Raw genomic sequence first — 72,089 nt, 5'->3', positions numbered from 1 at the left:
GGCCTGTCTTTAATCATGTCTTTGAGGTCAACCAGTAGATTTGACATCATCACCGGAAGTGTTGACAGCTTGTCTAGGACAGGAGAGCAGCCACACCTCTGCCCTATTCCCTGTGTGTCACCTGTGCCATCTTTCGGTTTACAATTTTCAGTTTGCAATTTTCTCATCAATGCCTGACACGTACATTGCTGGAGTATTCAGGAGGCTAATTTGTATGTCCATTTTGTTTGCCTGGAAATTGAGTAACTCTTCTGAGCTCTGCAGAATTCTTAACATGGTTGACCATAAGTCCCCTTGTGAGTTTTTGCTTCCTTTTGGGTTAGGGCTGGATTTTGTTGGTGCCTCGTTGCCCAATGAGGCAAGCTTTCTCTCCCATTCCTTCGAGTAGAGATATAAGGTATCATTCAAAGCTGCTAATGAGTCCTCGTTGTCAGTACCAGCCAAATTGTCAGCTGTTTCCTGAGGGCTCAACGCAGTGGGGGGATAATCGCAGCCACAGCACGATTCGGCGGAGTTGAACAATTGTTATGGGATCCCATTCCTAGCCCTAGCTGTGTCAGTCCTGAGTATTTGACATTTACTTTCTTCTTCTTTCAAGTTAGTTTATAAACTGTAGCAGGTCGTCCCGCCCCCCAGCGGTCGACCGTGTTGGCTGCGAGAAATGTTCTGGTGTCAGAGGGTTATCATTTTTCATCACTGTTTCCTCGGTCAGCTCAGAGTGTTCTAAGAGCTCTAGGCATAAAGGGCTGATTTTGACTCTCAGGCTGGCTTGAGCTACAGGCACCATATCCAGGTTATCTGAATTATTCTGCTTAACAGGGGACCTATAGATATCTTTAAGTATCCTGGTGCCATTGCTGGATGTGAAACCCACCGCCTGCCGGGGGGTAGTTTAGTTTTGAGCCAGTACTGTGGGGCTTAGGGAAACAGGAAGCCCTTTGATGTTCATGTTGCTTAAAAATAAGACTCCCCAGCGTCTTTGAAGAAGGTAAACTTAAATGTAATCTTTGACTGTAGCAGCCCCTCATTGGCCTCCATAGGGAAGCATGAGAAGTCCAGGAGTGTAATTGTTGGAGTTTAGTGTGGAGATACCGATATAGGTCTTGGTGCCAGTGGCTGACCTGGCTGCTTTAGCGTATTCCTTTTCCTCTTTTGGGTCACCACTGGAACCCTGGATTCCCCTGATCACAAGCTAGAATCTTTTTCCTCAAGTTATTCCAATGGGCGTCAGGAGGCCCCATCACCCGTTGATTTATGCGGTGCCCGATCCCAGTTATCACAAAGTAAAAGCCAGAGCCAATGTTGCCTTCCTCCTGTGGCTACAAGTAACCCTTTATCGTACACTGCCTACTGGGAGAGGCACGAGCACACCAGTACCCAATATTAGTTGAGCCTTGTGTCCTGTTAGATACTTTATGGTATTTTAAAAGTATCGGAACTCACTACAATAGTTCTCAGTTGGCTGTTTTGAGCACTTGTGGACAATTCTTAGCCTGTGGCTGCCCAGTGGCGATGTGCTGTGTATCCCAGCAGGGATTGCAACCAAAACTGAGCTTACTGGCAGAGATCAAGGGCGGGGGGGATAGTGGCTATATTGTGGTAAAAATGGTAAAGGCGGAGCTGGTATGTGGTTCTAAAAAGGAATGCACAAGCTACACCCACCTAAAGCCGGCCACCTTGGCACCTACCAGTTGTGTGCCACAGCTCTATGGCCTTACCTTAGCTCATACTTCACCCTTCGTGCCAGAGCTCAGCAATCTCTGCCATCCTAGTTTCCTTCTTCCTTTGGAGCTTCTCTGGACCTTGGATTGCATCGCTCTCCATGAGGGATTCGCCACCTTCTCCACTTGCAGCCCTGTTGACATGCAGTCTCAGTATCTCCAATGTGTGCTCTGCAGACCTTCAATGCAGACGCAGGCCTGCGAGCACTGCAGGAGGTCCTGGAAGTCTTGGCACAAACCTTCCCTTCCTGGGAGCTGGCTGCAGAACAGTACGTGTCTCTGTCTGATATCACGCCTCCGTGCTGCTAGGAGTCGAGAGCTGCAAGGGACTGGTGTCAGCAGGGCTGCAGTCTGGGGGCCACAGCTTTAGAGGCCTGTATGGACTGGGGGCCCCTGGGTTGACCATCTGTGAGCCTCAGATGTCTCTCGTGCTGCCACTTGCTTCTTGTGGCACCATTCTCCTCAGCTTCACCTCACAGGCTGCAAACCACACACGCTTCACGCTCAAACTGCGCCCTCCAAGCTCCTGCCTCTGCTTCCTACATCCTGCGTCAGACTCTGCACTGCTAACCATGAACTCTTGATTCTGTTGTGTAATGTCAGTGGTGCAATATATATATAATCTAGGCCTATTCCAAAGTCCGTCAGCACTCTTTGCTCTTTCATTCATTATTACTTTCTGTTTATGAGATTATCTGTCCTTACTGTTCAATCGACACTTGGTCAATCCCCACTGCTTGAAAGCACCTATTTTTGAGGACGCGCATTTATTTTTCCTCAACAGGCTTTGATCCAGAACAAAGGAGAGAAAAACCCCAAAAGTAGGAAAGGGGGAAGAGAAAGGCGGACAAACAGTGACACCGGGACAAAACAGGGATAAACAAGCACCTGCAAGAGTGAGATAAAGCAGCAGGGAGTGAGGTGGAAGCAAGACAATGCAATGTTGAATTTAGCACACCAACATTTGATAATGCCAGCCGCGGACATCTGAGCAAAACTTTGGGCCCTGGGACTTATTCTTATATAAATTAAGCACTTCCTATTGCTCTTCCTATCAGAAATCTATTCACTGTTTGTCTCCTTTCCTACCTTTCCAACCTGATTCTTTTTATTTAGCATCCTAATGCAATGCATGTCTCTCTTCTTTTTTCCATCTGAGTTCAACAGAAACTTAAGTTCTCAGCTTTATCTCTGAAACCCCCAACGCATCTAGTTTTGATGCCTTTTAAATTCTGCGCTGCTCACATGTGCAGAGTCGATGATTTCCAGTCGTGCATACTACTGAAATTATAAACACAATACAATCCTGCAATTAGGATTATTCTACTAATATGCTAAATTAATATGAGACATACAAGTTCTTATTTAGGGTTTCTCAGATGTGAAACTTTAACAAAACGTAACGGGTGTCCCCTCTGCTGTATTACAAGTGCCAAACATAGGCTGTAATGCTCTTTGTAATAAAGTGAATGAGAAATCCTCCACCGCTGTCATGTAATTGTACTTGGATTTATATAGTGTTTACTACCCCTGACGAGGCGTCAAAGTGCTTTACAACGAATAGCACGCTACTCTGGAATGGTTAGTGTTTAGTTGTACAGAATTAAAGAAACCAAACAAGAAAATAATGCAAAAATGATAATACATACTGTCAATGAGAACACAGAAGCGACAATGATTATAGCAAAAGTACAAAACTGTTTTTATTATACATCAAAAATGTGTAAAAACAATGTAATCATTCTTGCAAGTGCTAACGTATCTAACATGCACACTTTCAATCATACACTCAAAAATATACATATAAACATATAAAGATTTGTGAACAATAATATATAGATAATAATTAGTGTTACACATTTACATAAAAATAGAGTGGCACAAATTTTTGGTTGACTAGAATGTATTCTACGCGCGTTTCGGCACACACGGGTGCCTTCATCAGGAAAAGTTGGCCACTAAGAAAGGGGACAATGGTGATTCTGGAATATCTTTATAATGAAGGACCAAATTCTTATAATAGGGTATACACAATAAAGTTGCTTTCGCACAAGCGGATGAACTTAAAAATTGGAGTCACAGGTGGTCCAATAATATTACTTATTTTAGCAGCGAAAATGATTATAATATCTTGAAGTGCATTAATGGAAGTTGGCTGAAGACTTCTGATATGAAGACCAACCAAATTCGTAAAGATGCAATATAGCGCAAGATATTGGAAGTCACAATTTTAGCTCGTTCGTAAACTTCTAGGTCCACAATGATATGTTGAATCCAGTATTTAATGGATTTTTTTTTCAATTTGATAATGTCCAAGCTTATGGGGCAGCACTTCCGGGAATGCGCACGTCTTTTCCTACGGTTAGTGGTTAGTCCAGTGGTTGTTGTTGGGTATTTTGATTAGTAATGTGCTCTCAAGAGAAAATTTATCCATTTACTCCGGTTTCTTTGGTATATAGTAATATCAGGTAAATGTGATCATTAGTGGGGGCTATGTGGTTTCAGGTGAACTGTTGGTGGGATAGATAGGGTGGCAGACATTAGTTATTGTTAGATCACAGGGATAGGGATTTAAAGAGGAGAGGTTGTGATCTATGAAATGAGGTATCAGCCAAATGCAGAATTACAACAAGAAGGATTGGGGCAGACAGGCAAGAGACAGAGGAGAAAATTGTTTAATTAAACTACTATTCTCAGAAATAGAAGATATGCAGAGGATGGAGGCCAAGAAGAGGGTCACTCTGAAGGAAGAAAGGAGAGGAAATAAGCAAGACTAAATGAATGCCATTTTTTCATGCAGTGTTTATGAGTAAAGTAGGAGAAGGCTCTCTGTGTTAGCAAGTAGTCCGAGAATGTAAGCTGTGGAGACTAACATTATACATAGTGTTCTATATCCAGGGCAAACAGCTTAAACATGTGATTGCAAGCTTATACATCATTCAAACATTAAGAGCCCTAGGCATTGCAGAAAAAAGTGTGATGCTCATTTAAAGTGCTCCAGTGCCCCCGAACCCGAGTTCGCGCTATATAAAACTGTAAAATAAAATCAGTATGCCGTGTAATCCCCTCTTTCAGTCACGCTTAGAGAGTGTACGAGGCAACGGCCAGAAATGTTGAACCCAGAGCCGGGGAACAAGGCTCGATTCTCCGCATCGACCCAACATCCCGTGACTCCGGGCAAACCACTCCATCTCCTCATGGAGATTTCCAGAAATTGGGGGCGGTGGTATATTTACAGAACCCTTTGAAACTGAAAATAGTAAAGAGGAGTGCTCATAGCTTTTTTTCTGAGATTCAGGGGCAGGAATACCTGAATGAACTGTTGGGGGAGATCTAAAAGGCCTTTATGGAGAAGTGGAGGATGGGAGCCGAGTAATTAGATGCAGCTGTTGAGGAGAGAGATTCCCCAAAGATTTACAATGAGATGAGACAATCAAGCTTATGATTCTTTGAAACAGAATGAAGTATGGAGAGGTTGTAGCAGATGGATAAGGTGGGAGGTAGGCAAGAGCGGTTATACAGACAACTATACACTGGCTAGGCATGATTGATCACATGTGTGGTGCGGGTGGAGGAAGGGGGTTTGAAGGGAAGCGGGGCTTTGGGTGATGGTTTGGGGTGGGGTGGCGTGGGGTGAGGGGAGGAGAGGAGAGGGGGGTTCATATGCTCAGAGGTAAAGAAGGTGGAAAATAGGAGAGAGCTGTTTTTGTTAATTGTATCCATGGATAAGAGCAATAGTCGGGCTATGATAGGCATGTAATGAGCGGACAAGAAAAAGTGCCTATATATTTGAGGGTGGAATGATGGAAAAAAAGAGCGAAAGTGGCAGTTGGTGTGCAAATTTTGAAAACAGATGTGGTTTGCTTGCAAGAGACTCACATTGAAGGCTCACGTAGAGATGTCTTAAATACTCTTGGCTATAGGTTGATTGTGGGGACCTCTCAAAGTGTTCGAATAGGGGGGGTGGCGATTTTGGCCAAAGGTAATAAAATACAGTTCATGCAAGTTCAAGCCGATAGACAAGGTAAATGGGTGCTTGTAGGATGTCATATTAAAAATGGAGGTGTACTGACATTATGGTCTGTGTATGGGAGTATTTTGGACAACCCACATATTATTAACGACTTATCTAATGAATTAACTCATCGGCCTCTGCTGAAAATGGTATGTGGGTATTTGAATATCAATCAGCCCAGTGGTTGGGATAGGGGAATATCTAAAAAGTATGTGGGTCGGAAACCGAACATTTTTCGTGCCATAGAAAGCATCAGTGAAGATCATGGGCTTATTGATGTCTGGAGAAGAAAGAGAGCTCTAGAGCATGGGTTCACTTATTATTTGGCCCCACACAGTTTGCATGCCCGTCTAGACAATTTCTTTATCTCAAATACACTTTTGACTAACTGTAGAATTGAACAATACCCACATTTTTGTCAGATCATAATCCTTTAGTGCTGGAAATTCAAGGGGCGGGGAGTGAAACTAAAACAAAGTGGAGTTTTGAGCGGGCCTTATTAACAAATGTGGATTATCGCAGTCGTATGAGAAAATGGATCACAATATTTTTAAGAAAAATAGTAGTAGTGCACCAATGGGGTAGTTTGGGACACACTGAAGGAGTGCATACGTGGGGAGATGCTGAGGTTCTCATTGAATAGAGAGAAGGAAGAAAAACAACTCATTCAGTGTAAACAAGATATGGTAGCCACTGCTGAGGAGGACCTGGTTAGAATAGTCCAGCAGGGAGGGGAAGTAGAGGAGGCTTAACTAAGGGTCACCTTAGCTAGAACAGCACTTAATCAGATTTTTTGCAGATAGATCCACTGCAAAAATAGCAGCCTGGAGGGAAGGAGTGTATGAATGTAGTGAGCAAGCCAGGCATCATCTCGCTGTAAGAGCTAGACAGAAAAGCTCAGCAAATGAAGTGAGAGAAATATGTGATTCTACTTTCGGGGTATTTTCTGAGACCAGGAGCATCAGGGAGGCATTTCGGGCATATTAGCAACAGCTATATACTTAGAGTACAACAGCCAGCTCAGATCAGATAGCCGATTTTTTTAGAGGAGTGCCGCTAAGGAAATTGTCCCCAGAAGTTAGAGAGTCTCTGGAAGGGCAAATATGTTGGGAGTAGATCTATACCGCTTTAGCTGGGATGGCTAAAAGTAAGGCCGTTAGGCATGATTCGATCCCAGTGGAATTTTATAAAAGGTTTGCACCTCAATTGAAAGAACATCTGACTGATTTAGTGAACCAACTTTATAGAGGAACTCCCCCTCCAGGATCATGGTCTATGGCCAAAATGGTTGTTTTCTTAAAAAAAGAATAAAGCAGCCACAGTTCTTAGTTCATACCGAAAAATAACTTTAATGAAAGCGGATGCAAAGGTTTTTACTAAGATTTTAGCTGCATGGTCGGCACAGGTTATGCCACAGATAGTGTCCAGCCGACAACATGGCTTTATAGTGGGGCGGGACACGACAGATCATATCAGAAGAGTGTTCACGCTGTTCAATGCAGTACAATTGTCAGGGGACCCTATGGATCTGGTCTTATTGGATGCAGAGAAAGCCTTTGATAGGGTCTCCTGGCACTTTCTCTGGCAGAAGATGCAGATTATGGGATTTGGGACATAGTTCATACAAGCGGTTAAGGCCCTATATTACAAACCAGGAGCTAATATTTTGATCTCAAGTGATTTGTTGGAAAAAATAGAGATCACACGGGGATCACGGGACGGGTGTCCCTTCTCCCCCTTGCTGTTTGCACTGTATATAGACCCTCTGATACATAAATTAGAGCTAAATTTAACAATTGCACAAGCGGTAGTAGAAGGGTACGAAAACAAAATCTTAGCATATGCAGACGATATAGCCATTGTGACCCCCTAAACCTGAAATGGCCCTTAAAACAATCGACAGGGAGGCAGTACTCTTTGAGGAGGTGTCCAGATACTCATTGAATAAACATAAGACCCAAGTGGTGATAAATGATAAGATAAAGATGGTGGCTAAAAGGGTGGTAAAAAAAGCGGTCTATTTTGGTGTAGCATCAACTCTGAGGTAGAAAAATTGTTAAAGACAATCTGGATCCTCTCATAGGAAAGATGAAAAAAGATCTAGGCAGATTAGACAATTTACATCTTACAATTGCGGTGAGATGTAATTTAATCGAAATAATTTTTTGCCCTAAAGTTCTTTATTTGTTTAGGTCAACCCCTTCAGAATTCTCGAACCATTGGTTGAAGACACTCGAGGCAGTGTTCTCAAGGTTTTTATGGGCCTACTCCAAACCTAGAAGGGCATTGAAATACTTTTTAACTTCTAGAAGAAAAAGGAGGGTGAGAATTACCAAACCTCAAATTATATTATTGGGATACTATGTTGCATTATAGCTCTATATTACTTGGGAAACCGCACATTATTAAACGTCAAGATGATATACCTTCAACATATGAGTTATTGATTGGCAATTAATCCTGGGGTTGCTTCTGGAGACAACTAGAGTTTAGCTATTACAAGAAAGTTAGATTCAAGTGCATTTTGGGTGCCTATAAAGTATGGGCCAGGGTACGCAAACTGCTGAAAATAGGAAGAATGAACTTTTACACACCGTTGCTGACTAATTAAAATCTGCCCTTAATTTTTGAGGATCAGTGTATACAAAGATGGTTGCAATTAGGTATCAACAGTCTAGGGGCTTTTTATCCCTCCACTGGGATTGTCTCGTTTGATGAGTTAAAACATAAGTTTAGTATTAACCACAGAGACGATTTTAAATATCTGCAAGTCAGGGACAATCTGCAGCATAAGGGTGGTGGCTAGGTGGGCTTTGGTAGAATTGAGCTGGTTGAGAAAATAACAGCATGAGGCAAAAGCAGAATTGGGAATTTATATCATATTCTTAGAGATGAAAGATGATCTTGAAAGCTTCTCGTCAAAATGGCAAGAGAAAGTATTGTTATCGGATTCGGATTTCTATAAAGCTGTTAATTTCTTGCAATCCATTTTTATGCCAGTTTATTTGCAAGCTCAATTCTTTAAGACCTGCTTTGTGTTATACTACACGCTCGCTAGGATAGCAAAATGGGGCGCGGCAGATGTACAAACTGTCCTCGCTGTTCCATGTTTAGTGCTGATTTAGTGCACGTTTGCCACTTGTAGTGCCCTGAGCCCTTTAAAAGACAAAATCACCTGTTTTCTTGAATATAAACTAGAGATAAAAGTCAGTCTGACCACAAGACTTATTTTATTCAGAGTTCAAAAAGAGGGACGGTTATTGAAGGCAAAGCCTTTTTTGGATTGGCAATGGCTTTTTTAAGACTGACTATAGCATCGGCCTGGCTATATCCGAATTCCCCGTCATTCCAACAATGGTTGAGCTGGCTATTGGCGTGCCACAATCTGGAGAAGGCTATTTATGCTAGGAAAGGCCGACAAGCAAAGCATTGGGGAAGTAAAATGTGGACACCCCAAAGTGATTGGGTAAACAACTATATATGTAAAGAGCTCTTGGGGGGGATTTGTATTTACTATATATGGCCGTGGGGGACCCATGAGGTCAGGCTATAGCCTTTTCTATGTCTTTTTAAAATAGCCAAACTAGCTTTAAAGGTTATATTGTGTGGATAGCAAGACGGTTAGGAATTTATAAAGATTGCTCCACTGTTTGTATGTCCTGTGGACAAATTGAATGCAAATGGTGTATGACACCCTCAAGTTGAGGGGAGTGGGTCTGTCACTTTTATTGGTATTTTTAGAGCGTTGTATTTATCTTCAATGTTTATTCTTGCACAATACACATTAAAGTAGGACAGATGACTTAGTTAGGGGTAAATCTGCCCCAGGTTGGTCTGCTCCAACTCTATGTTGTGGTAAAATAGAAAATATTGTATTTTTGGTTATATGAATGGGATTTTTTTTATGCTCTTCATGTATAGTGATTAACTCTGAAAGTATGGGGCAGGGAGGGGGGTGGGTTCAGTGTGTTTGTATTGATAGAAAATGTGCAATAAAAATATTTAAAAACAGAGACGAAAGCAAGGGGGTCGGGAGGCAAGCAGAAGAAGGGCCACTGTGCGGCGAGGAAGCAAACAGATGAAATGATGGAAGAGAACAGGGACGTGGAATGAAAGAGGAGGATCTCTAAGATAAGTTTCACTGTGCAACCACACAAAACACGCATCTACCCGACCGATAAAGTATGCATAACATGCAACACATATACAGATACACAGATCTCCCAGTGAAACTGGAACACAATCAGCAAGGCTGCTATTACACTGTCCATCCACAGCTGACTCCAGAACACCTGCTCTGCAATACACAATAGGATTGTACGCCACATAGACACACAAAGCAGAAATCCCCTGTAAAGCTGCGAAAACACAAAACACGACATTCCACTGGCATAAAAACCCCTGCATATATTACCAACAAGCATTTTCAATGCAATAGGTCTCGCATATGCGAGAGTAAGCTATTGGCATTGTAAATGACAATGCCTTTTATTTCTCTCTTTTAAAACCCACACATAAATAAATAAAAGGCATTGTTATTTACAATGCCAATAGCTCAGTCTTTCACAAATGTGAGACCTATTGCTTCGTTGTATATAATATTGAAAATGCTGACATGGTGATACTATGAAAGAACTACACTGAGTGTCAAAGACAGTAAAGGGCGGTACTGCTGCAGAGTTAAAGACTTTTTTTTTCTCACTGAGGGTGAGGGCAAAAATGGAGAGCCCGATAGGAGCTCGTCTCAGCACCTGCTCTTTAAAACTGCTGGAGCTGAGCACAGAAAACACTTTGGCCCACTTAATGCCCTGAGTGAAGTGTTTTGTAAAAAAGATTGCAGTATATTTCCTCATAGGTACCTCAAAGACGCAGGGAAGTATCACTACATCCCCCCCCTCCCGCCAACTATAAACAAAACATGCCCAGGGTGCCTGAGTTATCACAGGGGGCGGGGAGGTATGTCTTCATCTCCCCCGCCAAGTTTACACTACACATGGCCAGGCTGCCTGGGTTATCAGAGGGGCGGGGGCATATCACTACACCCCCACACACACAGTTTACCCAACTCCACTCCTGCGGGAGCCACTTCTGTGCATTGTCACCACAACAATAAACCTGGAAAGTGAGTTCACGCCTATCCCTGGTGCACAGGTGTGTGCAGGCCTCAGATGGGACACAGTGCCACGTTCATTACAGCACAATGAAGCTTCATCGGCGTGACTAAGCACCTGGGATCACCACAGCTTCTAAGAGAGCCCGCCCCCCCCAGAGCACACCTGCCGGGGAGGGAGGGGTGGCCCAGGTAGAGTGCACTGCATGGAACGGGAGGGCACAGAGAAGGAGGGGAGGCGTGTGTGAAAGGGGGGGCAGGGACTCAAAAAGGAAAGAACATGTGGTGAGGAGAGAATTGCTACAGAGGGTAATGAAGGCGGGAGTAGGTGGTGAAGGAGGGCTGGCGGGGGTAAGGAAGGATTAAGTAAACACTGAAAGAATTATGAAAAGAAAGGCATAAGAATGAAAAAGCAGAAATTGAGTGGCTAAGGAGGGTCGGGACGAACTAAAAGCAGAAGACAAACAGGAGAGAGTAGTAAGGGAAAGTAAAAGGGAAGGATGTAGCATATGTTCACCCCTGGGTATCCAGGCGCCGCATAACAGATGTTTATTCTAATTCCACTTAACGGCAGTTATTGTATTTGTATTTACTATAGCACTGACATCACTGCGGGGTTTCAGGGCGCTGTACATAGGTATGTGTGAAAAAAACACCAGGCAGAAGTCGACCATGAGTTGACTTGAGACAAAGCAAATATTTCCTTCAATACATCGTCTTATAGGAACACACAGGATTTGAATACAGTGATATATATGTCTGTTGGACAATGGGGGGTTAAGTGCCGTGTTTGATTAATTACAGAGGATTTATTGACATTGGGAGGCTGATGAACCGAGGGGACCCACACGGATTTGAGCCTGTGACCATCGGGTCTAACACACATCCCTGCAGTCGGTGCACGCATTAGTTCGCTGAGCCATCAAACCCACGGGAAGTAGAGGCAAGCAAAAAGGGTGACTGGATTGAGAAGAAGGGAGAGGGGGTGCAGATGGCTGTGTAGAGGAAGGAGAGACGAAAAGGAGGAGAGGTGAGAGAGGCACTGCAGTGGAAGGAAGCAAGTCGATATAGTTATTAGCCAGCGAGGGAATGGCGGAGCCCAAGAGAGGGCGAAGGGGGAAGTTACAGTGATGAATGAAGTCGAGGAGTGGCTGCCCTGGCATGAGAGAGGGAGTTTTATCCCCAGTTTACTCACCCCACCTATAGAGGTAAAGATCAATTTGTAGGGGTTTATAAGGGTAATCTATTGTAAAAAAAAAAATCATGTCTATCTGTGCACTGCCCAAACACTTACATTTCCAGAGCATTTAAACTCCAGTGAAAAGAAGCAAAAGAGGTGTAAAACTCACCTGGCAGGCAAAGCTGTGGGGCTGTTTCTGTCCTGCCTGGGCCCCTCGTTGGAAGAGAGAAACATTTCATGGGTATGGACTGTAACACACAGACAAACAGACATGCATGCACACAGATACACACTGGCACACACAAGTAACCAGCTTTTACAGTCCCAGGTGCGTAGAACAATTTATCGGGAAATACCTGCCACTGTTCAGTATTACTACTCCTCGTGACCCTTGGAGAAAACAAAAAAACAGCCCCAACAGTCCATCCCTTTCAAAGCACGGTGTCACAAAGAACCAGTCAAATGAGTGTATACCATGTTCAGTATTACAGACAATATTGTGAAATCGAGGAATCATCAAGATGGTACTTTGGGCCAGGTTAGCATAAGACGTAAACGCGTTCAAATTCGTAACATCACCTTGGAGCAGAACCAGGCTAGTAGTAAATGGCAAGGACTACCCAAAACGCACGTTTCACCTTCGGGACCAAATTCTTTGTAAAGCTAGAAGATTAGGTCAAGTGCATTTGAGTTCCTTCCAATGATGAATACACACAGAATACTAGATCTGAAGTCTGCGGTATAATAAAGAAATGACAACAAATAGGGTGCCATGCTAAACTATAGAGGGATTTTTTTTTTTTAAGCGGGTTATACAACGGCAGCACTGGCACGGAAATGCGTAGTTCTTGTATATGTGGCGTAGGCCATGAAGCAGGTGGTTGGGGAAAGCGTGACCGAGACAGCACCTTACAGACAGGGAGGTTGGCCTGTTCCCTATGCTCACGGAAGCCGCGATGCAAGCACAAGGGGAGCTGGAGAGCCAGCTCCGGACATGAAGATAACCCGTGACAAAGGTGAAGAGCAGGTGGTTCTCGGCGGCAGATCACACTAAAGAACCAAGTGTGTGGCTGATAGTCCCTTCCACGTGAGTCTGCCTTAGTGACAAACCTACTTACCAGCGATAATCTCTTCCACACCAGCCACTGCGGTCTTCTGGAGGCCCACAGTTAACCACTAGTAAAGAGTCAGCATCTCTGCACACCTTTCGCTGGGGCTGGCCCACCGACGGAAGGCGGGGAAGTGCAGCTGCTAATTGCTGTGCCAAGGGCACGTGGTGTGTCTAGGTACCATGCTCATTAAAGTAAAAAAAAAAAAAAGAGAGCACGGTGTCCGTGAAGCAGGTGCCACCCATTACTAAAGTTAACAAGCATTTGCAATGCAATAGGTCCAATTGAATTGCAAATGGTTAGGTTTAAAACGGAGCTCGGCGACGCTTCAAGGACACCCCGCTCGTTTAATTTTTTTTTTTTTATAACTTTAACACTGAGCACGGTGTCCTTGAAGCGGGCACTTCGCTCACTGCTAAAGTTAAAAAAAATATAAAGAAACCGAGCGCAGTGTCCTTGAACCGGCGCCACGCTTAGTTTTAAAGTCACAAAAAACACAAGCAGAGCGTGGTGTCCTTGAAGTGGACGGCGCGCTCAACATAAATGTAAAATATATAAATAATTAAAGTGAGTGTGGTGTCCCTAGTGGGCACCAAGCTCATTAAAGTAATTAAAAACATAGGGGCTCATTTATGAGCCCATGCGTCACTTTTGCGCCACCGGTGCGTCACTTTTTGTGACGCACCAGTGGCGTAAAACATGCGCCATGATGCGCCATATTTACAAAGTATAGGAACAAAAAGACGAGCCAATGCTACGTGTAGATTTACCTAAAATTTTTCTGTTCCCAGAATAAAACAAGGGCCCAGACAACCAATTATTCCGTTGGATTTAATCTTGTGACTAATTTTTAGTTCACATTTAGAAACATTTTGAGTCTTAGCAATACATATACCTTACAAAAACATGAAAAGCACATAACTTAATAATGACAATATTAGAAACAATTAGACACCACTATATTCATTCAAACAATCACCCATGAGGACAACATTCATACTACTCATACTGCTCATCCAACCAAACTAACGTACAACATGAGACAAAAAATCTTCATTCAATAAATCTTTTACAAAAAAGGGCCATCGAATCAATGCTGTGCATAATAATGAAACTTAAAGCTGTTTTTTCGCACGATTGGCCGTAGCAAACACCAGGGTCTACGCGTTTCGAATCCCTTTGTTGAGGGGATTCTCGTCAGGACCAACACTTGACTGCAAATAAAGCAGAGAAACAAAATTTACTAAGCTGGCCCACCATGTGAGTGAAAGGCCGCATTGTCGAAAAAATCTTACCTTAAACTAAGGCACAGGGAACTCTGCCCAACCCTAAAGAAAGGGAAAGCCAAAATTGTTATCTATTTCTATAGCAACACTAGTTTCAAAGAACCACTAGTCTAATGACAACCACTAATCTAAAACACCTTTCTACATCCGTTTTAACCAACATATTCACGCAACATAGAAACGACATGAATACACAGTCTAGTTTTGATTTGTCAGACTTACGGGTGTGTGGAACGGTGTCAGGGTGTCTGAAGGGATTTATTTTCAAAAAAACAGGACGACCACAGGGTGTTCCGACTGCAAATGGATACTAACGAATATCTGAAAGCATGAATGGAGGGGAATCAAGGCGCGTTCTTTCGCCTACCATGTTTAGCCTGCAGTGGTTTAAAAAGGTTGCGCAGTGTTCTCAGGGCGCTTACCTCCGGAGAAAGGAATCAATCCACTGCTCGATCGTCTCCTGCCCGTAGCAGGAGCTGGCGCGGCGTAAACTCAGTCGGCCGATTTGGAGACAGCTAAAGGAGAGAATAGGTTCCGTCAGATTACTGAATGCCTGAACGCTCCAACCGCTTGTGCGAGCTATGTTTGGAAAGCGAGGAGCGGTTACCTGCAGAGTCGGCGTGGTCCGTGTGTCTGTTCTCGGATGGTTGATCACCCATAAGGTACCTGTTTGCCTATTGGAGCACCTTTAACCCATGCGCGGGAAGCGCGGCTATGAGGCTTCTGGGATTCGTAGTCTGCCAGAAGGTGTTTAGCAGAAGCAGTTGATAGACGCGGGTGGCCGGAAGCGCCAAGGCTGACGCTTTTGTCTTTTGTAAAGTGCTAGTAGAACGGGATGGAGAAGTGTTTGGCTAAAATTGGTCACCAAAGCGCCATAACATGCAATATATTATATTATATTATATTACATCAGTGAAAACGGCAGAAGGCAAGTACTTACTTGCTGTTAGTTGGCAGTCATAGGTTATATATCTCAGAAAGTTCATTCAGTCCATCTACCGACGTGTTGAATTTAATAATGAGCATAGCTTCTCTCTGAAGTAATTTAGTGTCCAAGTCTCCACCTCTCTGATCTTGTTCCACTCGGGATATCACTGTCCATTTGACATCCATTTCGGTATGTTTTTGCAGCGTCCAATGATTCACCAGCGGTGCATTTGGAACATTTCTACGAATCCGGGATTTATGTTGTTGGATACGAAACCTTATCTCCTGGTTGGTTTTACCGATGTAGAGTTTATTGCATGGGCAACTGATGCCGTAGATTACGAACTTGGATTTACAATTCGTGAAACTCTCATGTTTCCAATAGATCCCTTTGTGGGCGAAAAGGTTTCCTTCAACGGTGGAATCACAGCATATGCATGTACCACATCTGTGATGGCCTTTTATGGGTGGTAGGCCCAACATATTTCTTACGTCGGTACTTTTTGTGGTGGGTAGTGCAGCTCGCACTATATGGTTGGCAATATTTTTGTCTTTCCTGAATGCAAATAACGGAATCTCATTGAGTGTTTTGTCCAGGTTTTTTAACAGGTGCCAGTTTTGATTGATAATTTTCTTGAACCAATTGGATGTTGGATTGAATGTGGAGACACAAACAATTCTCTCTGTTTGTGATTTTTCACGTCTTTCCAGCAATGTTTCACGTGGTGTCCACCATGCTCTTTTTATTGCTCTTTTCAACAGTTTTTTCGGATAGCCTCTAGCCAACAAGTTGGCCTTGAGCTTCTCTGCATGACAAAAATATTCATCTTTGAAAGAGCAATTTCTGCGGATTCGCAGAAATTGCCCATAGGGCAAGTTCTCTCTTAAACTACGTGGGTGGTTGCTAGAATAATGTAGTGCTCGATTTCGGTCAGTTTCTTTCTTGTATAGCGTCGTCATGAGACGTCCATTAGTAGGGTAAACCTCAACGTCCAAGAAAGGCATTTTGGTTTTAGAACAATTCATGCTGAATTTTATATCAGGAGTCCTGTTGTTGAGCCAATTGACAAAGGATTGTAGTTTTTGCTCGTCCCCTGACCACACCATGAAAACATCGTCGATGTATCGGACCCAGCTACTGATACAATCGGCAAATGGATTGTTGTTGTGAACGAATTTGTCCTCATATTTGGACATATAGAGGACCGCTAGCTCAGGGGCAAAGGGACAGCCCATCGCCACGCCTTTTATTTGGTAGTAAAAGTCCACTTGAAAAAGTGATCCTCTCAGCAATAGCTGAAGTTGAAAAACACAAAAAGAAATATGTCAAACCGAATATTACCAAGGCTCAAAAAGAAGCATTACTTGACCTAAAAAGCGACCCTTCAATAATAATAAAACAAGCAGATAAGGGGGGTTCCATCGTTGTATGGGCAACCGAGCGATATACCACCGAAGTAAATAGACAACTTTCCAATCAATTCTGCTACAGGAGGATAACAAAAGATCCCACATGTGAACTACAAAACAAACTCTTTCACATATTGCAACAAGGCTTTGACCAAGGACTTTTGGGCAAAAAAGAATTTGAGTACCTAAAAAATATCCACCCCCGGACCCCGGTGTTTTATGTACTCCCAAAAGTACACAAAGATCAACATCATCCACCGGGGAGACCAATAGTCTCCGGTTGCGAGTCACTAACAGAGCCCATCTCAAAATTTGTGGACTTTTTCTTGAAACCATTCATGTCAGATGTCAAATCTTATCTGAAGGATACCACCGATTTTCTAATCAAACTTGAAACAATGGAATTTGAAGAAGACTCCCAATTTTTAGTGACACTTGATGTCACATCATTGTATACGGAGATTCCGCAAGATGAAGGCCTAGCAGTGATTAAAACATTCTTAGACAGCAGACCCAAACCTGAAAAAATTCCGACAGAATTCATCATGGAGCTAGCCACGTTCGCCCTAAAGAACAACTACTTTTGTTTTAAAGAGGACTTTTACTACCAAATAAAAGGCGTGGCGATGGGCTGTCCCTTTGCCCCTGAGCTAGCGGTCCTCTATATGTCCAAATATGAGGACAAATTCGTTCACAACAACAATCCATTTGCCGATTGTATCAGTAGCTGGGTCCGATACATCGACGATGTTTTCATGGTGTGGTCAGGGGACGAGCAAAAACTACAATCCTTTGTCAATTGGCTCAACAACAGGACTCCTGATATAAAATTCAGCATGAATTGTTCTAAAACCAAAATGCCTTTCTTGGACGTTGAGGTTTACCCTACTAATGGACGTCTCATGACGACGCTATACAAGAAAGAAACTGACCGAAATCGAGCACTACATTATTCTAGCAACCACCCACGTAGTTTAAGAGAGAACTTGCCCTATGGGCAATTTCTGCGAATCCGCAGAAATTGCTCTTTCAAAGATGAATATTTTTGTCATGCAGAGAAGCTCAAGGCCAACTTGTTGGCTAGAGGCTATCCGAAAAAACTGTTGAAAAGAGCAATAAAAAGAGCATGGTGGACACCACGTGAAACATTGCTGGAAAGACGTGAAAAATCACAAACAGAGAGAATTGTTTGTGTCTCCACATTCAATCCAACATCCAATTGGTTCAAGAAAATTATCAATCAAAACTGGCACCTGTTAAAAAACCTGGACAAAACACTCAATGAGATTCCGTTATTTGCATTCAGGAAAGACAAAAATATTGCCAACCATATAGTGCGAGCTGCACTACCCACCACAAAAAGTACCGACGTAAGAAATATGTTGGGCCTACCACCCATAAAAGGCCATCACAGATGTGGTACATGCATATGCTGTGATTCCACCGTTGAAGGAAACCTTTTCGCCCACAAAGGGATCTATTGGAAACATGAGAGTTTCACGAATTGTAAATCCAAGTTCGTAATCTACGGCATCAGTTGCCCATGCAATAAACTCTACATCGGTAAAACCAACCAGGAGATAAGGTTTCGTATCCAACAACATAAATCCCGGATTCGTAGAAATGTTCCAAATGCACCGCTGGTGAATCATTGGACGCTGCAAAAACATACCGAAATGGATGTCAAATGGACAGTGATATCCCGAGTGGAACAAGATCAGAGAGGTGGAGACTTGGACACTAAATTACTTCAGAGAGAAGCTATGCTCATTATTAAATTCAACACGTCGGTAGATGGACTGAATGAACTTTCTGAGATATATAACCTATGACTGCCAACTAACAGCAAGTAAGTACTTGCCTTCTGCCGTTTTCACTGATGTAATATAATATAATATAATATATTGCATGTTATGGCGCTTTGGTGACCAATTTTAGCCAAACACTTCTCCATCCCGTTCTACTAGCACTTTACAAAAGACAAAAGCGTCAGCCTTGGCGCTTCCGGCCACCCGCGTCTATCAACTGCTTCTGCTAAACACCTTCTGGCAGACTACGAATCCCAGAAGCCTCATAGCCGCGCTTCCCGCGCATGGGTTAAAGGTGCTCCAATAGGCAAACAGGTACCTTATGGGTGATCAACCATCCGAGAACAGACACACGGACCACGCCGACTCTGCAGGTAACCGCTCCTCGCTTTCCAAACATAGCTCGCACAAGCGGTTGGAGCGTTCAGGCATTCAGTAATCTGACGGAACCTATTCTCTCCTTTAGCTGTCTCCAAATCGGCCGACTGAGTTTACGCCGCGCCAGCTCCTGCTACGGGCAGGAGACGATCGAGCAGTGGATTGATTCCTTTCTCCGGAGGTAAGCGCCCTGAGAACACTGCGCAACCTTTTTAAACCACTGCAGGCTAAACATGGTAGGCGAAAGAACGCGCCTTGATTCCCCTCCATTCATGCTTTCAGATATTCGTTAGTATCCATTTGCAGTCGGAACACCCTGTGGTCGTCCTGTTTTTTTGAAAATAAATCCCTTCAGACACCCTGACACCGTTCCACACACCCGTAAGTCTGACAAATCAAAACTAGACTGTGTATTCATGTCGTTTCTATGTTGCGTGAATATGTTGGTTAAAACGGATGTAGAAAGGTGTTTTAGATTAGTGGTTGTCATTAGACTAGTGGTTCTTTGAAACTAGTGTTGCTATAGAAATAGATAACAATTTTGGCTTTCCCTTTCTTTAGGGTTGGGCAGAGTTCCCTGTGCCTTAGTTTAAGGTAAGATTTTTTCGACAATGCGGCCTTTCACTCACATGGTGGGCCAGCTTAGTAAATTTTGTTTCTCTGCTTTATTTGCAGTCAAGTGTTGGTCCTGACGAGAATCCCCTCAACAAAGGGATTCGAAACGCGTAGACCCTGGTGTTTGCTACGGCCAATCGTGCGAAAAAACAGCTTTAAGTTTCATTATTATGCACAGCATTGATTCGATGGCCCTTTTTTGTAAAAGATTTATTGAATGAAGATTTTTTGTCTCATGTTGTACGTTAGTTTGGTTGGATGAGCAGTATGAGTAGTATGAATGTTGTCCTCATGGGTGATTGTTTGAATGAATATAGTGGTGTCTAATTGTTTCTAATATTGTCATTATTAAGTTATGTGCTTTTCATGTTTTTGTAAGGTATATGTATTGCTAAGACTCAAAATGTTTCTAAATGTGAACTAAAAATTAGTCACAAGATTAAATCCAACGGAATAATTGGTTGTCTGGGCCCTTGTTTTATTCTGGGAACAGAAAAATTTTAGGTAAATCTACACGTAGCATTGGCTCGTCTTTTTGTTCCTATATTATAATTGGTTTGGCCTTGCTGCCACACGAGCCAGAACCCCCTTTTTGGTTTTCTATATTTACAAAGTGACGCATCTACCTAGATGCGTCACTTTGTAAACCCCTGCGCTACATTATACCTGCGTCAGGTATAATGTATGCAGGGTGGGCGTTCCCACGTAAGTAAGCATCGTAGAAGTGATGCAGTGAAATCTACGAGATTTCACTGCGCCACTTCTAGGGTGCAAATGCGTCAATATCTTACGCCTGCCTCACAGCAGGCGTAAGACTGACGCAGGCCCTTTCACATGGGGCTTGCCCCATGTGAAAGGACACATTGCTGGAGTTGCGTCACTTTTGTGACACACTCCAGCAATGCGTCACTTTTGCGCCTACAGATACGTCAGAAATACTGACGTATCTGTGACCCCTTGCGACATGATGCATCATACTGTAAATATGACGCATCATTGGAGTCGCAGGGAGGGCGCAGTGAAAAGTGACGCATCACTGTTTTCACGCAGTGATGCGTCACTTTTCATAAATGAGGCCCATGTAGTTTAGAGCACATAGCGCTGCACCCGCCATTGTCCCTATCAGTGTCCATTTCAAAAACATTGCTCACCCACAAGATAAAGCCCACCGTGTAACACGGCAAGTAAACGATCCAGTCCGGATGGGAGGTCCCAAAAGGAGACAGGGAGGTAACAAAGAAGCCTGCGTTTACCATAAACGATGACACCAGCCAATAAAAAAGATGTGTGGGGATTCAACCCCACTTCTAAAACCTACCCTACTAAAATATGCCTCGCAGAGCGTGCAGCGCATGTGCGCTGCAACGCTAGGTCTGTGAGACCTAAAAATGGTCACAACAACAATCTAACTAATTTATAAAGTAGCATCAAAACACAGTACCCCCTCTATAAAGGGATATCATGCCAGTTTCTTCCAGATTTAGGAAAGGTTGAGCTGCTGCTGTCCATGTGGGACCTTTATTGCGTTATGAAGCTTAGTATTATACTTTCCACTACACAAAGGACAAAACGATTTATATTGCCTATACTTGTTTTAATGCATGATGTGAGTGAACCCTCACAAAATATGTGAGCAGAATTTTCTTTACGTTTTATGTGTGAAACAACCTGTTTTTAAGTTATTAGGATAAGAGGTTCATAACCTTTTGACTTCTGTGGACTCCCACTAAATCATTAATGGAATGTGGTGACCCCACCTGAGTCATTATTAGAAGACGGGGTCCCCCCAGCCTAAGCAATTTTCATGATTTGAATCTCAAAACAATGCACAAAAATACAAAAACAAACATATACCAAACAAATTCTCAAAAATTGAAATATTTTGTTTAATTCACAACCAATATAAACTTTAACATTTTCAATTGTGCTTCCTTTTTGGTATACACTTTATTATTTGTAACGTATTCATTTTAATGTTATTTCATTTCGTAACACAATCATGGACCCCCTGAGTTGGTCTCGCTGATCCCCAGGGGTCCTGGGACCACAGGTTAAGAACCACTGATCTAAATCGCTTTGATTTCATTTTTAAACATAGCTGACAATTGTCTCAAGATCTGTATAACAACACCAGCCAATTCTGACATTTTAGCCAGCAGCACTTTGACTGCTAGGATTATGAGCCCTTAATGACAGTATAAAAAGGAAAACTACAAGGACCGCAGTGCTGTGGTCTGAAAAGCCAGGAATGGCTGATAGTATCATATGTCATAGTGCTACTAGGCAGACTTGTGAAATGAAAAAAGGAAAATGACATCCTGACTGACTTGTCTGTTGTAAGGCATCAACAGCCAAGTAGGTGAGAGGACAGCGATAGCCTTTCAAAGGCAAATACAAGCTACTCACTGCTAATGGGTTAACATTAACCCCTTCAGTGCCCGCCCCTTTCCCCGCCCTGTGCCGGCCGTTGTATTAGCAGGCGGGGTTTATGACGAGCTGGTCTCGTCATGGGCACAGCGCAACCGCGGCCCATGACGAGACCAGCTCGTCATAGGCATTGAAGAGGTTAACACTCGTTGAAAATGAGCATGCTAACAAAGAATGCAATTTACCAGAACAGCGCAGCTGTAGCAGAAGCTGGACATGTCTAAAGACACATTTTTAAAGAAAAAAACAATATGCTGCCACCATTCTTCCTGAGGGTAATTTTGCGGTGATTTAGATGGGGCATATGCATCTCCACTATGATTGATGCACTCTGCCTTGAACAGATGCAACTCTTGCTGCAGGTGTGCTATGTCGATCTCTTGCGCTAATTACACACCAGTGTTATACCCTCAGCAGGGGTCATAAGTCACCATGGCCGAGTGCGAGGTTGGTGGTCACTGGGACACCTCTGTTCTTCCTGTCCGAGCACTGCCACTGTGCATGAGAAGGCCCAGCCCATGCAGCCTACTAGTTCAGTAGTAAAATCAGCACCAATTTAAAATGATGAATTTAGTTTTGTACTTCTCTGCTGTGCTGTCAATCATTAGGTGCCTGTGTGCCAGCCTGCTTCCTATCCACTCAACACCAACAGACCAGTCATGGCTTTGTTCGCCCTAAGTGGCAGGGTATGCCCAGACATGGGTCCCTTGCTCACTTTGACACTGGATTCAAGCTAGCCTGGCTGATGAGGGGTGTTACCCCAAACCGGTCCCAGGATTTTTGTATCCGGTCCAGGGAGGACCTGGCCTGGCAGTTCGCGCTTGACTGTTCCCATGAGGATCAGGGTCAAGACTGATATGCTTATGCTTTGCATATAGCTGGGTCCAAACTTAGGTGGCAAAGTGAGCCAAAGGCGGATGATGGATTCAACCCAAATCTGTGACTAGGGGTGAGTGTCTGAAAAGTTTCATTGCTCTGTCCATCATTTCCTTGTATTGGCTTTTTTCGCCAGGTGCTGCATAGACATGCACTTGGGCTCAGCCTTGATTTGCTGAGTGAATGTTATGAAGGATGGTGGCAATCATTAGGGATGATGACAAGTGTCAAAGACTGTAAGTCACTTGTGCCTTCTAGGAAGTCTGAGGCAGCACACGTTGGTGTCACATGTTATAGTGCTTGAGGAGGGTCAGCAGGAACACCTGTATTTTCCTTGCTCCTGCACTGGCCCCGCCTGTGTAAGTGACACCAACAATTATCACATGACCACCATGAATGGATGACTGTGGGTAGCGCAGTTCCAACTCTATCCAATCAGGCTGGCAGCAAAGAATTGTGATGGACAAAGCAGGTTCCACACTTGTTGGCCAATCAAGCAAATTACTGAGTCTGAGCCCCACTGCAAGCAAGATAAATAGGACATATATAGTTTTATTAAGGTATGAAAACGCAACTAAAGTGCAGATGTGTTTATACATTTATTAGTTATACAAAGCTCTTAGATGTTGCCCTATGACTACTTTAGAGCACTATGGTAGTAAAGAAGGTGAAAGGAATAGAATTATATGGTGATGAAAAGAATTGGACCACCTGGATATGGTACACATTAGTAGACACCTCACTGGTAATCCTAGGAAAAGGTCTTGGAGGACATTTATGTCTGGCTTTTATATTGACTATGTTTTAAAGGGTCAACATTGAATGCATCTCTGAAAAGGCAGGTTCTAAGGTGTTTTCTGAACTGAAGGCACTTTACCAGGTTTCTCTTAAAAAGGGTCCAGGTCGTTCCCAAAGTTAGGCCTCACGCACATCAATCATCTTCCTCTTTTGTCAGTCTTCTGGGCTTGTGATGAATGAGCTGTGGAGCACTGTCGGATAATGAGGTTTTCATAGGTTGGTAAGGTTAGGCCAGATGCTTGACTGTATTATAAAGAGTGACTACTTTCATGTGAGTGCAGATGAGTGACTGCATGGATGAAAGCATAGAGGTACTTTCAGTTGTAAGCCAGACTAATTGACTTACACAATGCCTTCTCATTGTGAAGACACCACGATACAAGGTTTAGTAGTTCCAACTTGATTCTAATTCATGATTTGTTGATTAAATACAGGTTTCTTTTACAGGAGCATAAGCCCACCAAATCAGATTGCTACAGGCAGCACTACCTTTGAATATCTAGTTTCACAGAAAGCGCCCAACTCCTTGGCTCTGCACATGCCCATGGAAGTCCAGGTTCACACCAGCTCCCACGATTCTGAAATATGAGAAAGCTTTGTGCAGCATGAAAGGGTTTTTTCACTCATTCCTCTTGCATCTTGTAAATAGCTGCACTTTGCTGGCCTGGGGACCCACATGTGGAGGGGCTCTGAAGGAGTGACTGGAGCAGTGCTTTCCCATAGAAACTTAAGACAGAGTAAAAATCAGGCCAACCAAGTTAATCTTTGACAGCAGACTAGAAAGGCCCTCATTACAAGTTCATGGCTAAATGCCAATTACTTCACAAGAAACTCTGTGACCACAACACCTGGAGCCACTAACATACTTGATAAAAAAGGAAGCTCTCCTTTTCAACGCTTTTCATACAAATCATCTAAATCATTTCCCTATGAAACATTTAATATGCATCTCATTTGGTTTTGTGTGGAACAGCTCATATTTAGGTCGAGCATTCGAAACCTGTTGTAACTTCTCTTGTGTGCTTAAAGGCATCCCCCTACTTTTGATTTGTTTGTTTCAGTGTCCTTAAATTCTTGATTGTTAGTGGTCAGTCCTGCCTCTTTGTCCCTCCTTTTTCTCTCCCGTTCCTCCCACGCAGTAGGGACTAAGTACTGTCGTATTACATTAAGGTTCTTTATCTGTTCTCTGGGGGACTGTTTTCTTCTTGGTTTCCTGCCCTGTTGCTGTTTGCCTGTGTACAGCTTTGGCGTGATACCTGCTTACATTTTAATATAGCATTCCTCCCTTCCACCTTCTCTTAATGCCACAGTTGTGTTAGTGCTGCCTCGTGCTCCTCTGCCTGTTTTCTTATTATTATCTGTCTTTTTGCAAATGTCAATGTCGACTGTCATTGCGGCTCCTGTTAGTAGGAACTAGTTAGATTTTGGCTTCCTTTTAAGGGGGATTAGGCTTGTTTTTTAACTGTAGTGATGGACATGCTCCCATCATACTCTGCTTTGGGGCACTGGAACTGCAGCACGGACGAGAAAGCAGGAACCTTCAAGGATGAGATAAAGGGGAAGGCGGTGTCTGGTAGAGGATTAACGAGGTATGAGGTAGATTGAAGACCATGCGACTTTAATTTTTGGCGAGTTAACATTTAATAGTGCAGAACGAGGGCTTCTGAGGCGAGTTTTGGGCACCGGCCCTCATTGTTTTACCCCTTAAGCACTGGAGATACGACTCAAAATTCCATGCATGGCACATGCACAATACTGCTGGCTAAAAAGCCAGGACATGTTAAAGTTTTCAGGTGATGGGACTACTTGCTGGTGTGCAGCAAGCAGTTCAGTGTCAAGCTCAAGTAGCCCTTATATTGCCAAGTAAACAGAAAGGAGTGAATACAACCGAGCATGTCGCTAAATGGTCAGGTCATATTTTCTCATTATTTGCAAATAAAGGTCATCTTAGAACCATGGTTGTTTTTAATTAATACGAGCAAAAATTTTCTTAAACGAGTTTATGAATTAAAAAAAGTAAAATCAATACTATTCCAAGATGGCCGCTGCATTTGCCTGTATTTACCAGCACTACCATTGGCAAAGTAGATGCTAAGTCTCGGGATGCCTGTCTAAAGCTGCTTCGACCAAGTACGAGAAATAGGAGACTAATGTTTAGACTCAAATAAAAGTAATTCAAATTAATTGTACAATTTTTTTTTTTTATGAGTTCATACATTTTTAAATATTTCATAAAGTATTTACAGCTGTGTATAATGCACAAATTAGGTTTGGAAGCAAAGCTGGGGGTGTGTAAGTGTTTTACATAAGTAACTGTGAATTAGAAGGCTACCGGTGATTTCTACACCAAACGATCACGTTATCTTGTTGCTAAAAACACCCGTTATGTTTAACCCAAACCACAAGCAATTGTCATTATGGATGAAAGCACGATTGGAGATTTATAGACGCATTTATCCTCACGGATGGAATGTCTCTAGGTCGAAAGAAGGTACACTCCAAATTGTGATTTCAATAACTATTTTCTTTTTGTTTGCATTGAGATGCTTAGGATATGTGGGACTGGGTGAACGAAAGTGCACCAAAACCGAGCTAAATGCATAGTTTTACAACTTGTATTGGACAACTTCAGATGTATACTCACCAGGGACTGATCTGCTCAAAATTGAAGGATGTCAGTTTTTTTGGTGTTCTGCAGTCTGTAAAACATATTCAGAAGTGTTTTCTAAGACACCATTAAATGTATCTATCCCTCCGGTTTCATTCTGAACACTGAGTTCAGCCCACTTCAATCCAGCCCATGCCGACGTGCAGAAGGCACAAGGATCCTCTTGCATTTCCTCCTGCCCTTCAGATACTGTCTACTGTCCGCTGCACGAAATTCATAAAATTCCATCCACCTCCTGCGTTACTTGTTTTGTCAGGCACTGGGTTCCTCGTGCGTTTCCCTCTGTAGTTCATTATGCTGCAGTACTTGCAGCATGTCCCTGCATCGTTATGCTGCCGTTGAAGTCAAGACTGTCCAACCTATCAGCCAACAGTTTGTTATTAATATCTAACATGTTTAGCTATCCTTGCACAGATGGTAAAGTATGGCTTTCAACACTGGCTGCTTCACCCTAACTGTTTTTTTTATAACCGTCAGACTATTTTATCAGTAACCGAATCAATAACAGGCTTAGCTGCCCTTTCTGCACAAAAGGCACTCAGCCAACAGGAGGTTTATTTTAAAAACAGAACTGTAGTTACCTATATTTACTGAGTCAGCATGTTTAAAGCTTTTCAGCTTTCCTTTGTTTTTCGTGTGTTTTAGATTTTTTTGGGGTGGCGAAATACAATACATCATGTTTGGAATTGACAGTGATCAAAGCACTCTCCTGTAACACCAGTGATTTCATGCTATCTCGGGGGTTTTCACTAGGTATAAACAAATAACCCACTTATGCTGCTGTCCCAGGTATGACCATCTTCCCTCAACTAAAACTCTTGGCCACCAGTCTTCTACTAACATTTACCACATGCTTAACTATCTTTGCAAAGACAGTAACGTACGGCCTATAACACTTGCTGCTTCACTTTAACTGGTTATCCATAACCATTAAACTATTTCATGACTAGCTGACTCAGTCCTAGCCCTTTCACATTAAAATATGCAGAGACAACTGTATCTGTTCCAATATTATCTTAATTAGATACATTCAAATGGACATCTCTTACTTCTTACTGACTCCATCATTTCCCATCACGGCGAAAAACAATCTGCGGATGGAGTCAATGCCCATGTGCGCTGTCGTCCAGGGGTGGAGTCACCTGTCTCGGGACTGCGGGGGACTTTTCCAGGACAGCGGCAGGGTGCAGGCATCCGAGCCCAGCACCGGATGGCAATCTATGCATGGTGTACAACTCTGCAGCTCTACATGCCAAGAACAGATGCATACTGGTAAGTAGCATTTTCTTTATCTTTTTACGTATTTCTTGGTCTTAAAATAAATCTTGAAAGAAGCTTATTTTTATAGAATTGGTGTGGATCTCTTTTTTGAGTCGTGTGTCATTTAGGAATCAGTGTGTGCATAACAAATGTCTGTTCGACCACTCTACCACCAATTGAGCACTTTGGGTTTACATTGAGCCTGTACACTTCTGGAGGAATCTCTGGACTCTTTGCACTGTATATATACACTTAGTAGAATATCATATAAAGAGCCAGCTTCCTACACCAAGACCTGTGAATAGCCCCAGGCAGGTTCTGTGGTATCGCTAGGTGGGCTTTCACCACTGCTAGTGTCTGGCATTGGCTTGTAGGCAGTTGACAATAGCCTCCTTTGCATTGCATAAGAGGTGCAAGCCTTCACTGATTTTGCTCTTGATGGAACGGTAAGCATCTTCCCCCTGCTGCATGGGCCACTGGTTTCTAGAAGATGAGCTCTTAGCAAAAGCAATAAACGCCCAAAGTATCAGGGTCAGTCCGTAAGCATCACAAGCGCCTTCCCCTCCTGTCCACATTTGAAGGGATGTATGACGGATTACAGAATCCAAGCCGGCACTCACAGACCAACTAGGCGCAAAAAACAAAAGAACAGCCTCTACTGCTTCTGCTTGAGGCTTGACATTTTGGACCTATATCCTCATCGGTGAGTCTTATTCCCTCTAACTTATGATTGACACCCAAAAATAAAACTTTGGTTTGTTGAAATGAAAATTTCAGACTTCAACCACTAGATGATTTAATAATTCACAGCATTTGACTCTAAAAGACGTTACATTTGCAAAAATATGTATATGTGTAAGAAATGAGTTTATATTCAACAGAGTGAACTACTGTTGTTGGGTCAGAGAGCTCCAGGTACCTGATGCAGCTCAGCCGTTTTGGACGCAAGTGCATATTACTGGCAGAAGTGTTCTGTTGAGGATTGTGATTGTTCATTATGGTTACTGTTGTGGGCTTTGTGATCACCAGGTACATGGGGGATCTTTAGGACCCGGCCCCCCTGCCCCGGGACACACCCCCATAATGCGGCCAGCAGCCTAATGGCCGGTAGGATTACTTCCGGGGCACCACGACGTGGGCCCAACGTGGACTTACGGTGGGGGGGAGTGGAGGTGGGGCCAGGGGGCTATTTAGGCCCTGCACTCACCTGCACTCTTCCTCTGCTACTGTTTTTCCTGACCTGCCCGGACGCTGAGGATTACTGTGATCTGCGGGTCGATAATTCCCCGCGGTCGTTGAGGTCGTCGTGTCGTGGTCGGCTGCTTGGTGTCGGGCGCGTGCGGCGGTGATCTGGTAGCAGTGGTGATCTCTTGGCAGCGTGTTTGCGGCGTAGCAGATTCCCAGGTAAGGTGTTGGGGGCGGTGGGGGCGCGTGCGCTGCTTCCGGTGTGCAGTGGGCGGCCAGCGGTGTAATTTGTAGTATCGTGGTCCCCGTTGGGCTCCAGGTCGCGGCGCGGTGCCCTTTCTGTTTCCGCATCGTGGGAAGTTGTAGCAGGCGCGGTGGGTTGTCGGTAGTTTCCCGGAGTATAGATTGGCTATTGTGGGGGAGGCGAGCGCTACGTAGGCGGGCCCCGCATTGGCGAGGTACTGTGGTGGGAGCTTGGAGACTAGTGCGCGCAGGGTGCTGATTTGACCGGCAGCGGCGTTTGCGGAAGTAGGATCGTGTAGAGATTAGCCGGGGGGAGAAAGTGCTGTACTGCGGGCGGGCCGAATGCAAGGGATTCCCATAAGCGCAGACGATTGATCGAGCAGGCAGTGGGCGTTTCGTCAGCGGCTCTCAGTGGCAGCGAGGTACGTTTGTGATGTCATCGATTTGGCCCGGTTACGCTTGGGTAACGCGGGCACGTTTGAGGAAGAATTAGTGCGGCGGTCGGGTGGAGCGCTAAAGGATCAAAAGTCATGTGTGAGGATTCGGCACAACTCGGCAGCGGCACGCAGGGGGGAGAGAGAGCGCGGCGCTTTCGGTGAACAGGGTGATCAGAAGCGCGTAACAGCGAGCGCTCCACTGCCAGTGTGCATGGTTGCTAGGTGGGAACTGACGAATTGAAGCATAATTGAAGGCAGTTACTGTGGCTAATGACTAAGGTCTGAGACTCTTTCTCCCAAGGTTACAGGTCAATTCCAGTTGATTGTGCTCATATAGATTTCTTTGTTTATGGCTCATAGTCTCGGAGTCGCTCTGTGGTACAAGGGCAATTCACCGGGGTTGTTGGGAATTTAAATTGTATTCTAGCAGGGCGGTCACTAAGATTTAAGTGCATAGGTTTAATTCCCATTGATTCCGGTCAGGTATAATTTTGTTGCAGAAGACAGGGATAGACCAGACAGAGTTTCGGTCTACATATAGCAAGGGACAAGTTAGGAGCGAAAAGCAAGGGGTGTAGACAAAACCCAAAAGGATTGGTGACTGACGTGGGGGAGGACGTACACAAGGTCAGCAGGTCAAAGCAGTCGGGTTGGACAAACGCCCGGCTGATCACACAGGGCTTGCCATGCCCCCCAAGAGGAATCCCAAGAGGAAGGAGGGAGAGTCAGAAAATGCGCAATTATTGAAGCTGGTGCTGGCAAAGCTGAGCAGGGATGAGGATAGTGAGGAGGAGCTGCCTGAGAATGCTGGGGGGGGAGGCCCCCCAGTCTGACAGCGAGGAAGTTCCAGAGCCAGTAGCACCGGAGTGCCCACGTAGGGCTATTGTTCCGCCCAAAACGGCCTTCCCTCCTCTAGTGAAGAAAGCAAAGGGAAACAAGAAGAGGAGGGTGGTGAGGGAAATTGAAGGGCCAGTACCAGTTACTCCCGGGCCACAACCAGTGCAGGGGCGTAACACAGGCCCCCGCATCCCCTGCAGTGCAGGGGGGCCCCAAGCTCCAGGGGGCCCCCTCAGCACTGCACTTTGGCCGGGGAGCTCCTAAAAGAGTCCGGAGGGGGCCCCTCCACGTACCTTGCATGGGGGCCCCCTCATTTATCGTTATGCCACTGAATCAATGGTACCACAGTCACCATCAGGTCCTGCACCTGCAATACCTTCTGCACTGTTGGCCCCGATACCTACATTAACCCCAGCGCCTGCTCCCCCAGGGTCGTGCTTGGCATAAGCTGTGCTATATTTGTGTTTAATGTTCTACCTAGTGTGTCCTGTTGGCTGTTGTCTGTTTTCTAGTGGTATGGACTATAGTGTACATGGTGACCTTAAGTACTACACACATCCACAGAGCTCTGCACTCCTGGGTGAATCATCTGGACTGTGCACAATTGTATTGAGCTTGGTATATCTCACTTGAGTTGGATATGTGCTCATTGTTCTGTGCTCAAGCTGAGTGCTCTGTTTGCTAGTGAAAGTTGATGTTGTTTGCACAGTGACATCCAAGAGGATGTTGCATCTACACAGCTCTGCACTCATGTGAAGCCTCTTCCGTATGCACTGTTATTTGTTGTGCATGTTATTGAGAGATCTTTGATTACCGAGTTATAAGAAATGTCTGAGCTATTTTTGAAGAGTTTGCAGCATACAGTATAATGTGGAGTGTTGGATGTTGTCATTGTTGTGATGCCAAGAGGAGTGCAGTGACATCAACATATTCAGTGTACCTGCTCTATTTGTTAAGTTCGTAGTATAAATGCTTACTGCTGGAGCTACTGGTCTACATGTTGTGCTCTTAGAGGTGTACTGCATATATATATATATATACACATATATATTCTATATCTTCTTTAAAAAAAAAATGTATCCATAAGCAGACAGTCTTCATTCCAGTAATGGATAACATGAACGGGCTAGTTTTGTAGGACCAACAGAATGAGCCACCTTTCAAGCATTGCACACAGGTCAAACAAAAGTGTGTGCAACCAAGCATACCAACCACACCTGCTGTCTTCCCGTTATCCACCTTTAGAACACAGAACAGAAAGGAAGAGGAGTTGGCCTAACGGCTAGGGCGTTCAACCTCGGATCTGGGGAACTGGGTTCGAGTCTCAGCAAAGAAGCTCATCCTCCTATGATTCTGGGCAAATCACGTAATCTCCCCATGCCTAACAAAAATGAATGTGTAATCATGTAACGCAACTGGTGCTATGCAAAGCGCTCTGATACCCTATACCTTTGGGTAAAGTTTGCGCTATATAAAACTCTGTAAAATAAACAACTGAAGCTTTCTTTTAAATTTGGTATTGTAATTACCTTCATTCAGAGCCTTTATAAAATTCTTTATGGTATTTGTACTTTTATATGCAAGCCTCCTAGGCAGCACATGATGGTCGTCCCAACCGTAACAGTCTTTTAAAACAGCACTCTTTTCTTACATTGTTGACTCCACCCCAAAATCTGATTTTGAAAAGCAATTTCTTTGCAGTCTACCTAAAACAAGCTCATCCGATAGGTTTATTTCAAATCCAAAATTGTATTTACCTTCATTTACTGAAAACGTACTCAGCCAATAGCAGCTCTATTTTTTTCATGTGTATTATATTTTTATTTATTGGAAAATACAGTACTTGTTGATGGGATTTACCAATAATACAATTGCTGTCAGGTAATCCCATTGCGCATATGTGAATTTGTGTAATTTCTGTTGCTCTCACCATCAGTTTGTCACAAGGTATAATAACACAAATAAGGTTCTTACGGTGCAGTCGCAAGTATGATTATCTCCACCAACCAAGCCTATCATCCACCAGTCTACCATTAACATCTAACACATGGTTAACTATTCTTGCAGACACAGTATGGCCTATAACACTGGCTGCTTCACCTTAACTGGTTGTTTATAAGCAAACTATTGTATAGGTAACTGACTCAGTCACAACCTTATATGCACCCATCACGCTCCATACCAAAACACATAGGTAAAAGACATTGTAATTTACAACGCCAATAGCAGTAACCCTTGCAAATGTGAGACCTATGGCATTGCAAATGCTTGTTAGGAGAGCACGAACCTATATGTCTCCATCCATTTAAAAACTTAAAAGAAAGCTCATACTGTTTAGACTGTTATTTGCTCTTATTTACCAGAACTGGGCAGTTCAGGATATAATTCAGAATCTTATATTTTAACTTTGAAAGATACATTGCAGCAATCAAGTCTGTACACGAGGCATACATGCAACCACACGCACTCACATTCCATGCCCACACAGATGCAAACACGAACATGAACACAGAGACCTGCCGCGGAAGATAAGGGCACACACATACACTCACACAAACAAAAAAAACACAGTTGTCCAAACACATGAACATCCACATAATGCATGCTCTAACAAATGCACCCACAAGCATGCACACATGCAAACACACAGAAACGTGCCATGAAAGACAAAGGCACAGACACTTACAGAAACAAGCAAAGGCAGGTGTTTGAACAAAAGTAAGTAGGTATACAAACGTGTGCCCTCCACAGCTCACGATGAAAGTGGCACAAAGGCATACATGCTTTTTCTCTGACGCACAAACACAAATATATGCTCACACACCACAGACATATTAGCGCACATAAACTTGAATAACATTTCAAGACATATTTTACTGTAAATCACTTTTAAATCGTGCTTCCTAAAATAACTCTCCATGAACGTAATAAAAATATGTTTAGCCAGGGGTAGGAGACGGCCCAGATAAGAACTGTAATGTGAGCTAATTTCAGGAGCATTCTTTCTTTGTTTCCTCTCCTGTCTCCAAGACGTAAGGGATACAATGGCTGTTTAAGAATCACCGATCTTTATTTAATGCGTGCATTTCTACCAGCAGCTCTGCTCGGCGCGCTGCTCCCTTTGCCTGCTGGAGCCGAGGTTCTCCTCTCATGGGGTGGGCGGGGCTGCTAGGGGCTCGTCCAAGCTGTCCAATAGGCAGGACCTCCGAAGTCTGACGAACACCAGGGGATACCGGATCCCGAGGGGATACCGCATATTACACAACACCGGTGTCAAAAAGCCATGAGTATCCTGCTTTTCCGCCGAGAGTGTAGAGAGAGCCCGCGACTGCTCAGTTGCCGCCATGTTCCCCCTTCCGTCATGTCTTGACTCAGCTGGAGATGGTATATCTACCTCTCACCTAATTCTATTGGTTAATAGAGTGTATCCCGCGACCATTCCAGTACTTTCATTTAGCTTGATGAGAGACTACTATAAAAAAAATAGCAATCTCTGTCCGCTCTGTCTGGCTCCATCCTCTGCTGAAGTTGCATGCATTAGTACATAAAACCCAGACTTATTGGCTTTGCCAATGCTTGCTTGAAGAAATATTTGAATAAGTGAAGAGGTTTGTAGCCAGAAATAAAATGTCAGAGGGATCTTGTGCACAAAGAAGATTTGGAAGGGAAAATCTCTGTGCAAATGATACTTTTTGCTTAGGAGTGTTCTTGCAGCACAGATGTGGACAATGTTGGGGACTCGTCCAACTCATAAACTGTGCCAAATGTGAGGTGTGCCAGCACTGGGGTGATGCTGAACCTTCACCCACCCCTACACAGGCATTGTTGCTTATGATACAATTTTCCATCATGCACATGGAGGCACATGGAGGCAGGAGCAACTCGCGAGTGGTGACTTGGCTGGGAAGATAATGTAACGCATGTGGTCCAGGCCGGGCCCGGGGTTCATATTCCTGCATGCACACAGTGAAGTCTGCCTCCGGGCTCGGGCCACCCAGCCTGCCTTATTTTAGTCTTTTTAGTCTAGTTTTACAATCCCGTTTTTGCAAAGCCAAGCAGGCGGAGCTGGCTTTGAAGGGGATTTTTTGGCATCCTGTCCGTGTCCTCGACAGATAAAACTTTCACACTTTATGCCTCCCCCTGGCCTTAAGCGAACCCACCCAGCACGTGCATTCTTCTCTAGCTTTAGAGGCTCTGTGGGGAGTTTCAATGAGCTATAGTGACAAGCGACTGTGCTGCACGCTTGGCATATAGGTGCCGCTAAAAGCATTGATGTGATCACAGACTGTAGCTCAGGAGAGCTCAGATGCGGGGTGCAGGTGGAAGGAATGTGAGCAGTGAAAGGATAGGCGCAATAATTGAATTTTAATGGGGCCGAGAACGCAAAAGGAGACAAAGAGCAGCAAAGAAGGGAAATGGCGAGAGAGAGGTGGTAAAAGAGAGAAGCAACAAGGTGGTAGGTTCGAGCCCGTGTGCCGGGCAGCGTCCCATGAAGGGTGAGGGCCAGCCCGACCGCCATCTGTTTACAATTAACGTGAGCGCAAAACACAGGTGCGGGTGCGATAATTGAAAACATATGGTGCTGCTGCTCGCAAGCCATAGGCCATGGGCAGATACAAAGGTGGGACAAGCACCCACCTTTGTCCAATTGCATGCTGTCTTTTTTTAAAGACGCACGCAAAGCCCAATAGCTTGTGAGCACCACACGCACGAGTTTCATGAAAAGCTGTGAAAACCTGTAGCGATGCCAAGAGGCCTTCTCCTAAAGCAGCGCATGCGCGCTGAGCTCTAGGAGAGACCTAAAAAGCACATTTTCTAGACCAAGACCTATCTTGTTGCCAAATTTGGTGTAATTCCGTTCAGCAGTTCGGGCTGTAGCTTTCTCTAAAGTTTCCTATGTAAATTATAATGACTCACTCATAGAGTCAGTTACGCACCTAGAAAATCACTCATTCACACACTTGTACACCCACTTATTCTTCAACAGGCCTTTCCCTATATATATTAAACATATTAAAACTGTTCAGAAACACATACTCAATGGATGATGTCATCAGTGATGTCATCAGTGATGTCATTTGAGATGTCATCAGTGATGTCATCAGTGATGTCACTGACCATGTCATGAGTGATGTAATATGTGACGTCATCAGCAGTGGATTGCGGGCGCGCGAGTTATAGTTAGCTGAACTAACTATAACGGGGGAATTTCAATGGTTTTGTACGAGTGAAATGTCCAGCTAACTATAACATGTGTGAAACCTATGTTTTTTTCAGTGAATTTGCAAGGTTTTTTAAATGCTAATTCCTAACTATAACGTGTGTGAAACCTATGGTTTTTTCAGTGAATTTGCAAGGTTTTTTAAATGCTAATTCCTAACTATAACATGTGTGAAACCTATGGTTTTTTCAGTGAATTTCAAAGGTTTTTTAAATGCTAATTTATGAATGTATTATTATATTTTTTAAATATTTATTTTACAATAAGCTACCTATGTATATAGTTTTAGATTGGCTGTATCCTGTAATATGGAATGTCTCAGCTCTTTTTTTTTTATTTGGATAAAGTTGAACAGCATAGTTAATATCTTCTATAAACTTATAAACACTTTAATTTTTAATTTTTTTATTTTTAAGGGTTTTTGAGCACCGTCATCGTGTGCGCACGGTGCGCGCACAGTGTGCGCATGCGTACGTGCTCCGTGTACGCATGTGTACGTGCTCATGTGCGCATGTGTACCTCGCGCGTGCTCCGCGCGCGCGTGCTCTGTACACGCATGCGCGCGTGCTCCGTTCACGCATGCGCACGTGCACCGTACGCGCATGGGCGCGTGCTCTGTGCGTGCTCCATGCGCGCTCCGCGCATGCACGGTGCACGCACGGTGAGTCATGTGATTACGAAACAACACTTTTCATTGGTTCATAGTAGTTTCAGTTCCAGATTCTTCCAACACCACACCCACTCCCCTCATTATTGCTTCTGATTTCCTGGGAGAAAGAGCTGAACTGTTTTTTTGATACAATGGCAGAGCAGCAGCCATCTTCTAGGACTGAGCAGGAGACACTTGTGCCACAGAGGCAGAGGAAACAGAAAGACTCTTTTATGTGGCAGTTTTTCACTTTTCCTGAGGGGCAGAAGAAGGTGAATGCTCCAAAAGTCACCTGCACTATTTGTGGAACAACCTTATCAAGAGGAAATCCTAACAAGAAATACTCTTTTAGTATTTTCACTATGATCAGGCACGTTGAAGGAGTACATCCTGTGGCTTTTGCTCGAGCTGCTAGAGGCAACCCTCCAGCAGCTCAGCCGAGCACATCTGCAGCAGCTCAGCCGAGCACATCATCGGCAGCTCAGCCGAGCACTTTATTTGCGGGGGCAGCTTCACCTACTTCTGTTCCTCTGGATATACGCCCTGTTTTCGAGAGGGTGCATATACGGTGCAATGACTGCAATGCTCTTCTCTCTTGTGGTGACACCAGCATTAACCTGATAGAGAGGAAGATAGAGCAGCACTCATGCTCCCCGCCATAATTTTTTTTCATTTTTTCGTTTTTTTGTTCCTCTGTTCCTCCATTAACACAAGGGCTCTGAATGCATCCAGATCTCCTCCTCACTCCCTGAAGTAGACTGCTGTTCTGCCATTTTCAAGTAAAATTGATACCTTTTCAGCTCCTTGTACCAGAAAATAAGAAGAAATAGTGAGGGGAGTGGCAAGGCATTTATAGAGGAGTCGGTGTACATTTCACAGATGAAGGGAACAGAGTCTTCCTCTTGAACTTTAGACTCTGCATCGGTACTTACTTATAGGTACCCAAAAACATTCAATTAACATAACGGCTCGTTTTAGAGCCAACCAATATCTAAACACTTAAATTTGATTTTTTATTCTATTTTTATCAGGTATGAGGATTAGAAAAGGGGGTAAGGGAAAGTGAGAGATGGAGAGTGAGGGGATGGAGGGATTTAGGAAACTGGGGTGAGAGAAAGGGAGTCAGGATGTCAATGAGCAAAGCAGAGTGACGGAGATTGAAGGAAAGAATGCAAAAAAGGTGAAGGGGTGTGAGATACAGACTGGAGGAAGAGAAGTAGGAGAATAGGAGTGACTATGAGTAAAGGATAGTGACAGTTAGGGAAGGTGAGGGAAGGTGAGAGAAGGAGAATGACGGAGAAGGTTAAAAAATTAACATAGATGGAAAATGAGTGATGGAGAGAGGAGGAGTGGTAGAAACAGAGGGGCAGATTTATAACAAACTAACGCAGCACGGTGCAGCAAGTAATTTTGCTGCGCCATGCTGCGTTAGTTTCGAAGCACAGAGATGCGACATATTTACAAGAATATGTCGCATCTCTATGCTTCCCCTGCGCTGACGCACAAACTGCAGCCATGCGCCGGCGCAGGCTCCCTTGCACCATGGTGCAAGGATGCCTGCGTGGTGGGGAGATTGTTCTTGTGCAGGAAGGGACACCTTCCTGCACAAAAACAATCACAAGAGGCGTTTTTCCTCTTTCAATGCGTGCTGTAGCATGCAGCACGCACTGAAAGAGGAAAAAATGAGGAGAAATGAAAACATTTCTCCTTGTTGTGCCTCGCAACGCCACCTCTAGGGTGGCGTAGCATTCACACGCATCTTCAGAGTTACGATTTCTCGTAAATCTGGAGATGTGTGTAGTTCTATGAGTGTTGCGTGGGAACACCCACAACAACACCCATAGAATGCCCCTTCAATCCACAGTGCTGCGTGTGAAGTGGCTGTATTTACGAGGAGAGGAAAAGTCACACAGGGTGGCTCTTCCTCTCCTTGTAAATATGGAGGAGCCCCGTGCATCACCAGTACATCATGAAAAGTGACGTAGTGGTGGCGCAGGGGGCTTGTAAATCAGCCCCAGAGATGTTAAGGAAATTAAGGGTAAAACAGACAAAGGAAGAGAGACAGAAACAGAGACAGAGAGCAAGGAACTGAGAAGGAGTAAGGCAGTTAGAATGACTGAGACATATGGAGACAGGGAGAGAAACATGGTTGAAAAAATAGTGGTGGAGGCAGTAAACCTAGGGGAGTAGTAGAGAAGGAGTGAGGGAGTTACGAAAGAGCAGTAAAGGAAGAAGAGAGAGGGAAGAGGAATGAGAAAAGCAGAGTGAGGAGAAGTGAAGAAAAGGGAGCATGAAAGTGAAGGGGTGAGAAATACAGATATTTTAAACTTACCTGACCAACAAAATAACTTAATTAGAAATAAATGTTTTTTTTTAATTGCAAGTAAAATGGATTTAATTTCCTACATTTTCTTTCGAGATCTGAAAAAAAAGAAAAAAAGTATTAATATTCAACAATACATTTTATTAAACAGTACATGTATTTTCATATTTAACAAAGTAATTTTTTGCCCTTTTTTGCTGTTTTCAGAATGTATTGAATTTCACTGAAAATAGTGATATCAATTGTATTCATCATTTAACAGCGGGCAAAAAAATAAACAATCTGAAAGATTGTTTAAAAAAGCCCTGAATGTATCCTCACTAAAACATACCTTGATAGAAATGTCACATATATATTAAAAATATCTTCTAAGAACAATAACATTTTGCAATAAATAACGTCTGTAAACCTTGTTGCTTAAGCACATACACCAAAATAATATCTGTCAAAGAAGTCCACAATAGAAATATTTACCTTTCCATGAGGCCAAATGGTAATTTTTAAATCCTTTTTAAGTGAAATATCCAATGTTAATCATATAAAATTGAAATATTTGTTTCTTCAGATGCTGCAATTTGTATCTAAAATTTTGGTTTTAGAAAAATTAAGTAACAATTTGGTAATTCTGCAGGCGAACGTTGCTTGAAAATCAATTGAGAATCATTACACAGTGTCCAGCCTTTTTCACATTTTAGATAAACTGTGTAATGACCAGAAGTTATACAAGGTCCATCATGGACTATTATTGCAACTGCAACAAAAGTTTTTCCTGATATTGATAATTGATTTCCTACAAACTTCTTTATAAAAGTGTCCAATTTTGTTCCATCAGCTCTACAACGTTGTATCATTAAAATTACATACTGTCCATATTTCTTTAAAAATAACGTTGACAACATTTCTGATTTACATTGAGAACATTCCATGTTGTGATTTGCATCTTTTACTAATTTACTAAAAGTCACTGATTTACTCTCTGGTAATGTTAAATGTATGAACCTTTCAGAATCAACATTAGTGCTGCATGTGTTCAAACAATTCTCACAACAATGTTCCCATTTATAAGAGAGACCAAATATATTTTCTATTTCTACCCCTGCATCTTCCAGTACCATAAGCATATACATTAAGAATTCCTGTGCATCTTGCTGGACATTTTGTGTAAACTGTGTACATCCAGAACATACATCTAAAAGATTTCTAACATCGGAAGCACTTTCTATTTTAGGTTTATCATTACTCAGCTTCTCATAAAGGTAACTCAGCAGAGAACAGAATCTTTTTTCGTGATTTAGTATTATCTGCTCTTGCAAACTTTCAAGATAAAATACAACATTCAGTACTACATTAGCGTAGCAGTTGACACCAGAGCTATTTTCAAAATGTCAACCAACAACCTCTTCAACATTGTCCTTTTTCTTTTTGCTTGCAATCACATCACTCTCTATTTGTTTACTCTTCTGTACATCCTCATTACAGATATTCTCAATTCTCCTTTTCCGACAAACAACACGTTTTTCAAACACAGGATACTGACCTAAATGAGGAGCATAGCTTCTTCTTAATCTATTATACTCCTTTACACAGTTTGCATCAGCACTAACTTTTGAGTCATCAAAGTCTATCATGAATAAACCAGATATTTTTTTCACTCGTGACAAAGCAACATATGCCATACCTTCTTTAAACACACTAGATCCAATGTTTACAAAAGCACTATCTACAGTTAATCCTTGAGATTTGTGAATAGTTACAGCATATGCTAGAGAAAACGGAAACTGCTTCCTACGTACATATAAGCCTTTCACAAGCAAGAAACTAACTGAACAACGACTAATGTCTTTAACCTCTTCAATCTGATTAAATTTTATTTTTAAAAATTCAATTCCATCTTTGTCCTGGTAATTAACAAAACCCACAACTTTACCCATAGCTCCATTCACTAAACCTTTTTCTACATCCAAATTACGTCTTAAAATTACTCGACAGTTCATACATACATAAAGATTCTTTTCTAAACCAGCTGTTTTCGATATGTTTTTCTCTAGAGGATCCAATTTAGTTGTCAATTTGCCTGTCAATATAATAGTTATTCCTTCATGTTGTATTTTATCCACAGCTTCCAGTTTTATAATCTCTTCATTTTCCAATTTCAAAAGTTCTTGATTGAATATAGAGCATTCATTTAGTGATTGCATTAAGCAGATTACAGTATTTGTTTCAGCAATTTTCTTGTATATTTTCTCTGGAACTATTTGTTCTGTTGGAAACAAATTACATAGCAATCGACTCTGTAATGCTTTTCTGCCATGTTCTGTGAGTAGTCCAATTCTGATATCTTTGAGAATACTTGCATAATTCTCATCATTTGCTTGCCTCATATTGGTAATGAGTTCTTTATACTCAAAGTATGTCCAAATATTCACATTACCTATACTTCCTAACGACTTTTTTGTGTCTTCCGTGTAAGAGTATGGAATACTGGTTGTCCTTTAACTGGAGTGAGCTGCAAAAGATCCCCAAAAACTATAACATGTTTTCCTCCAAATAACACGTCATAGTCTGTCTTTAGAATTTGCTGCATTCTTAAATGCACAAAGGCAAGCATTAAGTTTGATACCATGCTTACCTCATCAATAATGAGTACTTTCATTTTCTTCAATACTCTTGAAACTTCAAAACATGCTTCTCCTGTTAGCTTGTGATATTGTATTTTGTTCTCATGCTCTACTGGTAACATTAGCAAACTATGTGAGGTAACTCCTTTTATGTTATACGCTGCTAAACCAGTTGGAGCAGTAACAACACAAGACAAAGTTGAATCCGTTTTGTTCTGTAGGTAGCTTCTAATTACTTTAATTAAGAAACTTTTTCCAGTTCCAGCCTGTCCACTCACATACATTCTGATTAATTCAAATGATGTGCATGAGCACTCTTTATTTTCATGTAGTAATCCGTGATCAATTTGTTTTCTTACTTCCTCATAAATTTGTTGTTGTTCATCGTTCAGTTGTTGTTCCAAATTTGGTAAGTTTATTAAATCTTCCTGAGCTTGATTCATAGCTGTTTCCACTTCAGTCATGGCTATTGCAGCTTCATTTTCTACGATTGGTTGTCCTAGCGGATCTTGACTGAACGTCCCAGAACTTTGACTGTCTTGAGAACTGTCTCTAGCTACTTCAGCTGCAATTGTTGCTTCTTGTTCAATTTCTTCATTTAACATTTGTACATAAGTTGTGAAAGTACTGCATTCTATGCTATCTTTGTATGCATTAAAGGAATCTTCATAGCTCTGAAAATCTCCAAGTAATTCATCCTCTGAACGCCATGGTTTAAACAGCTGTAAAAGTGCTAAGTAGTAAAATTCCTTTTTGTCAGTAGTGTCGCAACTCAGCTTCCTGTGATTAATCAAACTTCCTTTTGTTTGTTTCACCAAACATCCTTCCTCGCCAATGACTTTATATTTTCCGTTGTTGATGTCTTCTGTGGCATTCCGTTTAAAAATGTAGTTCTGCAGCACTTCATAGAGACACATGTTCTCAAGATGATGACTTCTTTGTGGGTAATATGGGTCCAACATGTTTGTTCTTAAAATGTCTGTACTTTCTGGTTCGTACTCTGCTAAATATTCAATTTCTCGAATAGATTTCAGTACCCAATTTCGCATTCCTGCAAGGCCTAAACTTACCCAAATCATTCTTCTGGATTTGGAGTACAGACTTGCAGATGATAACCTATCTGAACATTCGTATGACCCAATTTCTCGATGCGATAACATCTTTAAACTGAAACTGTATAGCTTTTTACTGACAGTCTTCTCGTGAGAAATCTCTTCCCACATTTCTTTCAATTACGTTTTCTCAGATTTAGTGATGTAAGATGTGACATACCGAGCAACAGCAATAGAATTGTCAGCTACATATTGAATATCCATGTTAGCATTCCACATGGATAAAATGACTGGGTTGTAGTCATTTATGTATTTTGACTCTTCTTTTCTTCTTAGGTTGTAGGTATTTTTCGGCGATTTTCTTGTAATAGTATGTCGCACAGCTGACATAAAACTGTTTACTCTTCCTTTTGAAAGAACAGGTCGTGGAAATCCAAATCGACATTTTGTGTAGAATTTATCTTTACTCTTGTACTTTCGTCGAAAGTATTTTCCACACCGATGACTTTGTAAACGTAAAACTCGCTCCTTTAAGTTTTTTTCTTCTGTGCTTTTAGGTATAGCACATGTTGCATATTCTTCAATGAAAGATAAAACTGCATCATCAGAATCTGTTTTAAATTATGGGGCATCCTTGATCCACAACAGCATATGAATATGAGGAGCACCTCTTGCTTGGTACTCTTTTCTCCAAAAGAAATCCACAACTTCTCCAAGAGGTGGATTTTTTTTATTGCAGATGAAGGACATCATAGCCTCAAATCTATGATTGAAATATCTGCAAACATTAACCGGATCCAATGAGCACAATTCTCCTGCTGTCTTGTATTGGATGTTTTCAATATTTGAATTTGCCTCTCGAAGAAAATCCAGTAAATCATCCCAAGCGTACTCAGCACAGCTTAGGGTAAGGAACCATGTAGGAGTTCCTAAATTCCGTGACATACATTTCAATTCTCCATGGCGTCGGTACCAATATTCATTACTCCCACGCTGACAAGCCATCAGATTAATCAATTGAGATTCCAAATGATCATCTCGCTGTTGCACTTTGTTGATAAAATCCTTTGCAGACACATTATGTAGATGTACTCCAGTTTTTAAAATGTTATTTACTGCATAAGATAGTGCAGACAAGTAACTTTCAAATAAAAGATGGAACAAATAAGGAATACTTTGACAAAATCTTGGATCTTCTGCATATAATCTTGCAGTCCGATACTCAGAAGCAGGAATCTGTACTGGACGTTCATCATATCGTCCACCTTCTCCTGTAGGAAACAGCTGGGGAAAACAACGACCTTCCAATCTCTCCTCCCATACGCTCACGGGAGTTCCTTTTGCTTTTTTCATCTGAAACAGATCAATAGCGTTTCCCATAACTTCTTTAGAATGAAGAGGATGTATGCTGAAATGTTCATAAATGTCTTCTTCTTTTGACTTATCCACTTTTTCAATTTGCCCAGTTGGTATTCCTGTGTCTTCTAGTAAAACTTCTTCATCTTCATCCATATAAATTGATTCATACCATTTATTATTTCTTTTCAAATATAAATTTGCTCTTTGTACTTTTCGTACATCTACCAGCTCCTGCCAAATGTTCTTATTCTTTGTAGGTACACCATTAACCAGAATAACTAATGGTTCAGTTTCCAAACTATCTGCATCAATTGTTTCAATATTTTTATTCAAATCCAATGGCAAATAGACAACTCTTCCTTTTAAACCTCTTTGTAAATCTAAAGGAGGTAATTTACCTGTTTTGGGCTCCATACGAACTATAGTCTGAAACGGATGGACACATTGAATGAGTATAGACTCATACGTATTTAAATCAGAAAGTTCTGCAGGAATATCAACCAATTCTAAATTATTATGTACAGCTCTAGCTGGCATTTTCTTTCCTTCTAACTTGTTATAACAGTATTTACAAATACGCTGATCTTCACCCAAATCAAAACAATTTTCCAGAAATATATATGTAGCAAAATCCTTCCACTTATAATTATCTTCTTTTTCACTTTTTTTTATAGAGATCAACATTCCTTGTTTGAATTTTATAATGGCTTCTCCGGCAACAAATACAAGTAATATTTGGTCTTTCATTAGAGATGATAGTAAATTTTGTCATTTCAACTTCAAAATTTTTACTAACAGTGAGTTCTACATTCTCTTCCACATTTTCCTCAATAACTGTGTCAATTCCTGCACTTTCTTGTTCTGGACCAAAGTAACAAACTGAATTTTATCAGTAACCTTCACTACATCTCATACAGATCCACGGAACAGAGCATTATTCAACTCATTTAACTTTAGTGCAGGACTTTTAGCAAAATACAATCTTCACACAAACTTTCTCATTTCAGTATGATGTACTGTCAGCATCCTAAAATGGTGAAAAACACTTTGACAAACTTTCCTAGAAAGACAAGCCAGAGAATGTCCTTGCAAACCAGTATTCTTTCTCACTCTGCATGGATCTAGTCTTTGAAGCATCTTAATCTTCTGTTTAACACTTTTTTTTACTATATTCTTTTAGAAAGTCACGTAATTTATCAATAGATGCCTGTCGCACAGTACAAATACTACTACAATTCCAAGTGTACACTGGGGCTTTAGGACGTCTCCCCATAACCTCATCAGCTAACACTTCTTCCTCATTTCTTGGAACCATTTTCTCCTTTTCCATTACACAACCATCTTTAACTTCATAAGCTCGACCCTTGGTGTCAACTGCATGCAGCAAACTATTACTTTGAAGATAACTCTCATTAAAAAATGGTTCAGTACTTGAACTATGCTTCCATTCTCCTAAGAACACTTTACAAAAGTTATTTTTTTTCACTACTCTTTTCCTTTTGCTTTTTGACTTCATTGCATTGACTAATTTATCTAATGTACGCATCCTGTTCAAAATTAAAATGAATAGTTTTCTTTTTAATTCCAAAGCCTTTGCAACAATTGATTCAATATGTTTCTTTTTCTTATAAAATTTGGCTTTCTTCTTATATTTGTTCACATCCTTTAGCAAATTTAACATTACTCTTCTATGAAACATTTTTTTACGAATGTTTTTAAAATCTATTTTTCAGTTTAAGTCATTCTTTCTTACTTCTGATTCTACATTAGCATTTAGTATTTTCTGTCGACTGTGTTGTTGTTTTGTACTTGAAACACTATTTGCATTGGATATATTTTTAACATTTTTTCTTTGTTTGAAGATATTTAAAAAAAAAACCTTCATCTGCTTACCAGAAGACTTTTTCTTTTTTCCAACATGAGGTTCTTCAACTAATTTTTTTTGTCCAGTTGTCTTCAAATATAGATGTTGTTGCTGTTCTTTTCTCTTTCTTGACTTTATAGGCATCTTTAATGTATTTCAGTGTTGTTCAGCAATACCTGAAAGAAACTAAAAAAAAATAACTTTATGTAATTTAAATATATTCCGAATTTTTTTTTGAGCTTTTCAAATCCTATCATATGAGCTTTCCCTTTCCTACGACTGCAAGTCTTACAGAACAACAGCAACATGAATTAAATCTCTGACATCAATTCCTGTGTGCACACAGACTCATGGTGTGATTCTAGGCAGGAAACGATATTTGATTGGCAATTTCAAAACACATTTACTACTGTGGTACAGTAAGTCATAATTACTGTAACAGCCTGACACATTTTCATTATAGTCTAGAGAGGCAGAAAAGAGCACATGTCCTAACAGCTACTTGAGACAAATCAGCATATGGAACCTGGGTGAGTGATTAGAGTACAGCAAAAGAAATGAGCCTTGGTGATGTTGAATGTGTTAGAGTTACACACTGCTATCTTCAATACCACACAGTGCTGAATAGAAAGCATGGGAGTGCAGGAGAAGCAGCTGCCTGTGTGCTAAGAGTGTATTTCAGGAGACTGTATATTGTCAGGTGCAAGAGAGTTCTGCATGGACGCTTGCACAACTGCATGAAGACTGCAGAGGTGTATGTAAGAGTACATGTGTGGTAAGGGTTAATTGGAGTTTTGAACATTTAACAACTACCTCACCCATTGCAGGAGTGGAAGGAAAATCTACCATGTTGATTTCAAATGTGTTAGCATTTGCCTCTCATTTGTGAGATAGTGATTTCTACTGAATGCTAACCATCACAGTTGAAGAAAACAAGCTGCCACTTTCCTGCAAGTGCAGGTCTTACAGAAAAACAGCAACACAAATTAAATCTCTGAGAACAATTCCTGTGTGCACACAGACTCATGGTGTGATTCTAGGCAGAAAACGATATATGATTGGCAATTTCAAAACACATTTACTGCTATGATACAGTAAGTGATAATTACTGTAACGGCCTGACACATTTTCCATATAGTTTAGAGAGGCAGAAAAGAGCACATGTCCTAACAGCTACTTGAGACCATCAGCATGTGTTACCTGGGTGAGTGATTAGACTAGAGCAAAGGAAATGAGCCTTGGTGACGTTGAATGTGTTATTGTTACACACTGCTATCTGAAATACCACACAGTGCTGAATAGTAAGCATGGGAGTGTAGGAGAAGCTGCTGCCTGTGTGCTAAGAGTGTATTTCTGGAGACTGTGTATTGTCAGGTGCAAGAGAGATCTGCATGGACACTTGCAAAACTGCATAAAGACTGCAGAGATGTATATAAGAGTAAATGTGTGGTAAGGGTTAATTGGAGTTTTGAACATGTAAAAACTACCTCACCCATTGCAGGAGTGGAAGGAAAACGTACCATGTTGATTTCAAATGTGTTAGCATTTGCCTCTCATTTGTGAGATAGTGATTTGTGCTGAATGCTAACCATCACAGTTGAAGAAAACAAGCTGCCACTTTCCTGCAAGTGCAAGTCTTACAGAACAACAGCAACACAAATGAAATCTCTGAGAACAATTCCTGTGTGCACACAGACTCATGGTGTGATTCTAGGCAGAAAACGATATATGATTGGCAATTTCAAAACACATTTACTACTATGATACAGTAAGTGATAATTACTGTAACAGCCTGACACATTTTCCTTATAGTTTAGAGAGGCAGAAAAGAGCACATGTCCTAACAGCTACTTGAGACCATCACCATGTGTTACCTGGGTGAGTGCTTAGACTAGAGCAAAGGAAATGAGCCTTGGTGACGTTGAATGTGTTAGCGTTACACATTGCTATCTGAAATACCACACAGTGCTGAATAGTAAGCATGGGAGTGTAGGAGAAGCTGCTGCCTGTGTGCTAAGAGTGTGTTTCTGGAGACTGTGTATTGTCAGGTGCAAGAGAGCTCTGCATGAACACTTGCACAACTGCATAAAGACTGCAAAGATGTATATAAGAGTACATGTGTGGTAAGGGTTAATTGGAGTTTTGAACATGTAAAAACTACCTCACCCATTGCAGGAGTGGAAGGAAAATCTACCATGTTGATTTCAAATGTGTTAGCATTTGCCTTTCATTTGTGAGATTGTGATTTGTGCTGAATGCTAACCATCACAGTTCAAGAAAACAAGCTGCCCCTTTCCTGCGAGTGAAAGTCTTACAGAACAACAGCAACACAAATTAAATCTCTGACAACAATTCCTGGGAGCACACAGACTCATGGTGTGATTCTAGGCACAAAACAGTATTCCTGGGTAATACCAGAACACCTTAAATTATGGTGAAGACATACTCCATAATATCTTACAAGTTCAAGGCAGTTAAATATCTTCCAAAACATAAAATGTAAAACACAACTTTAAAACTGGAAGGAAAATCTACCATGCTAATTTCAAATGTGTTAGCATTTGCCTCTCATTTGTGAGATAGTGATTTCTGCTGAATGCTAACCATCACAGTTCAAGAAAACAAGCTGCCCCTTTCCTGCGACTGCAAGTCTTACAGAACAACAGCAACACAAATTAAATCTCTGACAACAATTCCTGTGTTCAGACAGACTCATGGTGTGATTCTAGGCACAAAACAGTATTCCTGGTTGATACCAGTACACCTTAACTTATGGTGAAGACATACTCCATAATATCTAACAAGTTCAAGGCAGTTAAATATCTTCCAAAACATAAAATGTAAAACACAACTTTAAAAGAAGAATCAAATTTTTATTATTTATATCAAAATGCAACATATACATCCCCTCTCAAATTCATAACTCACCTTTAAAAGTAGTTAGTTGAGAAAGAAATGTGGCACTCACACAGCAGATTATCAGAGCCAGAATCTCTGAGCTGTACTCCTCTCACCAGAACCAGTAAATGGCAAAGTTTCCCCCTCTTTTTTCACACATATACATGTTAACTTCAAATCACATTGCTTCCCACATTTTTCAAATGGAAACACCCATTTCTATTGGTTGAAAATTTCAACCCTTTCCAAATGATCCCTACCCCCAACATGACTTCTACCTCCTAGCATAGCAACAGGTCATGGAACACTGGTGTGAGCAGAGAGGTCAAAAGTTCAGCACACAATGTTTCGAATCCAAAGAGGAAGAGTGCTTGACTTTTCAAACCTAACAGCAAATCCAAAGTAATGTTCTGTGGGAACACATTTTTCAGAAACAATACAAAACATGCTTTTATAAATGTAAACATACAGCCTAGTTTTTAGTGTAGAATGGTTTGAAACAGCCAATGAGATCTTTTTATTAAAAAAAAGTATGTATGCCTCCATTTTACAACTATCTTTCATTTCATATTGCCGTTCTACTGAAAGACACCTTCTGAGTGCATCCAGATCTCCTTGAAAGATGTTCACAGTGTGGATTGTAGGTCATAGCTATGTCTACTGGAGTGAAAAGTATTCAGAAAAAAGAGGTATTGTGAAAGACCTTGCTTTGCCAAATGTAGACATTAAATGGATTGGTCAGAGAGGGTTAAAGTGGCACCAATTAATGCCTTTGGTGAAATACTTTCTACATCTCCCACAGCCTAACCTTATAATTGTGCACTGTGGTGGAAATTACCTAGGCACTTTAACTGGGGTAGGTCTGGAAATGCTTGTTAAGGACACCTTTGTGCAATTGATGTCACTTTTTCCACAAACTGCCTTTGTATATTCTAATATATGCCAAAGGCAAAAGTGGAACTGGTCCAACCAACATTGTCCGCAGATTGACAAAGCAAGAAAGCACGTCAATAAGTCTGTTTCTGCTTTCCTCAGAGACTGTGGTATGGGTTCTATATACCACAACAACTTGCGTTACAACATGCAAGACATTTATAGAGGAGATTTCAATGTTGAAGGGAGCAGAGTCTTCCTCTTGAACTTTAGACTCTGCATCGGTACTTACTTGTAGGTACCAAAAAACACTCAATGAACACAACGGCTCTTTTTAGAGCCACCTAACATCTAAACACTTAAAATTGATTTTTAAATCTATTTTTTTTAACATCTTTTTCCGCCATGCACAAAACCGTGCGCGCAGGGTGCGTGCACCACGCAAATTTTTGAAAAAAATAAAACGTTTTTTTTCACCCTTCGGGGTCCTTCAGGGACCCCCTCACAAAGGCTAGGGGGTCAGGAACTCTCTACACTGCCCCCTTTTCACGTTCTTATATGTTTTTTTTTTTTTTTTTAATTCGTCACCGTGCGCGCAAGGTGCGCGCACCCCGCGATTTTTTGACAAAAAAAAAGGTTTTTTTCACCCTTCAGGGTCCTCAGGGACCCCCTGACAAAGGCTAGGGGGTCAGGAACTCTGTACCCTGCCCCCTTTTCACGTTCTCCACCTTTGTTTTTCACTGCCACAGTCTGCGACAGACAAAATGGTGGCCGACACTTCCTGATTTCGACCGATTCGAATGTTTACTGACATCTAACAACCAATCAGAATTACGCTCGCGCATGGCACGGTGTACATAAAAGTACATAAAAGTACATAAAAGTACATAAATATCTATAGGCGCACGGTGCGCGCCTATAGATATTTATGCACTTTTAACTGCAATTTTCTCAGGAAATACTGAACAGATTGACACCAGACATGCAAAAGGCACATGCCTGACCTGAGGACTACCTCCTTGCCAAATTTCAAGTAATTCTGTTCAGCCGTTCGGGCTGTACCCTCGACTAAAGGTCCTATGGGAAAATGCATGGGAAAAACGCATTTTGGGACCCCCCTTTTTCTCGGCCCCCCCTTTACGAATCACCCCGAGACTTTCAGGGTAGGAGCTGAGCGGAGCGCCCCATTAGTTTTGAAAATTTCGCGAGGATTCGCCAACTGGCGCCAAAGTTAATCAAAATAGAATTTTGAGATTTCCTATGGAAACACGGTCCTAACTATAAATATCTACTGGCGACTGCTGTTCATGAAGTAGAATGAAAAAAAGATGTATCAGATTAGTTATTGTATATGATTTCTGTTTGTATTGAGCTGTTGGCCTTATAAATCGACATGTACTGTGTCTTTAAATCAATCATAAATTGAAAACGTCATGTGATTATGTGCTTTTGTCTAGTTCCACTATATATTCACACTGATAGGTTCAGCGCGTCATGTGATCAAGACTGCCGGTGGGCAGTCGAAACGCGTCAGGCTGGGCACTTGCTTTGTTTAGAATTTTGCGCAGAAACTTTTCATCTGCAACAATAAAAGAAAATAACTTTTTCCATATTGTGGTCCGTACCTGTTTTTTACGATCGGAAGTGGGATCGCTTCAGGATTGTGACTCTCATATGAATTTAACGAAGTTTGGCTGTCTTCGTTTTACGGACCCTCCCTCCAGTTTGTGGCTGACTGGCTAACGGCTGTTATCACGGAAGTGATTGGTGGTATAACCCGGAAAGGGTAATTGTGAAGCCAGCCCCCCGTAAGATCACGCTGGAAGTCTGAGCATTGCTTTACAGAGAGGATTCAACGGATGGTCCTGGAGAGTCAGAAGGCGCTTAAGGTACCGGAGCCGTGATTTCTCGAGGTGAGCAGCTCGGCAGATAAAGCTTGAAATATTGCGGGTAGGAGGGATATTGGGAGACTTTGCACGGAACGCAAAGTAAACGTTCGGTGTGCAGTTAGAAAAACGCAGATTAGTGCTACACTATGTTATCTACAGCAGACGCGCTGAAGGACCGGGAAGCGGCAGCAGATGCCCTTTTTTCGAACATTGTAGAAATCGAGCAATTGAGTAATGATGAGACTATAATACTGAATAATGATGCCAAAACTTTACTAAGAAAACTGGAAAAACTCCACCGTACGGAAATGACTAAATGGTGGGAGAAGAAATCTTTGGAAAAATACAAAGAAGTCGGGAGAGTTCCACGAGGCTTACGGGTGATGATTGCCCCTTCATTTGAGAATCCAAACCCAATGATGTTAAAGGAGTGGGCTGCAAATAACCTAGAGGCCTCGATGAATATGGTATCAATATTAATTAAATATGCTGAAATTGATCGAATGGTAATTCGCAAGGAAATTGGAGAGATTAATGAACTGTTGGAAAAAAACGAGCATAAAGAACAAGTCAAAAAAGGAAGGGAAGAAATTACAGTAAAACTTAAAAAACATGAAGAAACCATCAAGGAGAGAAAGATATATAAGTTTGCACGAGATAAACGAGACTATGAGACTGGGCGTGTTTTCACTTTCTCCAAAAAGTTTAATAATATAAAACGCAGAGCGCTAACAAATGAAGGCAATAAGAAGAATGTAAATGTTTTGGGCGCACAAGCTGATGGTAATATTTCTTGGGTAGAATCCAGCAGTGTTAATAGTAGCAGTTATGAATCTGACGATGGGGTAGGACGAAAGACACCCCAAATACCGACTAACCTTGCACCAGGAGAGGAGCTTTCTTTTTTAGTGGAGGACCGCCGGCAAACTCTCAGGCCACGCAATCAAGTGCAGAAACCAGGTCTAGAAGAAATCAACAGAAAACAGAGGCGGAAAAGCAAACTTCAGAGGCAGAGGCAGAAAGTACTTCAACAGAAGGAAGTAAATCAGGTAACAGACAATCTGGATGATAATACAGTGAATAATTTGTCGAATATTACATTATCAATGGCAGAAAAACAATTATTGACTTTAGGATTGTCTTTTTGCCCGATGAGTTGCTTTAAATATACTCAAACAAGAGTAGATGTTTTCAAATTTATTCGCAAATTAAAATTAAGAAAACATTTCCAACTCAAAAAAGCGGTAAATTTGGCATCACAAAGCAGTAACACACTTAGTTCATTTTCTAATCTTCAAGCTGCAGATGTTGGCACTTTGTTAGCAGCACAAAGCTTGGCAGATTCTAATGATATACAGAGAAATTCGACACAAGAAAATCTTTTGGAAATTGGCATAGTTTGGAACTCTCCGATTATTAGCCCTTTTAGACCGCCATCTTCCTTTATCCCATTGATGCCTAAAGATGCAATCGATGTATTTAGTGATTGCATGGTGGAGGACTTAAAGAAACTTAATCGGGAGGTTATGCAACAAAATAGAAAACGGAAGTATTCGGAAATCCAATACACAAATCTCATTCGGAAATTACAACAGCATACAGAGGTCATCATTAATAAAGCCGATAAAGGTGGGAACATTGTTCTATGGCCGAGGGATATGTATTTGGAAGAAGCATGGTTGCATCTCAATAATACAAACTGTTACAGAAAAGCCAACTTCCAAAACTTGAAATTGAACAAAGAATATGTCTTTAATGAATTGGCACAGTGGAAGCGTGTTGGTCTTCTATCCAAACATGAGTACAGCTTTCTTAGGAATGATTATCCTATGAATCCTTTTTTATACTTTATTCCAACAATACATAAGAATGTGGTACCGGTTCCGGGTAGACCAATTATTTCAGCTCAGAAAAGTCTATTAGAGGCAATGTCAAAATATGTTGACCATTTTTTCCATGAATTAGTAGAAAAACTGCCATCTTTCATCAGAGATACTGTACACTTTCTTTCTGAATTAAAAACAGTTATATGGGATGAAGATTATTTGTTAATAGTGATGGCTATTAGCTCGCTGTACACTAGTATTCACCACAGCGATGGTATTAATGCAATCCGTTACTATTTGGATAGGAGAAATACACATATGTATGAACACAAGATGTTGGTAAAAATGATAGAGATTTGTCTAACTCGCAATTATTTCTTATTTAATAAGGAAATATTTCAACAATTGCGCGGAGTGGCTATGGGAGCATGCTTCTCCCCCAGCTACGTATGCTTACATGTGGGCTGGTGGGAGGAGCACGTATTGAAAATTACCCATAAGAATATTTTCGACCAACATGTTCTTCATTGGTGGCGATTCATTGATGATGTTTGTTTTATTTGGAAGGGTTCCCCAGAATCAGCAGCAAGCTTTGTAAAAGATCTTAATACCAACATACTGAACTTAAAATTTACATCAGAAATTAGCAATGAAAAAGTGCAATTTTTGGATGTAGAAATCTTTATAAAAGAGAATAAAATTCATACAAAGTTACACCGAAAATCAAACGGCTGGGAACTTCGTACTACATGCTGAAAGTGCACATCCCCAGCATCTTATACGAAGTATTCCCTATGGTGAATTTTTAAGAATCAAATGTATTTGTAGTCATGATGTCGATCTAAAAGAATGTCAGGCAGAAGCCTTCAAGAGATTCCAAAATAGAGGATATAAAGCCATAGAATTGACCAAAGCATTAGACAAAGCGAACAATACAAATGACATTGGTTATGGTTCTAAAATTTCAGAGATTCCAGCAACAGTTGTGCAAATGGAAGTTAACACAGAGACAGTATAAGACTGATAACTAATTTTTGTAGACAAGAGCGACAGGTTAGCAAGATTCTATATAAAAATTGGCCAATTATTCGGTCTAACATGACAATGTCACAAATCTTGCCTAAACTACCCAATTTAACATTTAGAAGAGCGCCGTCTATGAGGGATGCTCTTGTAAGAAATAGTCCTGAGGTTATAGTCTCTAAAACATGGCTATCAACTAGATCAGGGTTTTTTAAATGTAGTTCATGCCGGGCATGTAAGTTTGGTAAAAATACTTCGGAATATGTCGCAGCTTTTAGTTCAGAACCGGTTAAAATAGAAGGGCATTACACTTTCAGAACTGATTACGCTATTTATATTTTAGAATGTACATGCCATTTATTATATGTAGGAATTACTAAACTACAAGTATTTAATCAGATATTGCAACATCTTAGAGCGGTGGTTAATTCCGATCCAACCTATCCGGGAGCTAGTCATCTAAAACTCGTTCGCAACAATAACCTCAATGATCTCAAATATTTTGTTATCTGTTCGGTACCGAAAAATATCAGAGGAGGCAACAGAGAAAAAAGATTAAGACAAGTAGAATCAGAATTTATTATGCTACTTGATTCTAGGATGCCAAATGGTTTTAATAATAGTGATGATTTGCACAATTTTCTTTAAGATACTATTAATTGCTGATGAATCTCATTTAGGCTTTGTCAAATAGGTTTTTATTCTTTTTCTATGGCTCATTATTTTATCTGTTTTTTCTGGATTTTAGCGGGTTATGGGTGAGAATATTGCCGATTTTTTAGCCTTGACATTTTTAAGGAAAAAACTTTTTATAGTGATTTTACTATATATATTTTTTAGATCATTAGCTGCTATATGTTATTCTGTATTTTATGAAATTGATGAATTTTGCGGTAGTATTCTCATTTTACATGATTTTACCTAAGGCTTTAGATTTTGTCGAGTTGGCGAGGTTCTTGCCGGCTGATTTCATTCATTTTTTTACGTGATCATCATAGGAAATAGAATTTAGAACTCAAAAGATTGTATAAGAGTTTAAAATTATGGATCATTAATCTTTAACAAGATATGCTGTTATGAGTACTGAATTATGACTATATTATTTAATTTTATTTATTTTTTCAAAAAGCAAAAATGTATTATTTCTCTTTTTTATTAGATTCATCGAAATACCGCCCCGCTGCGGAAGAGCAGCTCCTCATCGCCTGTGACTGGTAGGCGTGGATGGAACGACGTGTCCTGTTGTGAGAACCTTAAGTGAGCAGGGCATCCACATTGTCTGTCTGCAGCAACCCACTGGGTAAAAGAAGAAAATTGGGAGAAAGCACAGCGGCATCCATCGGAACTTCTAAAACCAGTATGCACTTGGTACAAACGCCCACTGTGGCAAGACTTACCAGTCAAGTACTAAACGATGTCACTTCCTGCCGCTAGCTTTCCCGTAGCCAGGCTAGTGAGCAAGGGCGGACGAGCCCGAAACACGTATAGCAATTGGCACATTGAAGCTGACACAGCGGTTGTGAATGCTCTGTGGGGCCTGCAATAAATAAGGGATATAAAGCACGCCGTATGTGGCGCCTTCATTTGGTGAGCAACCTTTCTATGAATATGTAGCGGCTGGCTCCGGTCGCGAAGGTGCCCCGCTGCGGAAGAGCAGCTCCTCATCGCCTGTGACTGGTAGGCGTGGATGGAACGACGTGTCCTGTTGTGAGAACCTTAAGTGAGCAGGGCATCCACATTGTCTGTCTGCAGCAACCCACTGGGTAAAAGAAGAAAATTGGGAGAAAGCACAGCGGCATCCATCGGAACTTCTAAAACCAGAATGCACTTGGTACAAACGCCCACTGTGGCAAGACTTACCTGTCAAGTACTAAACGATGTCGCTTCCTGCTGCTAGCTTTCCCGTAGCCAGGCTAGTGAGCAAGGGCGGACGAGCCCGAAACACGTATAGCGATTGGCGCATTGAAGCTGACACAGCGGTTGTGAATGCTCTGTGGGGCCTCCAATAAATAAGGGATATAAAGCACGCCGTGTGTGGCGCCTTCATTTGGTGAGCAACCTTTCTATGAATATGTAGCGGCTGGCTCCGGTCGCGAAGGCGCCCCGCTGCGGAAGAGCAGCTCCTCATCGCCTGTGACTGGTAGGCGTGGATGGAACGACGTGTCCTGTTGTGAGAACCTTAAGTGAGCAGGGCATCCACATTGTCTGTCTGCAGCAACCCACTGGGTAAAAGAAGAAAATTGGGAGAAAGCACAGCGGCATCCATCGGAACTTCTAAAACCAGAATGCACTTGGTACAAACGCCCACTGTGGCAAGACTTACCTGTCAAGTACTAAACGATGTCACTTCCTGCCGCTAGCTTTCCCGTAGCCAGGCTAGTGAGCAAGGGCGGACGAGCCCGAAATGCGTATAGCGATTGGCGCATTGAAGTTGACACAGCGGTTGTGAATGCTCTGTGGGGCCTCCAATAAATAAGGGATATAAAGCACGCCGTGTGTGGCGCCTTCATTTGGTGAGCAACCTTTCTATGAATATGTAGCGGCTGGCTCCGGTCGCGAAGGCGCCTCGCTGCGGAAGATCAGCTCCTCATCGCCTGTGACTGGTAGGCGTGGATGGAACGACGTGTCCTGTTGTGAGAACCTTAAGTGAGCAGGGCATCCATATTGTCTGTCTGCAGCAACCCACTGGGTAAAAGAAGAAAATTGGGAGAAAGCACAGCGGCATCCATCGGAACTTCTAAAACCAGAATGCACTTGGTACAAACGCCCACTGTGGCAAGAATTACCTGTCAAGTACTAAACGATGTCACTTCTTGCCGCTAGCTTTCCCGTAGCCAGGCTTGTGAGCAAGGGCGGACGAGGCCGAAACGCGTATAGCGATTGGCGCATTGAAGCTGACACAGCGGTTGTGAATGCTCTGTGTGGCCTCCAATAAATAAGGGATATCAAGCACGCCGTGTGTGGCGCCTTCATTTGGTGAGCAACCTTTCTATGAATATGTAGCGGCTGGCTCAGGTCGCGAAGGCGTCCCGCTGCGGAAGAGCAGCTCCTCATCGCCTGTGACTGGTAGGCGTGGATGGAACGACGTGTCCTGTTGTGAGAACCTTAAGTGAGCAGGGCATCCACATTGTCTGTCTGCAGCAACCCACTGGGTAAAAGAAGAAAATTGGGAGTAAGCACAGCGGCATCCATCGGAACTTCTAAAACCAGAATGCACTTGGTACAAACGCCCACTGTGGGAAGACTTACCTGTCAAGTACTAAACGATGTCACTTCCTGCCGCTAGCTTTCCCGTAGCCAGGCTAGTGAGCAAGGGCGGACGAGCCTGAAACGCGTATAGCGATTGGCGCATTGAAGCTGACACAGCGGTTGTGAATGCTCTGTGGGGCCTCCAATAAATAAGGGATATAAAGCACGCCGTGTATGGCGCCTTCATTTGGTGAGCAACCTTTCTATGAATATGTAGCGGCTGGCTCCGGTCGCGAAGGCGCCCCGCTGCGGAAGAGCAGCTCCTCATCGCCTGTGACTGGTAGGCGTGGATGGAACGACGTGTCCTGTTGTGAGAACCTTCAGTGAGCAGGGCATCCACATTGTCTGTCTGCAGCAACCCACTAGGTAAAAGAAGAAAATTGGGAGAAAGCACAGCGGCATCCATCGGAACTTCTAAAACCAGAATGCACTTGGTACAAACGCCCACTGTGGCAAGACTTACCTGTCAAGTACTAAACGATGTCACTTCCTGCCGCTAGCTTTCCCGTAGCCAGGCTAGTGAGCAAGGGCAGACGAGCCCGAAACGCGTATAGCGATTGGCGCATTGAAGCTGACACAGCGGTTGTGAATACTCTGTGGGGCCTCCAATAAATAAGGGATATAAAGCACGCCGTGTGTGGCGCCTTCATTTGGTGAGCAACCTTTCTATGAATATGTAGCGGCTGGCTCCGGTCGCGAAGGCGCCCCGCTGCGGAAGATCAGCTCCTCATCGCCTGTGACTGGTAGGCGTGGATGGAACGACGTGTCCTGTTGTGAGAACCTTAAGTGAGCAGGGCATCCACATTGTCTGTCTGCAGCAACCCACTGGGTAAAAGAAGAAAATTGGGAGAAAGCACAGCGGCATCCATCGGAACTTCTAAAACCAGAATGCACTTTGTACAAACGCCCACTGTGGCAAGACTTACCTGTCAAGTACTAAACGATGTCACTTCCTGCCGCTAGCTTTCCCGTAGCCAGGCTAGTAAGCAAGGGCGGACGACCCCGAAACGCGTATAGCGATTGGCGCATTGAAGCTGACACAGCGGTTGTGAATGCTCTGAGTGGCCTCCAATAAATAAGGGATATAAAGCACGCCGTGTGTGGCGCCTTCATTTGGTAAGCAACCTTTCTATGAATATGTAGCGGCTGGCTCCAGTCGCGAAGGCGCCCCGCTGCGGAAGAGCAGCTCCTCATCGCCTGTGACTGGTAGGCGTGGATGGAACGACGTGTCCTGTTGTGAGAACATTAAGTGAGCAGGGCATCCACATTGTCTGTCTGCAGCAACCCACTGGGTAAAAGAAGAAAATTGGGAGAAAGCACAGCGGCATCCATCGGAACTTCTAAAACCAGAATGCACTTGGTACAAACGCCCACTGTGGCAAGACTTACCTGTCAAGTACTAAACGATGTCACTTCCTGCCGCTAGCTTTCCCGTAGCCAGGCTAGTGAGCAAGGGCGGACGAGCCTGAAACGCGTATAGCGATTGGCGCATTGAAGCTGACACAGCGGTTGTGAATGCTCTGTGGGGCCTCCAATAAATAAGGGATATAAAGCACGCCGTGTGTGGCGCCTTCATTTGGTGAGCAACCTTTCTATGAATACGTAGTGGCTGGCTCCGGTCGCGAAGGCGCCCCGCTGCGGAAGATCAGCTCCTCATCGCCTGTGACTGGTAGGCGTGGATGGAACGACGTGTCCTGTTGTGAGAACCTTAAGTGAGCAGGGCATCCACATTGTCTGTCTGCAGCAACCCACTGGGTAAAAGAAGAAAATTGGGAGAAAGCACAGTGGCATCCATCGGAACTTCTAAAACCAGAATGCACTTGGTACAAACGCCCACTGTGGCAAGACTTACCTGTCAAGTACTAAACGATGTCACTTCCTGCCGCTAGCTTTCCCGTAGCCAGGCTAGTGAGCAAGGGCGGACGAGCCTGAAACGCGTATAGCGATTGGCGCATTGAAGCTGACACAGCGGTTGTGAATGCTCTGTGGGGCCTCCAATAAATAAGGGATATAAAGCACGCCGTGTGTGGCGCCTTCATTTGGTGAGCAACCTTTCTATGAATATGTAGCGGCTGGCTCCGGTCGCGAAGGCGCCCCGCTGCGGAAGATCAGCTACTCATCGCCTGTGACTGGTAGGCGTGGATGGAACAACGTGTCCTGTTGTGAGAACCTTAAGTGAGCAGGGCATCCACATTGTCTGTCTGCAGCAACCCACTGGGTAAAAGAAGAAAATTGGGAGAAAGCACAGCGGCATCCATCGGAACTTCTAAAACCAGTATGCACTTGGTACAAACGCCCACTGTGGCAAGACTTACCAGTCAAGTACTAAACGATGTCACTTCCTGCCGCTAGCTTTCCCGTAGCCAGGCTAGTGAGCAAGGGCGGACGTGCCCGAAAAGCGTATAGCGATTGGCGCATTGAAGCTGGCACAGCGGTTGTGAATGCTCTGTGGGGCCTCCAATAAATAAGGGATATAAAGCACGCCATGTGTGGCGCCTTCATTTGGTGAGCAACCTTTCTATGACTATATATATATATATATATATATATATATATATATATATATATATATATTTTAGATCCAATCCTGGTTTCCTGTGATCTGAAACAGGCGCTGACACCGTGGGTTTTCAAGGAAAAAGATTTATTTCACGACAATGTAGCCCAGACGCGTTTCGGCGGAGCGAGTCCGCCTTGCTCACTGTGTCCGACCCAGTTTTCGTAAGTCATTTATACAGTCTCTACACATGGAATTAATTAAGTGGTTGCTTAGAAACGGTGTAAACAATGATTAACATAGAGAAAATCACACCGGAAGAGAAGTCTTTCTTCCAAATCACAATGTATTATACAACCTCGCAAAAACGGTATAACTTGTTAACACCTTCATAAATAATAACACAATACTTGTCAATAATCAGAATACATCAGAAATAATTTCTCATCATTCATTTTGAGAAAACATGTAATGAATAAAAGAATGAGTGTTTGTGACGAAAATAAAGCCCCAGTGGGCATACTTCTCCTGTATTCTGCTTTGTTCTGACCCGATTTCTGTGCGAATGGTGTTACTAAATCTAAAGAATTTATACTTACTATTGGTACCTATGCTACAACATAAATTTAAGTGATATTCCCCTAAAACAAGTGTTTTGAAACACAAATGAAGAAGAATGACTAACTAGGTCAGCACTTAAAGGATTGATCCTGGAATTTTTGAAGAGGCAGTTACTATCTTAAAGATGGACATTTAATGCTTCATCAGCATTAAGGCCATTTGGAATCTTACTGTCCAACAAGATAATGTATCTGGACTCAAGTCTCCTAAGTGCCAGTTGTCTGTTCCCACCCCTAATGTTTTTCTTCACACTGTCAACAACAAAGTATGTCAGATCTTCTGCTTTACCACTATGTGTGTTGTTGATGTGACGGGCCACAGGGTAAGCTGGATCATTATTACTGACGGCCCTGAGGTGTTGTAGAATTCTAATATGCACGGGGTGAATGGTACTACCCACATACATTTTGTTACAGATACAACGTAGCACATATACTGCAAATACTGTTTTGCAAGTATAATGCTCCCTGATCTCCAATGGGGTTTTCCATAAGGGAGTGGAGATTGAACTGGTGTTGACTCCATGCTTACAAGCTTTGCACTTCGTGCATTTGAAAAATCCATTTTGACATTTTAACCAACCAGTGCCTTTGGTTTGTACAGGAGCATTACAGACTAGTTCATTTTTCATGGATTTAACCCTCCTAAAAGTCAGTTGGGGGAGCTTGATACATGATGGTCCTATCATTCTTGAATAGCAGCTCTTGTCTAGTAACTTTTGCACATTTTTGCTCCGCAGCTCGCAGAGTTTTTTCTTTATACCCTCTGTTGCTGAGTCTCTCAAACAAGTTATTCGTCGAGACTACTAGACTCTCTGTTGTACTGCAATTTCTTTTCATGCGCAGACACTCTGCATAAGGGATACTCTCAATCAATTTGATAGGATGAAAACTTTGTGCATGAAGGATGGCATTTCCTGATGTTGTTATTCTATGTGTACATGAATGTACTTTGTTGTTCATGGGGTATAGTTCTAAATCCAAATATACAATAGATTGTTTACTCATCGTGCCTGTAAATTTTAAATTTAACTCGTTGTCATTAATGGCAGCAATAAAATCATTAGCACTTTGTTCACTACCCCTCCACAGGATGAAAATATCATCGATGTAGCGCTGATACAACATGACATTGTTAGACATTTGAACATTATATGTCCTCCTGAGTACCTGCTCCTCCCACCAGCCCATATGCAAATTCGCATAGCTGGGGGCGAAGCAGGTACCCATGGCTGTGCCCTGTGTCTGTCTGTACAACAATTTATCGAACATGAAAATATTGTTCTCTAAACACCATTCCATCATTTGCATTATCATGACAGTACGTTCATGAAACCTTATGTCCCTCGTGCTTAAATAGTGTTTGGCAGCTCTAAGACCATCCGAATGTCTTATGCTCGTGTACAAACTCTGTACATCCAGTGTAACCAATAAGTAGTCTTCATGCCAATTGCAGTCAAAAATCTTAGTTAAAAAATCTCCGGTGTCTCTGGTGTATGCGGGCAAAGACTGTACGAAAGGCTGAAGAAAAAAATCGATGAATTTACTAGTGTTTTCAAATAGGCTTCCTATGGCGGATATGATTGGCCGCCCAGGCGGACATTCTGCGTTCTTATGAATCTTAGGTAACAAGTAAAGTTGTGGTGTTACAGGGTAATCATTTTTCAGATAATCCAACTCATTCCTTGTTATTAGCCCATTCCTTCTCCAATCGTACAGACTTGCATGGTATTTTTCTTTGATGCTAATGATGTCGGTAGCACTGATCCTTGTATAGCAATTTTTGTCCGATAATTGGGTTAGCGCTTCTTTGTTGTACATTTCTAAGGGCCAGAGTACAATATTGCCCCCTTTGTCTGACCATCTTACGACAATATCGGAACGTTCCTTTATTTTGCACATTACCCCTGAATATTCTTTCGGTTCTTTGTGCCTCCTTTTGTTGAAGGTATTGCTACTCTCAAGTGCCAGAGATTTGAGGTCCTTGATCATTCTCTCTGCAAATATGTCGATATTGTCCCTGGGCATCAACGGATTAAAAATGGATTTAGGTCGGAAGGGTGTATTGACAGACACCCCCGTGTTGAGATCTGATATACCACTTTCTTGCCCAATAGGTTGTTCATTTGCTGAGATCTCATTCTCCAGATCTGTCATGTCCTTTAGGAAAGTTAAATCTGCCACAGTTAGGGTTCCAGGCTCGTGAGATGTCATACCCTCCTGGTCCCTACATTCATGTTTTTGTTTGGTGTTGAAGAAATGCTTTCTTAGTTTCAATTTGCGTGTGAAGTGATACAAGTCAATTCTCTTTTGAGTATAATCAAAATTGGTTTCCTTGCAATATGAGAGTCCTAAAGCAAGGATTCTTTCCTCATTTGGTGTCAAAACCATAGTCGTGAGATTGACTACTGTGTTATCGCTTGTGGCTGTCATAATTATTTCCTTTTGTTGTGCCTGTATGTTGTTCTTTCTGCTTTTCTTGCCCCATTTGCGGTTTTTCCTCCTTCTGCTCCTTGATTGTGAGCTTTGTTTGATGAGTATTCCTGTCTTTGAGGTCTTGGACGCAGACTCATCAAACGCTCTACACGTAAAAAACCAAGTTCCTGAATCGGTGTTGGTGCCTTCAGTGGTTGCTCCCTGTTACCACTTGTTTCAGGTTCTGATTCGAATTCCGAACTCAATTCCGATTCACTCGGTATTTGTTGTGTTATGGGACCAGTGGTTGTTTTTGATAATTCCTGACGACGAATGTTTTCAAATCTTCTTGAAAATGTATATATTCTGCCATATAGGTAGTCATTTCTGTCACGCTGAAATTTGCTGGCTTTTCTGTCTTTGATGATTTGCTCATATTTAGAGACCCGTTTTTTTATATCCTCTAGACCTGCCTTCACTTCATCTTGTTCAGTTAATTTCTCCAATTCCAAATATATTTCATTTATTCGTGCCAAAATCTTGTCTCTATCAGTGGTTGCGAATGTAATTAGTATTTGTAGCATGTTACGTGACGATTGGGCACTGTTATCCGCCCATTCCTGGAGCATAGCAGGATCTGGATTCTCATAGGTTGGTGCCACAAGGATCCTCAACCCTCTCGGGATGCGATTCACCTCCAAATATCTCTTAAGAGATGTGCACTCCCACCATATATATATATATATTCAGCATACGGTTCAAGTCGATTTCAGCAGAAACCACACTGCACTCCCAGGGGATTGTTTCATTCGGCTTTTTTATTGATGAGTTTCACATCAACGCGTTTCGATGGCCTCTTGCCACCTTGTTCACGATAATGAAAAACCATTTGTTCCTCTTTTTAAAACAGACATGTGACGTACAAAACATAAATGAGGGACTATCAAATTATTTCATCAACATGGTAAACGGTAGGTCAAAAGCTCCCGCCATTTTGAAATGTATTTTCATTTCAATGCCTTGTACATATTAACTACATTAGCATTATGAATAGTTGTTCCAACATAATATTTTCATTGGCGTAAATTGCTTGCAATTATTTACACATGCAATTTCTTGATCACATATGAATTTATATATACAAAAATCAAAACCTTAAAACATTCTGATTTCTCAACCTTTCTACAAGATAAACCGCAAGTGCTGACGATTATCTTCTTTTGTTTATAAAGTGCTAGTGCTTGTTGATGTAAACATCTACACTTGATTTCAAATAAAGTGCTAGTGCATACATATCCTCTGTTTACAAAGTGCTAGTGCTTTAAATGTAAACAAATTGTCTTTATTAATCTATTTTAATAAAGTGCTAGTGCTTCAAGTAAATCAGTGTAAACTTATAAAAGGTTAAAAAGGTTTTTTTGATGTATATATAATCCCCTACCTGACTACCATAAAATTTGTATAGCTTCCTCTTAAAACGAATAATTCATTGAATAAACGGCATCTCTTACTTTAATATTGATTCAAGTGGGAGTTTCTCTTTTAATCTTCATTGAACTTTTTTCCAGTTACTTTCACTATATATATTTTTTTAGCAACTATAGCATTTCTTAGTATAGACAAGTGTGTAGATCTTCATCCACATTCAAACCCTGTGGTTCCCTACAATCGAACTCCAAAATATAATAAGTTTCTAATTTACGGAGTTCCTTTTCTCGATCCCCTCCTCGTTTTTTCTTAGGGATCTCTGCAATACAGCTGTATTATAGACCTGTTGGATCACTCTGATGGAACCTTTCAAAATGTCTTGCGATTGGATACGTTCTATCCTTGTTTACAATCGCTCTTCTGTGTTGCAATACTCGTTGGAACACTGGTAAGGTGGTGCTCCCTATGTACATCTTTTGGCAGGGGCATTGTAAGGCATAAACCACAAAACTGGATCTACACGTTAAGAAGCCTCTAATTTTAATAGTTTTATTGAAAGATGTTTTAAAATGCGTCCGATTCACTCCATGCTGGCACGCCTTACATTTAAAACATTTCCTAAAACCCATTTTCCGTGTCAACCATGTAGGCGGTCCCAATTTCTTACTTTCAATGTATTCACTGTTTACAATTCGATCCTTTAATGATTTGGATTTACGGAAAGTAATCTCAGGATGCTTTTTCATCTTAGGACCTAGTATTGAATCATTTTTCACAAGATGCCAGTGTTTATTTAAAATCATTCTGACTTCTTTGTGATTCTTGTTAAATGTAGTAATGAATCTACAATCACTTTGTCCTTGTCCCAAGTTCCTCTTTTTCTTTTTCTGTTCCGTTTTCGAGGGTTCAAATAAAACTTTTTTCCTATCTAGTTTTCTTGCTTTTGAGGCTGCCCCTTCTATTATATCCTTTGGGTAGCCTCTCTGTAGGAATCTTTCGCTCATTTCCTCTTCAACTTTTAGGTATTCTTCAAGGCTGCTACATGTTCTCCTGGCTCTATAAAACTCACCAAAGGGAATACTTCTAATTAGCGGGGCTGGATGAGCGCTCTCAGCATGTAAAATTGTATTCCCTGAGGTGGGTTTCCTAAAAACAGTGGTTTCTAGTTTTCCCTCAGCAGCCTTTACTCTTACGTCCAAGAAATCTATACAGGATTTACTATGTTGTCCAGTGAATCTCAAGTTAAGGGTGTTACAATTTATCTCATTAATAAACACTTCAATTGATGCTTCCGTGCCCTCCCACAGCACGAAAACATCATCGATAAATCGCACCCACAAAAGTATATTGTCACTCCAATGTTCTATGGGTGGGCCTCTGAGCACCTGCTCCTCCCACCAGCCCAGATGTAGACTGGCATAGCTGGGGGCGAAGCAGGTGCCCATCGCCGTCCCTTGTTCCTGTTGGAACATTTCTTCTCCAAACAAGAACATGTTTTTGGTTAAACACCATTGCATCATTTCCAAAATCATTTCATTTTGTTTAAAAAATCTCAAAGGCCTCCTATTTAGATAAAATTCAGTTGCTTTCAAACCCTCAGTATGCCGTATACTCGTATAAAGAGTAGCAATGTCAAGCGTTAATAACACCATACTGTTCTCATCCCATCTTATATCGAAAATACATTTTAAAAAATCAGTAGAATCCTTAATATAAGAGGTCAAGGTCTTTACTATAGGGTTTAAAAAGTAATCTATATATTTTGAGGTATTTTCAAAAAGGCTTCCACAAGAAGAAATAATAGGTCTTCCCGGTGGTGAAGCCACATTCTTGTAGACTTTGGGACGCATATAAAAAACTGGGAGAATTGGATTATTTTGTTTTATAAATTTATACTCATCCCAGTTCAATAAATCCTCTTCCTTCCAAACCTCTAATCTGGCATGGTATTTTTCTTTCACCAAAGTAAACTCTCGCATGTCAATCCTTTTATAACATTCAGTATTATTTAATTGAGTAAGGGCTTCTTTCTTATATAATTCTCGTCCCCATAATACAACGTTCCCTCCTTTGTCGGAGGGTTTTACCAACACGCCATCATCTTTAATCAATTTCTCCACCGTTTGCTGTATAATTTCTTTTTGAGGATCTCTTTTCTTTTTCTGATCCGCTAAGTTACTATACAGTAGTTTCAGATCCCTCGTCACGTTTTCAGAGAAAATGTCCAAATTATCTCACGCTGTTTGTGGCAAGAATTTAGATCGTGGTCGAAATGGTGTGTGGTCACTACTCAATAATTCAAATGTGTCTCCTTCATTTAAAGTTTCTGTCTGCGAAGAGTCCATGGAAGGACAGTCATTTTCATTGCACAGTTCCATTAAATCGCCAAGAATTGCAGCATCCAAGGTATTTAAGCCACTCGAATTTGTAGTTTGAATAGTTTGTGACTGATCTGTAGGGGTTCTGTCAGGTCGTTTATTCGCAAACATTTTGGCAAGCTTTAATTTTCGCACATATTGATACAAGTCCATTCTACTATGGGGATAATTAAATTCATTATCATCACAGTATGATAACCCCAATTCTAACACAGATTGCTCTTCTGTTGTTAGATTAATGGTGCTCAGATTTATAATGGTCTTGTTTTTGGTTACTTCGTTAATTTTTTCATGTTTGAGCGCATTGAGCGTTTTACTTGCCAGTCTGGTGCTCCTCCTGTATCCTTCTCCTCCCCTTCTCTGTTTCCTCTTCCTGCACCTCTTCCCCTTCCGCGGCCCCTCGAAGGTCGGTGGTCTGTCTGCAGTTCCATTTGTAAAAAATGGAATTCATCTGTCACCGCCAGACGAATATCACTTTGCCCCTTCCTCCTATCAGGTTCTTGCTCCTGTTCCGAGCCTGTATCGGAGCTTAGCTCACTGCATGAGGCCTCTTGTAGTATTGCAGTTCCACTTTGAATTTGTTTCCGTCTGACAGAATCAAATTTTTTGGCAAAAGTGTATATTCTTCCTGCCTCATAATCGAGTCGGTCACGCGTAAATTTTGTAGCTTTTCTATCCTTGATGCGCTTCTCATATTTTTCTAGTCGTATTTTTAGATCTGTTTTGAATTTCTCTATTTTTGCTTTCTCAGCATGTTTCCCAAAGATATCATTTAATTCCTTGATTTTCTCCACCACTTCCCCATGCTCTTTGTCAGCATACTTCAACAATATGCGCATCATGTAGGTCGAGCTGTTCGCACTGTTCTCTGCCCATTCGCTCAACATGTCAATATGGGGATTTTCATACGTTGGCGTAATCATAATTCGTAGTCCTCTTGGGACTCTTCCTACTTGTAAATACTGCCTTAGGGAGGCCACCTCCCACCACCGAGATATTTCTCTTTTTTTTAATTTTTCAAAGTCATGTAACTGTTTCGTCAAATCATTAACTCCTTCCACATTTGAGACATTACTGTTTTTTTCTTGCGTTCTTGGCGTATTTTCAAAGAGCTTTTTTGCTTCTTCTTCGCCTGCCGCATATTCCTCATCACACATTTTTACTGCCGATGTATTCCCCTAGATTCTTCACACTGCACTTATAATCACGGAAAGCCTTCTCGTGACAGTTCAGTATGTCCAACTCGACTCCCGAGCCCTCCCAATTTCGCCACGCTTGCCGGAGCCTTCTGTCGGGTGCTTTGATCTCCTTCCGCAATCCTCCGATCGTGAAAGTCGATGAAAAACTTCTCCCGGTTTCAAGCTCCTTTTTCTTTGTAAATAACTGGCGAAATTCAAACGGGTTTGCTCAGGGGGCACGCCTGTCTTCAAACAATGCACATTGGATGGATTTTCTGACGTGCTTCCTTAACGTCGATGGTGCAGAAAGGAAAGACGGCCGCCCCGTCTTTTAACATTCAGCATACGGTTCAAGTCGATTTCAGCAGAAACCACACTGCACTCCCAGGGGATTGTTTCATTCGGCTTTTTTATTGATGAGTTTCACATCAACGCGTTTCGATGGCCTCTCGCCACCTTGTTCACGATAATGAAGAACCATTCGTTCCTCTTTTTAAAACAGACATGTGACGTACAAAACATAAATGAGGGACTATCAAATTATTTCATCAACATGGTAAACGGTAGGTCAAAAGCACCCGCCATTTTGAAATGTATTTTCATTTCAATGCCTTGTACATATTAACTACATTAGCATTATGAATAGTTGTTCCAACATAATATTTTCATTGGCGTAAATTGCTTGCAAATATTTACACATGCAATTTCTTGATCACATATGAATTTATATATACAAAAATCAAAACCTTAAAACATTCTGATTTCTCAACCTTTCTACAAGATAAACCGCAAGTGCTGACGATTATCTTCTTTTGTTTATAAAGTGCTAGTGCTTGTTGATGTAAACATCTACACTTGATTTCAAATAAAGTGCTAGTGAATACATATCCTCTGTTTACAAAGTGCTAGTGCTTTAAATGTAAACAAATTGTCTTTATTAATCTATTTTAATATATATATATTCTGCTCCAAAGGTAGTCCACCAGGCGAGTAGCACTCAATCAGCAGCTTTATTTATGACAGGCAGGGACGAGGATCCGCTCGTGGAAGCCGCTCCGTAATGGAATTGCCTGACGCGTTTCGAAGCTCCATATGCTTCTCTTCAGATGCTTGAACGGAGACGGTGTGTGCAAACGCTGAACCCACTTCACCATTTTCATATTGCACACCCACCAATGGGAAGCTCGAATGAGACTGTGGATTGTGGGAAATGTGCTACAGCCCGAACTGCTGAACGGAATTACACCATATTTTGCAAAAATGGTAGCCCTTGGTTCAGAAAGCACCCTTTTTTTAAAATGGTGTAAATACGTTCAGTAGTTCCTGAGAGGTTCAAAAAATAGTGTTGAAAAAATCATTTTCAATAGGAAATTTTAGACACAGTTATTGCAAAAACTGCAGAACGGAATTACACCAAATTTGGCAAAAAGGTACTGCTTGGTTCAGAAAGCGACCTTTTAAAAAATTGTGTAAATCCATTCAGTAGTTTTTGAGAAATTAAGAAATAAAGATAGTGATATCTAGAGGCACGGAGGATGCGCACACCCTCCCGATCACTAGCTTTATTCTAATTGGCTGTCAACACTCCAAACCAGGAAGTGATGGCAGCCATCTTGTGCCTCGGTAAACCGAGGCACATGAAAACAGAAAAACAAATGCAAAAAGAGAGAAAAGGGGGCAGGGGGAGGGTAGAAACACCCTGACCCCCTAGGCCTGCTTAGGGGATCCCACAAGGACCCCCAGTGCCAAAAAAAGATTTTTATTTTTTTAAATAGCCAAATCCACGGAGGATCCACGGATCTGGCCAAATTTTTTTAAAAAAACTAAGCGCGGGATCACAATTTAGGGTGAGTGTTGATTGCAGGATGGTCACGCATAATGTCAGGCCTGCTAGACAAAAAGCAAGATAAGATTGTGCGTCATGCATCTATCAAAGGAGAGAGAGAGAGAGAGAAAGTGTGAGAGAGAGGAAGAGAAAGAAAGAAAGAAAGAAAGAAAGGAAGAAAGAAAGAAAGAAAGAAAGAAAGAAAGAAAGAAAGAAAGAAAGAAAGAAAGAAAGAAAGAAAGAAAGAAAGAAAGAAAGAAAGAAAGAAAGAGAGGTAGACAGAGAGAAAGAGTGAGAGAGAGAGGAAGAGTGAGAGAGAGAGGAAGAGAGAGACAAACAGTGAGCGAGGAAGAGAGAGAAAAAGAGAGAAAGTGTAAGAAAGAGGAAGAGTGAGAGAGAGAGCAAGAGTGAGAGAGGAAGAGAGAGAGAAAGAGAGAAACAGTGTGTGAAAGAAGAAGAGAGAGAGTGAGAGAGAGAGGAAGAGAGAGAGAAAGAGTGTGAGGGAGAGAAAGGAAGAGATAGAGAGTGAGAGAGAGAGAGAAAGAGTGTGAGTGACAGAAAGGAAGAGATGGAGAGGGAGAGGGAGTGCTGACACCGTGGAGAAAATCCTCACAGCGCACCTTTCTGCCACCGGTGTCTCCAACCACATGCCAGGATATAGGGCAGCCCTCAAGCTCAGTCATCTGAAACATAGTATGGAATCAGTAATGGAAGAGTACATATAACTGCGCACGCCTAAATCGCTGTCCCGCCTTTGTGTATCCAGGCTAGAGTACCCCATGCACTTCCACTGCCCAGATGTGTCTGCCCACCGCTGTGCACCCAGGTTGCTGCATCCCATCCACTTCCATTGCCCAGAGGTGTCTGCCCGCTGCTGTACACCCAGGCTGCTGCACCCCATCCACTCCCACTGTCCATAGGTGTTTGCCTGCCGCTGTGCACTCAGGCTTCTGCACTTCATCCACTCCCACTGCCCAGAGGTACATGACAGACACTGTGTACCCAGGCTGCTGCACCCCATGCACTCCCACTGCCCAGAGGTGACTGCCCACTGCTGTGCACCCAGGCTGCTGCACCCCATCCACTCCCACTGCCGGAGGTGACTGCCCGCCGCTGCGCAAACAAGCCTCTCTGCTCACCTTCCACCACCGGCATGTGTCGAAGACGGGCCACCACGTGCCGAAGCAATCTTCTCACCCATTGAGTACACGCGGTGAAGCCGAGCTCACAATTTAGGGTGAGTGTTGATTGCAGGATGGCCACGCATCATCGCAGGACTGCTAGACAAAAAGCAAGATACAATTGTGCGTCATGTGTCCATCAAAGGAGAGAGAGAGAGAGAAAGAGTGAGAGAGAGGAAGAGAAAGAAAGAAAGAGAGGTAGACAGAGAGAGAGGAAGAGAGAGACAAACAGTGAGAGAGAGGAAGCGGGAGAGAGGAAGAGAGAGAGAGAGAAAGAGAAAAACAGTGTGAGAAAGAGGAAGAGAAATAGAGGAAGAATGAGAGAGAGAGAAAGAGTGAGAGAGGAAGAGAGAGAGAAAGAGAGAAACAGTGTGAGAGAGAGGAAGAGATAGAGTGAGATCGAGAGTGAGAGCGATAGAAAGAGTGTGAGTGACAGGAAGGAAGAGATGGAGAGGGAGAGTGAGTGTTGACACTGTGGAGAAAATCCTCACAGCTCACTTTTCTGCCACCGGTGTGTCTCCAAACACGTGCCGGGATATAGGGCAGCTGTCAAGCTTAGTCATCTGAAACATAGTATGGAATTAGTAATGGAAGAGTACATGCAACTGTGCACGCCTAAATCACTGTCCCGCCTTTGTGTATCCAGGCTAGTGTACCCCATCCACTTTCACTGCCCAGAGGTGTCTGCCTGCCGCTGTGCACACAGGCTGCTGCACCCCATGCACTCCCACAGCCCAGAGTTGTTTGCCCACCGCTGTGCACCCAGGTTGCTGCACCCCATCCACTGCCACTGCCCAGAGGTGACTGCCCACCGCTGCGCACCCAGGCTGCTGCACCCCATCCACTCCCACTGCCCGGAGGTGACTGCCCTTAGATGCGCAAACAAGCCTCCCTGCTCACCTTCTGCCACCGGCGTGTGTCTAAGAGGGTCCACCATGTGCAAAAGCAACCTCCTCACCCATTGTGTACACGCGGTCAAGCGGAGCTCACAATTCAAAATAGATGTTGCTTGCTAGGATGGCAACGCAACATCGCAGGCTGCACATGAGCTCAGCTCTGGTGGCAGTAACTCAGTAGAACTAAAGTCATCGCCTCATGGCAGGAGGTCCGTGTCGGGGGGGGGCATAAATCTGTGTATAACAGCCTGCTAGACAAATAGAAAGATAAGATTGTGTGTCATGCGTCCATCAAAGGACCGAGTCACCCGGAAGCAGTATCCATAGCAGTTTCCGCCCTGACAAGTACGATGCATACTTCCTATGCGCCGGACGGGTCGCCACGCATGGCACATCGCAGCATCCGGAAAACAAGCATATCAGCTACGATTCGCGCCACAACTCAATCCTTGGCTACGAGACAGACCAGCTTGCAATGGGTACGAGACGGAGCAACAAGCAGCATGTACGACACAAACACATCATGAATCCCATTGC

This window comes from Triturus cristatus, chromosome 6 (assembly GCF_964204655.1).
Source record: "Triturus cristatus chromosome 6, aTriCri1.1, whole genome shotgun sequence".
Lineage (NCBI taxonomy): Eukaryota > Metazoa > Chordata > Amphibia > Caudata > Salamandridae > Triturus > Triturus cristatus.
This window is presented reverse-complemented; position numbering follows the sequence as displayed.